Raw genomic sequence first — 72,089 nt, 5'->3', positions numbered from 1 at the left:
CGAAATATATCTTACAAAAACAAAATATATGACAACAATGAAGCTCTGCAGAACCGTCACCATCACACGACCACCACGACACACCCAATTGCCTAGCAAATACCACCAAAAATCAGTAACCACATGGAATCACCACCACAAATGAACTAACAACAATAAATAGCACCTATTCAAAACCCTAATTATTCATCACATTGTCTTATTGTGTATCTTAGACGCAGGAATATTTTTTGAATTTTAACAAATATAGGGGTGCAAAAAGAAATAGCCTTTAAAATATCATTTTTGAATTACTTAACACTCTTTCATACCGTAGGAATAAAGATTTAACAACTTTTAGGAGAAGCCATTATATAGCACTCTTAAATGGGATTTATTATAACAGAATATTTTTTTAGAATACTTGGAATTCATTCCTAACATCACATGAACTCTTAAATTTATAATTTTATTTTCAAAAGAACTAAACGTTTGTTTTAATAAAAAGAAAATAACATAAGTAAAAAAAGTTGTCTAATAACTTATAGTTAGGATTTTAAATTTAAAATCTACTTTTTATAAGATTTTTTTATTGGAACATGTTAATTTAAGTGGCTTAAGATTCTTTGTTTCAAGAATTAAAAAAAAAATGCATTTTATTATGTATTAAATGAACTTCTTAAGTTATAAAATTTAAAAGATAAATAAAAATGATAAAAATGTAAGTATTATAAGAGATTATTTACTTGGTTTTTGTAAAATAAAATATTGTATTAAAGATTATATAATTTGTGATTTGATGAGCAAATGAGTGGTGGTGGTTAAGTGAGAATTGACTTTGACTCATTGTCAAGATTCAAGAATTGTGGGTCATTGCTTCACCCTATTTCAATGGGACATTCCTATATATCAGCATCTTCACAATCGAAACCTTTTTCTGAAAATCAGCAATTTCTATGGCTTAACTTGGAGAGTTCAATTTTCTGCGTGATGCATGCTGCTCTAAACTAATATTTTCTATTCTAAGACTTTTGCTTCAAATGAATTTACCCTCACTTTCAGTTTCATTATAAGTATTCTTTTTTCCTCTTTTCTTTTTTGCTATTTTCTCAATGATTTTCTCTCGTTTCTTTCTTTAGTTTTCCATTATTGCAAAATTATGCCTCAGCAAGAGCTTGGTTTCAGACTTGTGTTTTTCTGCTTCTAATTGTTGTTGTCGTCGTCTCAGCTACATTGGTTCTGTTTCTTGTTTTTGATCAAAATCGGAGTTGATTTCATTCACGAGTTTTATAAACCTATCCATGCATTGTTGTGAATGGATCTGTTTCAATTTTTGAGTTCGTCTTGATTCAGATCACAGAAATTGTTGATTTCATGGAATCATGTGCTGTGGTTCCACGATTTTTGTATATATTATAGTGTGAAAAGAAAGATCTGCAATGGAAGGCATTGATGTCTCAGCATATGAGCATAGTCCTGTGCACAAGGCAATAGTGTTGAGGGATCATATTGCACTTGATGAGTTACTTGGGCGTCTCCCAAAACTAAGTAACCCCTTTGAGATTAAAACTGAGGCTGCTTCAAAAGCGGAGGATGAGAAGGCTTCAGTGATCTCTGCTATTGTGGATAGAAGGGATGTACCAAACGGTGACACCCCTATTCACCTGGCTGTGAAACATGGTGATTTTATTGGAACTGAGATGCTCATGGATGCTGGGGCAAATGGTAGGTTGAAGAATAAGGAAGGGTGGACTGCTCTCAGAGAAGCTATCATTCACAAACAAGATAAAATAGCAATGGTTATGATCAGGTACTATTGGAATGACTATGAGAGAAAGTATTTTAGAAGGTTGCCTAGGTATATAGGGACTATGAGAAGGATGAAGGACTTCTACATGGAGATTACATTCCATTTTGAGAGTTCTGTGATACCTTTCATCTCAAGGATTGCACCTTCAGACACTTACAAGATTTGGAAAAAAGGTGGCAATTTGAGGGCAGACATGACTTTGGCTGGCTTTGATGGTTTGAAAATCAAGAGGTCAAATCAGAGCATTCTTTTTCTTGGTGATGGTGCTAAAGATGATGATAGGAAATTCCCTGGATCCTTGTTCAAAGTCTCACACAAAGAGAAGGAAGTACTTGTGATTTCACCCACCATAGCTTCTCCTACTGAGAGAGAGGTTAAGAAGACATTGAATCAGAAGTACAGGACTGACTCAGTAAGGGTTGGGATCGATGTGAGTGAGGCAGTTCTTGTTCCCCAGGTAACATGGAGGAAAAAGGAGAGGAAAGAAATGGTGGGGCCATGGAAAGCCAAGGTTTATGACATGCAAAATGTTGTTCTCAGTGTGAAATCCAAAAGGATCCCTGGAGCTCCACCACCTGAGGCCAGACAAAGGAAGAAGAAGGAGGGTGAAAAAATTGATGACATTTTGACAGATGATGAAAAGAAGCAATTGGAAGCTGCAATTAATTCAACAGATGAAAATGGTCCATGTGAAAAAAGTAACCGTGTGAAGAAAGAAAAGAAGGAAAAGAAAGAAAAGAAAGAAAAGAAAGGGAAGTCTGGTGGACAAAAAGACCACGAGGACAAAACCACAAAGGCAAACTCTGAGAACTTTACTTCCAAAAATGGTGAAAACCAGTACACAAGAGGGATGATACCTGCTCTTTGGCTTTCCCAAAACTTTCCACTAACAATTGATGAATTGCTACCTATGCTTGACATTCTTGCTGAGAGAATTAAAGCAGTTCGTCGGTTAAGAGAACTCCTTACAACAAAACTTCCAAAGGAGACCTTTCCAGTCAGGGTATGTCCTTTTTGTTATTTGATTTAAGCCTTCCACATGAACACATTCATTATATCTTTACATTAGTTATTTCCCTCTTGTTTTCCTTGATGCAGTACTCATAAGGGGAAAATTATCATTACCATTATCTTATGACATTTAACAATGAACATCATGTTCTCATTATAGTACAATTATGTTTTTCAATGATTGAAAACTGCATTATTTGATGTTTGACCTTCAATGCTTCTGATGGCAATTGATCTGAACTAATCTATGATATTCGGCAAGTTGTTTCTCCAATACAGTAGTATATCATGAAAATTATTAGAAAGCATTACTGTTTAAACATGAAGAGTGAAGATTGTTTTAGTCAACATGTGGCAACACTTTTTCCTGTTTGAATTGTGTTAAACATATATAACCATGTCACCTGGACATTAGACAGAAGTTGGTTAGATATAGTACATTTCTTTTGTAGCTACCCGTGTTCGTGTACAAAGTAATTGTTATGTCAGAGACTAATGGTATGCAATGTATTACTGTAAGATGAAAATGAAAATATTGAAGAAGGAAGGAGTGAACTTTGAGAATATATCTAACCATACATCATCATTTGGAACATGCATTCACATTTATCAAGCAAGACTCAATTTGAGGACCTTCTCGAGAAAAATAAACAAATAAAAGCTTATAGTTCTAAATGGAAAACCAGAATTCTGCTTTCTTGGTTCTTGCTATAAAAAAAAATAAAAGGATAATAAACTTATCAACACATGACCTGAAATATGGGAGAGAAGAATTCAATTAAACCAAGAGTTCTCTCAGGACTCAAGAACATAGATTTCATCATGAATTTGGCTTGAGAAATCTGGACTCATGGACATAGATTTTAGACATGGTAACTGGTTACCCATTGGTGTGTTCCTTTCTAATTTTTACTGTCTAGCAGGAATTATTAGCTGCCAAGTGGATTCTACTTGTTAGGATTAAAAGGGAAAGTTTTGACATTGTTTATGATTTCTTTTCCTTCTTTGTCATGCTTATCTATAATATTTCCTTCTTTTTTTCAAAATTTACCATCTCACTAACTTTGGAGATATAGGTAGCCATCCCTGTGGTGTCCACTGTTAGAGTGTTGGTGACTTTCACAAAATTTGAAGAACTACAACAAGATAATGGAGATGAATTTGAATCAGCCCCATCAAGTCCTACTGGTGACCAAATGAACCTAGAAGAGGAAGAAAATTCCTCAGCGGCAGCACCATCATCATCATCATCATCATCATCATGGTTTCAGTGGATAAAGACCCCTTCAAGATCTAGTTCATCTAATTTGGAATCTAGTAGTAGGGTATTTGATGAGCAGGATCTGTTTGCTATTCCCTCAGATTATACATGGCTTACTCAAAAAGAAAAGGCAAAACAGAAAAAAGTAGGATAGGGTAAAATGGATGGAAGTAACAAAAGTTATAAACATTTCAAATAGGATCTTCACATGGTTGAACAAAAAGTATAGGAAAACTTTTTGATAAGGTGATTTCAAAAGAACAAGCAATAGCTAGATTCATTACACATGTGATTGACAAAGACCATCATTTGTTAGAACTCGTCTTATTTTTATGACATCCTTTGTAGTTTTTGTATGTTATTTACTTATGATTATCAAATAGAAATAGTGTCAAAGATCTAAGGACAATTGTGATAGTAGTTTAAAACTTTGATTTTGTAGAATCCACACTTAAACAACACAACAAAATAAAAGTAACACACGATTTTAAAGGTTAATTTATTGTAATCTAGGATGTGTTTGGAACTTGGGAGGCTTGAATTGGGCATTGAAGTAGCTTAGTCAAAAGATGGAGTTATAATTTCGCATAAGAAGTTGATATCTTACAAGAAACAGGTATGATTGACTGTAGACCAGTAGACAATCATATGAACTCAAATAAGAAATTAACGACCGAAGAAGTTGAATTATTTTCCGACCCAAAAAGATATAGGAGACTGGTTAGAAAACTGATTTATCTTACTATTACAAGATTTGATCTATCTTTTGCAGCTAGTGTGGTTAGTCACTTTATGCAGACTCCTCAAAATAGCTCGGGCTAGCTTTGTTATATGAAGATAGAGAAAGCATTTAGGTCTCTGGGTATTGTGATGCAGATTGAGCAAGTTCTCCTATTGATAGACAATCTACTACTAGATATTGTGTTTTCCTTGGATGAAACATTATTTCCTGGAAGAGTAAGAAACAGAATGTAGTGGCCCGATCGACGGCTGAAGCTGAATATAGGGCAATAGCATCACTAACATGTGAACTTATATGGGTGAAGAAATTCCTTCAAGAGATTAACTTTTGTGACATCCAAATTATGAAGGTGTATTGCAATAATCAAGCTGCTTTCCACATTGCATCAAATCTAGTGTTTCACGAGAGCACTAAACATATAAAAATTGATTGCCATTTTTTTTGGGAAAATTGTTGACAAAAGAAATATGTACTGAGTTTGTTAGATCAAATGACTAATTTGCAGATGTGTTGACTAAGCAAATGAGGAGGAGGTTCAACAAGAAGTTGCTGCAATGTCTAAAACAGATATTTTTCGGCCGATGTCACTCAAGCAGTTCTTTAGCCTAGGCAAGAGAAAACAGAGATGGTAGTCCCTTGGAAACCTAAGATAAGGTGTATGATGTGCACAATGTAGTTGTGAGCATAAAGTCTAGAGGAGTCCCGGGAGCTATGACAGATGGTGAGCTCTTCTCATCTTGCAATGAAAATGAAACTGAGAGTGAAGAGTTCAATGATATATTGACTGAGGAGGAAAGAAGGCAATTGGAAGATGCGCTTGGCTGGATTCGGCGGACTTGACCAATGAGAGTGACTGAAGAACTCCTGCCATTGCTGGACGTTGTTGCAAACAAAGTCAAAGCAATTGGCCAATTAAGAGAACTCCTTACAACTAAACTTCCAATGGGAATCTTCCCTGTTAAGGTCAGTGTTTTGTCATCTTTTTAGGGCCTGTTACTAGAAGTATGAATATTCTAGGCATATGTATGTTGAACTCTTTAATCGCTTTGCTTCCATTTTATTTTCTTCTGTGTCACTTTCTAGGATGAATTACACTTGTTTATTCTGCTTATCCTGTAGTGTGCTGCACATCATTTGTTGCTCTATAAATGGGAGGATATCAAGTGAAAGTAGTTGCAGAATAGAAGTCAGGAATAGATCTGAGCTAGAAACGGATACTGTTGCTCAATTCAATAACCGATATCAAGATAAAGTATATAATTCATTGTATTATCTACATATAGTTCAAGGGGAACCCAACATAATAACCAAGCAATCTTAAGTGACTCAAAAATAGCCCTTTGCTTAAAAACAAAAAACCCTACAATATGAATGAAGCATGCGATAGTGATTCTTTATGAACTGATAGGTGATAATGACAAGAATGTCTGCATCAATGACAGCTTAAGTGTCATTTTGAGTCAGTATTATTATTATTGCAAAAGTAAAAGTGTCTGTGCTATCTAGTCACTCTCAGTTACCAATTGGTTTTCTGACAATCAGTAGTAATGTTTTACAGTGTAATATCCATGCCAATGAGCTTGCATTGTGATTTGTTTTTCTTGGGATTAAGGTTGAATACAAAAAAGAAATTGTACTTTTCTATCTTTGGTGGTTTGCTTACAACTATGATCACACCATTTCTTTTTAGGTTGGGGATGGAAGGGAAACTGAAGTGAGATTGACAAAATTTTAATACCTAATAAATTTCAGTCAATAGAAAAGTGTGTTCCAAAGAGTGTATTAATGTTTTTTCTATTATCTCTTGATTTATACATACTTGTACAGACACACACATATACCTTGCTGAGTTATTCTTTTGTATTAATTTCTTTATTTTTGCTTTGATGCCTTATCTTTCCTTTCGTTTTATGATAACTTTTTATTCTTATTTGTTTTTGGAAAAAAAATAAGATTATTGTAATTTTTGTCTAAAACCACGATGACATTTGTATTATGCTTTTTGTAACTATAATTTTTCACAGATAGCTTGAGAGTTATACACTTTATCTCTAGCAGTGATTAAGAATTCTTTCTTGTAATGAAAGACATTCCCATTTTAAGAGACTGTTTCAGAAAAACCAAAAGAAGTTTCAATGGGTGGAAAAGCTCAGAGCTTATTCTTAGTAATGAAGAATGTAGTTTTCATGAACCAACTACTCAAAAGCTTAAGGTTAAGTGAGGATTCGTGAGTGGTTTTGTATCAGAGGAGGTTATTTCAGTTCTTTAGTGTTTTTGTGATTAGAATAAGTTAAAACCATGTGGACACAAATTACTGATTCTAGTAAGTGCACTCAACAAAGATTGCTCAATGCTCACAACAAAAACTGAACCATGTCTGTTGAGCTTCTTCAGGAAAGGGAAATTTAACTTGATTGTACATTACATGATTACTGTCTTTGTTGGCTTTTCTTTTTCTTTTCACATGTTTTCTTTCCTTTTCTTTGCAAATGATGCTAATCCATTTCCTCTTGCATGATACACAGGTTGTCATACCTGTGGTTCTTACTATGAGAGTATTGGTTACCTTCACAAAATTTGAAGAACTACAGCCGGTACAAGAATTCGACGCCGCCGGCGAGTCCATCTGCAACCGGCCAAGAGAACCCTGCTGTGCCACATTTCTCGGCATCATCTTGGTTCCAATGGATAAAGGCTTCCTATCGCTCTAGCACATCTGCTCCAGGATCCAGCAGTAGGATAGAAAATATTCAAGACCCATTTGCAATTCCATCTGATAATACTTGGATCAGTGCTGAAGCAAAGAAAAAGAAGATGCAAGAGAAGAACAAATCAAAGAAAGGAAAAAAGTCATAGCTAATTATGCCAGTGTGAGTGACACTTCATGAGCAAGCTCCAAATTTGGAAGTGCTTTTGGGGTTTTAGAGAACTTTGGCCATTTTCTGGAGATTGAATTTGAAGTTATGGATTATCTATTTCAAGAATATGGCATAAGGAAAAGAAACATTGTGATTCATGCAATGATAGCTGCAAAGAATTTGTTGATTGTGTTTCAGGACATATGGAAAACCATTATTATTTCAGGATAGTTGCAATCACAGTGATCCAACTTTTCATATTCATGATTGCAGTTTAAATTCACCTTTGTTTGGTTATAATAATTCTTTTCCCTGATTTCATTCATGTAAATAAACTCAACAATTTGCTTATTCACTTTGAGCTGTATCATTTACGTTTTATTCTATTTCACCATTGTTATTATTAATGAAATTTGGTATCAGTTATCATCATTGAACTTGTCTTATGTAGATGAGTGCAATCGGGCTTGTGCGAAAAAAGACAACGTAGAAATTTCCAAACGCAGCCTCTACAATGATGAAACGACAAAATTGCTCTTGAATGTTGTAAAAACTTTGTTGCACCCTTAAAAAAAATTATTTGTTTTGAAAATATATCATTTTTGAATGATTTAACACTTTCATAAAAGCCCTTTCAATAGGAGACACCATCATATAGCACTCTTAAATGGATTCATTATTACATAATATTTTTTTAGAATACTTGGAATTCATTTCTAAGATCACATGAACTTAAATTTATAATTTTATTTTCAAAAGAACTAAACGTTTTTTTTAAATTAAAAAAAATAACATATGTAAAAAAAGTTGTCTAATAACATATATTTTGGGTTTTAAATTTGAAATCTAGGAACAGGTTAATTTATGTTTAACACCAGTGTCTTAAGATTCTTTGTTTCAAGAATTAAAAAAAGTATTTAATTATGTAATTAAATGAACTTCTTAAAAGTTTAAAATAAATACAAATCATAAAAAGTAAGTATGATAAGATATTATTTGACTCAATGTCAAGATTGAAGAACTGTGGGTCATTGCTTCACCCTATTTCAATGGGTTCAACTTCAACAACTTCCGATTCCTATACATCAGCATCTTCACAATCGAAACACTTTTCTGAAAATCGGCAAAATTATGACTAAAAATTTAACCCTCAATTTCTATGTCTTAATTTGGAGAGTTCTATTTTCTGTCTGATGCACTTAGACCCACACACATGCTCTGCTCTAAATTAATATTTTCTATTCTAAGACTTTTGCTTCAAATAAATTTACCCTCACTTCCAGTTTTTCTTCATGATTTTTTCTCATTTCTTTCTCAAGTTTTCCATTATTACAAAATTATGCCTCAGCAAAAGCTTGGTTTGAAACTGGTGTTTTTCTGCTTCTAATTGTTGGTATTGTTGTCGTCGTCTCAGCAATGTATTGATTCCGTTTCTTGTTTTTTATCAAAAATCGGAGTTGATTTCATTCACGAATTTCATAAACCTATCCATGTATTGTTGTGAATGGATCAGTTTCAATTTTTGAGTTGCTCTTGATTGAGATCACAGAAATCTAGTGTGAAAAGAAAGATCTGCAATGGAAGACATTGATGTCTCAGCATATGAGCATAGCCCCGTGCACAAGGCCATAGTGTTGGCGGATCACATTGCTCTTGATGAGTTACTAGGGCGTCTCCCAAAACTAGGTAACCCCTTTGAGATTAAAACTGAGGCTGATTCAATAGCGGAGGATGAAAAGGCTGCAGTGATCTCTGCTATGGTGGATAGAAGGGATGTACCAAATGGTGACACCCCTCTTCACCTGGCTGTGAAATATGGTGATTATTTTGCAATGAAGAAACTGATGGATGCTGGGGCAAATTGTAGGTTGAAGAACAGGGAAAGGTGGACTGCTATAAGACAAGCTATCATTCACAAACAAGATGAAATAGCAAAGGCTATGATCAGGTACTATTGGAATGACTATGAGAAAAAGTACATTAGAAGGTTGCCTAGGTATATAGGGATTATGAGAAGGATGAAGGACTTCTACATGGAGATTACATTCCATTTTGAGAGTTCTGTGATACCTTTCATCTCAAGGATTGCACCTTCAGACACTTACAAGATTTGGAAAAAGGGTGGCAATATGAGGGCAGATATGACTTTGGCTGGATTTGATGGTATGAAAATCAAGAGGTCAAATCAGAGCATTCTTTTTCTTGGTGATGGTGTTAAAGATGATGATAGGAAATTGCCAGGATCCTTTTTCAAAGTCTCACACAAAGAGAAGGAAGTTCTTGTGATTTCAGCCGCCCTAACTCCTCCTACTGACAAAGAAGTTAAGAGGAAATATAATCAGAAGTATAGGGCTGACAGAGTAATAAGCATTGGGATTGATGTGAGTGAAGCAGTTCTTGTTCCCCAGGTAACATGGAGGAAAAAGGAGAGGAAAGAAGTGGTGGGGCCATGGAAAGCCAAGGTGTATGACATGCACAATGTGGTTTTCATAGCGAAAGCAAGGGAAGTCCCTGGAGCTCCACCACCTGAGGCCAGACAAAGGAAGAAGAAGGATGAAGAAAAATATGATGACATTTTGACAGAAGAAGAAAAGAAGCAGTTGGAAGCTGCGATGAATTCAACAGATGAAAATGGTCCTTGTGATAAAAGTAACCGTGTGAAGAAAGAAAAGAAAGAAAAGAAAGAAAAGAAGGAAAAGAAAGAAAAGAAGGAAAAGAAAGAAAAGTCTGGTGGACATAGAGACCACAAGGACAAAACCACAAATGCAAACTCTGAGAACTTTACTTCCGAAAATGGTGAAAGCCGGTACACAAGAGGGGTGATGCCTGCTCTTTGGCTTTCCCAAAACTTTCCACTAACAATTGATGAATTGCTACCTATTTTTGACATTCTTGCTGAGAGAATTAAAGCAGTTCGACGGTTAAGAGAACTCCTTACAACAAAACTTCCAAAGGATTCCTTTCCAGTCAGGGTATGTCCTTTTTGTTCTTTGATTTAAGCCTTCCACATCAACACATTCATTATATGTTTACATTAGTTCTTTCCCTCTTGTTTTTCTTGATGCAGTACTCATAATGGGAAATTTATTATCGCTATTATCTGATGACATCTAACAATGAACATCGTGTTCTGATTATAGTACAATTACGTTTTTGTATGATTGAATGCTGCATTATTTGGTGTTTGACCTTAAATGATTCTGATGGCAACTGATCTGAACTCATCTATGATTGTTGGCAAGTTTTTCTCCAAAACATTATTTCATGAAAATTATCAGAAAGCATTACAGTTCAATCATGAAGAGTGAAGATTGTTTTAGCAAACATGTGGCAGCCCTTTTTCCTGTTTGAATTGTGTTAAACATATATAACCATGTCACCTAGACATTAGACAGAAGTTGGTTAGATATAGTGCATGTCTTTTGTAGCTACCGGTGTTCTTGTACAAAGTAATTGTTTTGTCAGAGACTAATGGTATGCAATGCATTACTGTAAGATCAAAATGAAAATATTGAAGGAGGAAGGAGTGAACTTTGAGAATGTATCCAACCATACATTATCATTTGGAACATTCATTCACATTTATCAAGCAAGACTTCAAACTTTTCTGTAAGAGTAGCACAGAACTCAATTTGGGGAACTTCTCAAGAAAAAATAAAAAATAAAAGCTTATAGTTCTAAATGGGAAACCAGAATTCTGCTTTCTTGGTTCTCTCTATGAATAGAATAAAAGGATAATAAACTTATCAACACATGACCTGAAATATGGGAGAGAAGAATTCAACTAAATCAAGAGTTCTCTCAGGACTCAAGAACATAGATTTCATCATGAATTTGGCTTGAGAAATCTGGACTCAAGAGCATAGAATTTAGACATGGTAATTGGTTACCCATCGGTGTGTTCCTTTCTTATTTGTGTTGTTTAACAGGAATTATTAGCTGCCAAGTGGCTTCTACTTGTTAGGATTAAAAGGGAAAGTTTTGACATTGTTTATGATTTCTTTTCCTTATTTGTCATGCTTATCTATAATCTTTCTCTTTTTTTTCAAACTCTACCATCTCATTAACTTTGGAAATATAGGTAGCCATCCCTGTAGTGTCCACTGTTAGAGTAATTGTGACTTTCACAAAGTTTGAAGAACTACAACAAGAAAATGAAGATGAGTTTGCATCAGCCCCATCAAGTCCTACTGGTGACGAAAAGAACCTAGAAGAGGAAGAAAATCCCTCATCATCATCATCATCATCATGGTTTCAGTGGATAAAGACCCCTTCAAGATCTAGTTCATCTAATTTGGAATCTAGTAGTATGGTATTTGATGAGCAGGATCTGTTTGCTATTCCCTCAGATTATAAATGGTTTACTGAAGAAGAAAAGTTAAAACAGAAAAGAACTAGGAAAGGTAAAATGGATGGAAACAATAAATAACAAAAGTTACAAAGATTTCAAGTAGGAACTTCACATGGTTTAACAAAAATATAGGAAAACTTTTTAACCTAAAGATGAGGTGCTTTCAAAAAAACAAGCAATAGCTAGACTCACTTCACATGTGACTGACAAAGACCTTCATTTGGTAGAACTAGCCTTATTTTTATGACATCTGATATGGATCATGTGGCAACTGCAAGTGGAGATAAACACAACATAAATTGAACCAAGGTGCAGTAAGCGTGAGAGATTCAAAACTTAGAAGTTATTGATCCAAAAAGAGGGAAACAACTGCAATATGTGTTAGTTAAATATATATATATATATATATATATATATATATATATATATATATATATTAATTTGCAACCGTAGGAAGGTGTGTCTGGTATTCTTGAATTCTCCCCTTCGTCTTATTAATTCTCATTAGTTTATGTTATAGTATGAACCTTGTAACTTTCTGGTGTTCTATTTATAAATATATAGAATTCTCTCAGTTGAACAATCAGTCTGCATCTCAGTTCTTCAGTAGTATAACAACATCCTTTGTAGTTTTTATGCGTTATTTACTCATGTTTATCAAATAGAAGTAGTGTCAAAGATCAAAGCACAATTGTGATAGTAATCAAAAACTTTGATTTTGTAGAATCCACACTTTAAACAACAAAACAACATAAAATTTACACATTTTTTAAAGTTAATTTATTGTAATTTAGGATGTGTTTGGAACCTATGAAGTTCGGACATGCCTTATAGATAGTGTGTTTTCGTGTTTGATGTGACATATATCGGACACCGATAGACGAATGATACTCATACAACATGAAAGACATTTTTTTAATCTTTGACATAATTTTGAAATAGTTCTAACATAATGTTAATAAGGATACATACGAGGATTTTCTAAAAAACACGTAAACATATAAATTTGTTATATGTCTCTATTATGACTATACAAATAAGAAACAAATCTTATATAAATCTTATATAAATTTTACATGATCTCTATTTTTCACTTTTTAGATATTAGATAAATAAATTAGATTCATTTTTTGTATTAAGTAAATTATTATATTTCACTAATTTTGTTTATACATGATTTTGAGCATGCACATATTGGTTGTTAAATTAAATAATTCATAACAATTTAAGGGTATTTGCTAAATTTGTTATTTTTTTAATTTTTAAAGAACTTGGTGAAAGATATTGATGAAGTTTATTCAGAAGTTAAAATAAGCTTTTTACATAAAATACAAATCTAAATTCGAAAAAGTTATAGAAAATATTTTTTTTACAACTTAATTCATGCAATTTAGGTGACAACAACTTCTATATCCAAATGATTTAGTTTCAATATTATTAATATCACTTCTCCAACTGATATAATGTTAGAAAGAGAGCATTATATATCTAAGTAGATGAGTTTTAAATAACTCAATCTCATAAAATCAATATCACAGAAAAAAGAAAAAACATGTGAGATTTCAATCTCATTTACGAACAACAATTTGTTGGATGATACAGTAATTTCAATAAGTCCTAATCGAATAAACTTTTTTGTATGACTCTAATATAAACTTAGTAAGTAAATTTTAAATCTAACTTTACAAAAATTATTTGTTAAATAATGTTTGCATCTTATTTTATTTATATAGTATAATTTGAATTTATCTTTCATTGATATAAAATCTTCAAACATATCAATATATGAAATGAAAAAGATCATTAATATCCATTTTTCAATGTTTACTTTATTCATTTTTCCTCTTCTATTAATAAAACTGTGATGTCAATAGCATCTTGAAGACACTCATATCGTAAAACACAAGAAAGTGTCTACATGTTAAACCTTGTTAATGACATAAAAAAATTAGAAAACATGTCTTATTCTGATACAAGAACATCTACTCAAAGTTAAATAGGTGCAAACTTAGGTATTGGTGCAAGCCATTTCTAAAAGTTTTTTTTTTTATAAAAAACAATTGAAAAATAAACCCTTATTTTGAGCTATGATTGTTATTATCTAAATATTTTCATTATGTGTCAAATATACAACTTACAGCTAAATGAATATCGGAATCTTGATTTTCTACCAAGTTATGATCATTATTTGTCTTGAAAAAAAAATGTTATGTCAATTATAGATCTTATAATTAAATGATTAAATTATACCTATCTAATTGATTTTAACTTGATTGGTAATTATTATTAAATAAGGTCTAATTTAAATTTTACATCATTTTTTTTTGTTAAATTACTGTTTTAGTCTTCTAATTTGTTAACAATTTCCAAAATGGTCCTTCAATTATTTAGTGTCTCAATTTAGTCCTCAAGTTCTCAAAAGTGACTCAATTTAGTCTTCTCCGTTTAATTTAAACAAACGTCGTTCAAACAGTTATGAGGTGGCAAAATTCTACTTATACGTGTCAACGTTTTTAATAGGTAGAAGCAATTGACGTGGCATAAGTAGAAAAAGGGTAATTAAAAAAAAATTGAATCATGAAACCCTAAATGTTGGCAAGGATCCTTCCTAAATTCATTCTTCCCCTCTTGTTTGTTGTTGCACAAAATTCCTTTAAGCATTTTGTCCCCAGATTTTGGTGTTGAGAGACATATCCGAAGCCAACTCATGTAAGTCTTGCACATGTTTGGGCAATCAAAATCGTGGTGTGTCCTCTCTTGGTGGTGGTGGTGGAAGGGGTTGGGTGTGTCTCCCATTTGTCAATGTGGAGAGGTTGTTGTCATGAGAACTACCAAAACAAGTAGAAATGCTGGGAAGAAATTTTGGGGTTGTCCGAATTTCAAGGTTAGGTTGTTGAGTGTTTTTTTTTTTTTGTAATTCGTGATTGTGAATAATGTATATTTTGTTGTTCTTGATTTGATGAATAAAGAGGAAATGAAGATTTTGTTGGTTGTAATTATTTCAAGTGGTGTGGAGAAGATGATGTTGACAACATAGATGATGTTATCATAAGACAAAGGAGGAAGATTGTTAGTTTAGAGAAAAGTAATAAGTTGTATGAGAAATGGGTAAAGAGATTAATAGGAATTGTTTGTAAAGAGATTAATAGGAATTGTTTGTGTTCTTGTTCTAGTGAATGTATTCTTAGTTTCAGTAGTGATCAAAAGCCCCTAATTTGTTGTGAATGAGTTATTTGTATTACGTTTTGTTGTGGTATGGTGTGATATGATATACTGCACCAAAATTGTATTTGGTTTTCATATCATATATAAAGTTCCAAAATTAGTGAACTTTGTGTATTTTCTTTTTATATATAAACCTGTTCATTTATATGTTTTTGGCTATTACATAGTGCACATAAATCACACAGAAAAGGATTGTAACTAAACAAGGAAACTTGTGATATATCACAATATCAAAGTTTATATATAAACTTGTTCATTTATATGCTTCCAAAGTACTACAAATTAGAACATCAGAGTTTCTCCAAAATACCACAATCAATTTTGCTCCAAAATACTACATCAAGAGTGTTTCTCCAAAATACAACCACAATAAGTTCTACATAAACCAAATACATCAAATTCAGATTATGTCTTGTCCACTAACAAAATATAAAATACAAATGGTTTTCATGGTTAACATCAGATTCAGATTTAGATTAACACAATATTTTCATGGTTTTCAAACACGACCCCGCCTATGCTGAAGTTTTGGCCTTATATTAGGTATGCCACATGATGGGGGACGTAGTGGTGGAATTGGTGTTGTAGTGGGATGTGCTGGAACTGATGGAATTGACTCTTGGGTAGTCCTTGGTTTAGTTGAAGTTGAAGCTTGTGTACAAATCACGGCTGGTGGCATATTTGCACTTACATCAGAATTGGATGGTTGGGTTGGAGGAACAGATTGATCAGAAGTTGATGGTTGGGTTGGAGGCACAAATTGTTGACTTGACAAATTTTGCCCTTCATCAAAAGTTGGTGTATGGGTTGGAGGCACATATTGTCCACATCAAATAAACCATCACTTTCTTCATGTATGGAATCAGTGGAGGAACCATCTTCAATCTAAACCTCTTCCACATTTTGTGTTTCAGGCTGGACCTGCAAGACACCACTCTTAGGTTGTACCTGTGATTCACCCAGATTTTGAACCTTAACCTCAACCCTCAACACTTTCAGGCTAGACCTGTTATGCACCATTAAACTGCACCTCTTCTAAAACTTCTGCCTCACACTGCACATGAGCCTCATTTACTAACTATTATGCCTCACACTACACCTCAACCTCACCACTTTCGGGCTAGACCTGGTCTGCACCATTACACTGCACTTGTTCTAACTCTTCTGCCTCACTGCACCTCAACCTCACCACTTTCAGGCTGGACTTGTTCTGCACCATTACACTGCACCTCAACCTCATTTCTTAACACATTTGCCTCACTCTCCACCTCAACCTCATTTCGTAAATCCTCTACAACTTCAACCTCAGTGTCATTCTCCACACCAATGTCATTCTCCACACCAGTATTTTCTTCACCAATATCCTCAGCTAGATAATATTTCAACATATGCACCTCTTCTGCTACACAAACTGGGTGAATGACATACATACGGACTTCACCACGTTGCTTCGCGATTTCGACCATATGCAGTGCACCAACATCATCAACGAAATGCCACAACCTTTCCTCCAACACTGTACAACCTCCTACTGAATAGCATAGGTCCTTCACATTAATATAACTCATTTCTCTCAATATAGAAAGCACCTCGAAGTAAGACCATTTGTCTTGGTCACATGACAATTAGCTTCTTTGGTCATCAACATACTTAATTCCCCACTCATTCACGAAATGTCCTCCATGGTGAATAACCACTTGAAACTTGTCATCTTCCATCACAAAAAGTGAGTATTGCTTGTGAACCTGTGAAATGTCCACATACCCACAACAATATACTTTTATTACAACAAATACCACCGACAAACCGACAGGATACACTAACCCCGCTAAAAGGGGACCACAAACTACACACTAATGTGAAAATGGTGGGACAACACAGAAACATCAAAAAAATTAAACAAATTTTCAACTGAAAACGACAATCAAGCGTCCAAATCAAAAACCCTATACCCAAAACCCCCCCAATTTTAGTAATTAAAAACAAAATCCACAAAACCCTAAATCGCAAAGATATAAAATTCGAAGCATAACTCACCTGGAATGCTCGATGATTTCGATTACAGACGACAACCACACGAACGAAATGGGTGTTGCTCCCAATTTCTCACACCAACGTAATGCCTCAAGACGTCGTTTTCCACCTGATCCCAATTCCATTATCAATAACCCTAATTAGAATCAAACGAAATCATCTTCCACATAAGCGCAGTGTTACAGGCCACGTAATTCCAAGTGAGACAAAGTAAAACAGTCATGTCACTGTTTCGTTACTGATTTTAACGCTGTTAACTTTGAGGGCTAAATTGAGTCACTTTTGAAAACTTGAAGACTAAATTGAGACACTGAATAATTAAAAGACCATTTTAAAAATTGCTAACAAATTAGAGGACTAAAACAATAATTTAACCTTTTTTTTAGTCTTCAAAGGTCTCAAACAGAACTTTTACTGTTGTGATATGTTCAAAGTTAGTTTTGGATTTTTCTTGTTGAGGTTTTTTTTTTTTTCGTAAATAACTTCTAAACTTTATTTTACTTTATAGATTTTATAATAAAATTAAATGAATTAACCGTTGGAGTCTTATAGATAATTAATGAATTAGTGATTGAAGTCTTATAGATAGTTAATATATTAGTAATTGGAATCTGGATAATTAATAATTAATGAGTTAACCATTTATAATTATACATATTATTTTTATTATACTTGTTATTATTTCTTATTATAGTTATACATATTATTTTTATTAATATTTGATTTATATATTATTAACGAATACACAGACGCTGCATTTTTTAATTTTTAAAAAATTTAAGTTAAGATCAATAATAAATATGTAATTAATTTTTAAAATAGTTGTTAAATATAAAATTAAAAAAAAAACAAACAGTTTAGTCCACGCATTAAGAAAAAAAAAGTTTTTAAAATAATTATTTAAGAAAAAAGAAAGGTTTTTAAAGTAATGATTAAAAATAAATTATTTATAAAATAATTAATTTTAAAATTAAATATATAATTAAAATATATATTTAATCTTTATTTTCGCTTAATTTTATCAATTTAGTCTTAATATTAATTTTTTAATCACATGTACCGATCAAAGTTTATTTGAATATAGTTTAATATATTTTTTCCATATTATATTATATAATAAAATAATCCTTTATTATTTTAATATAAGCATAGTTTACGTGCATGTATCTCATTCTTGTCCAAATCAGTTCATTTCACTACAAATTAACTGATGATATGAAGGGTTTCTATATGCAAGAATCACTTTGAAAACAAATCAAACATATATATTAGTTTACTATGAGTTAGTGATTGTTATTAAATTAATAACATTTTAAAAAATGACTCTCAAATTTTCAGAATCATATTTCTTTACAAACATATCTCTCATTTTAGTATTAAGATGCAACTTGGTTCTTAAATGTTTAACTAAATTGTATTTTAACAAGAGACTAAAATGCATTTTAATTATAATATGTAATTATCTACATGAACTAAATGAAATATTAATGTAAAAGCTGAGCTATTTTTAAATACTTTATTTTCATTTATTTACATTCTATAACTAAATTATTTAAACTTTCCATACACATATACCAATCAAAGTTCACTATTTTAAATTATTTATTGTTTGAATAATTAGTTAAATTTTAAAAATTTCTCTTGTAACGGAAATAACATATGAAAGTTTTCTCTGTTCACGTCTCCTTTGTTCTGTGATTTGGTTTGGGCTCTTCTATCCACCTTGAATTCGGGTCGGATCGTACCGACCCGGCATCTTTCCCGCACTGATAAATCCATGTCCCTTCTCTTCTCTGTCGTGTTCATCTTCATCGTTCAAATTTACTAAAAATACTTTCTACTAATCTGGTATTCTTTTTCACCTTTTTTCCTTTTAATTTTCTTTGCTTCGTTTATGCTTTTGAAATGCGCTTCAATGCTTTCTTTTCATTTCTCAATTAGATTCTTGTTGGTTCTTTTAATTTTTTGTTTTTGTTTTTTTGTTTGTGAACTGTTCGATTTTATCATCTATCTGATTCATTTTGCGTTGGTGGTTAGGTTTTCATTCTTTTTATTTTTCACAGCTTGTCGAATTTTTATCTGAGGTTGATGGTGCTTTTTTATCCATTTGTTTCAGGTTTCGCTTTTTTATTCTTCGCTTGATTTTGTGGGTACAGTGAAGTAACTTTCTTTTCACATTTTTTTTTTAGAATTTGAACTGTTTTGCTCCAATTTTGATCTCTTTTGTGATTTTTATGAAAATCATTCAGTGACGTTAGATGATAATTTGTAATTTATGTGATTTCAAATTTGAGTTCAATTTGTTTTTTATTTTATTTGATTGAAGCAGCAATTCTGGTTTCAGGTCAGTTTGATTGGGTTCTGTTTCTTTTACTGTTGGTACCAGTCATTTATGTATGCCTCTTACATTTCAGTTTTTATTGGGAGATTGCATTAGTTTTTTTTGTAGGTTTTGCTTCAATTTGTGGCCTCTGGGTGCTAGGTTCGAGCATTCAAACTATCATGTCCAAACAATTGGGTTTTACGTATCTTGTTTGTGTTAATTATTAGGTTTCTATAGTTATTTTTTTTTGTAATATTTCTCAAGGTTTTTTATATTACTATGCTAAAAGCCTTTGACTACCTATTAGGTTTCTATACTATAACCCTTTGTATATCATGGTTTATTAAAATCGGGGGGTCTTTGTTATGTATCCTAACATTGTTGTGAAGAGTAAAATACATTGGAACTTTTTTCTTCGTTATTATTATGTTAGGTTTTTGTTTGGATGTTTCAGTTTATTCATCTGCCTTTCAGTGTTATTGTTGTAAAGAAAACTCTTCATATAGGGAAAAGAGTTTGAACTTTTAGATTTTCAAAAAATTTAAAATTAGGATATGTTGATGCTATGCTATATCAGAAGCTAACATTTTTTAACTCTACAATGTTTTTCTTTGTTTCTTTTAAAAAAAGTTTTATTCTTTTTTGCTGGAATAAGGTAATTTTAAATTGTGCTAAGCTTTAAATTTTTCTTCTTATATTTTAGATTTGTGCTATTCACTAAATTCTATTTGATTAACTAGTATTTACAAATTGTAATGAAATAATTTATTTCGGAATATGAAAAATGTGGATAATGTACCCCAGATATTTTTTATTGTGTATTGCAAGCTCAGAATTGTTTACAGAATATTTGGTGTGACATCTATACTTGGAACCTTTTTTCCAGCTTTACTAATTTTTGGTATATGGAAAGAAGACAATTTTTGTTCACAATGTCCAATATTTTCTTGCTGTGGTTGTAAATTCTTGCATTCTTAAGGAAAACCATTTCTACTTTGGTGTTTGACTTCTATATAGTGTAAAACACATGTTCCTTTAAAGGGCTTCCTTGCATTTATGTTGAGGGTTTGGGTTGTCCTGGTTTTCTACGCCGATATCTTTTGTTCTGTGCTTTTGATTTTGATTTTCTTTTAAGGGGAGGTTCTTGTCCTCCTATTCCTTTTGCATTCTTCTCCCCTCTGTCCTTTTGAATTTCTTCCCATTAAACTTTTTTGGTTAAAATATATTGTATTTGAGGGCGACCCGTGGTGCAGCAGCAAAGTTGCGCCTTGGTGTTCAGCTGCTAATGGGTTCAAATTTGGAATTATATATGTTATCTGGTTTGCAACCATTTTAGGGTTAAATAGATTGGGCTGTAGAGTGTTTTTTGTGCATTAATAGCATCTGAATATGGAGAGTACTTATATGGTCCATCATGGAACTTTTTCATGTGCATAAGTTACTGTCATTTGTATTTATTACTTTACTGTTTTTGTGCAATGTTTCATTATCGCTCTTATGATTTGAAAACAGGACATGGCAGAAGATATGGAAATTGATCAAATTGTGGAAGTTCCTGATACCCCAGATAGAATAACTGTGAGGGGTGATGATCAAAAACGTTTATGTAATCCTGAGAAGAGGGGCAGAGCTTTTAATGCTGCAGTTGAAATGAATAATAATTTCTGTACTACATCGTCCCCGTCAGAGAAATCTTATCCTTCTCAAAATGCTCCCATGTTTAGGAGAGGCCAAACAATGCATTCTAGTGGAGCTGAAAAGATGGAGAGAGGGAAAAGTATAAACTCCAAGGTTTCTTCTAAATCATCTCACCGAGATATTCCTGTTTTAGATTTGACTGAAGAGAATGGACCGAGCCAACAACTGAAACCAGCTTTCTCTCTTGGTGCATCAAGAGATCATGCAACTGAAGACAAGAAAGCACCCAAAGCAGCTATTGGGAACTCTTTGTCGCCAGCCATTTCAGATTCGTCTGTTACATCTAGAAATCCCTTCACTGGAAAGTGTAAACTTCCAGGTTCTAATACATCTGTGGATCGTGGCAAGGGTATTTCTCTGTCTCAGGATTATCGATCCCAAAATGATAAGCAAGTGTCTTTGCCTTCATTTGTTTCCCCCTCTCCACGAGGTAGAGAGAACAAGAGATTGGTGCGAAATGGGTGTATTTTACCTGTTAATATTGCAACAAGGGCTAAACAATTAGCTGAACAGAGAAACCTTCAAACTGAAGATGTTGAACAGAGCCATGCTGATCATGCGCTTTCTAGCAATGCAGTGTCACCAAATAGTGTTGATGACATAGTTGCTAGAGAGAGAGGCAATGGTAGAGTTAAAGGAAAGGAAGTTCGTATTTATTCTCCATTGAATGGATGCAGTGCTGGAACTATTTGCACTGCTAGCAGGTAACGTGACCATGCTTCACTTTCAAGTTCTTTCTAATTTGTAGTTGATGACTTGAAGGTAATATCATCATTTGCTGGTAATCTTGCCTCAAGAGTTCTACAAGATTTATCTGCATGGAATTTTTATTACATTATATGAATAAACTGCTAGCAGCTTGATAATTGACTAGGTGCTGTAAAGCCTTTAACAAGCTAGTGAATCATATAACTTATAAATGTATTGAATCTAATTACTTGCTAAGGCTATCCAATATGTCCACATTTTACTAGAAATTGGTTCTCTTTGTTATAATTATAGAAATGAGGAACTGATACAATATAAATATCTAGATTATATATGTATTATTAGGAATGTTTTTTATTTATTCCTGTATCATGTCTTTGTTATTAGAGAATATAAAATCTCCTTCAATTGTTGTATTGATTCCTTTCTCTCAATATAAAAAAAAAGTACCTCTGCTGTCTCAGAAATATATGGTTTCAGCCCAACGTTTCTCTCTTTCTTAGAGTTTACCACGGAAAGGAATTTTTGGGGTTACAACGGAAAATGAAATGAGATTATTTCTTCTTTCTTGGTCAAAAGGCATGCATGCAGTTCATTTATTGCAGTAAAAATTTTTACCATAAAAATGCATATTTATTGAGTATTGATCGTCATAATCATTGATTTTTGACTGGGTTGTTGGAACTTCTTGAAGTTTTTGACACAAGTACGTTTAATTAGAACTAAGGGTCATTCAGAAAAATAACAAGTTAGAAAAGTCTTCCTCTAGCATTAGGGTAGTTCTGATTGTGTTAAGAATTTGGGCTTAATGTCCACCTTACAAAACTGGATCTTATGGTGAGGATTAGCAAAAAGCCTTATAGGGGCTACATTTACCATATTTCTAGTTGATGTGAAATCTAAATCCACCAAGAGTGGACCTCTTGAGACTTCACTCAGCTTTTCAGATCGAGTCTCCATAGATTGCCCTTATAGCTTGCAATCCATGTTTCATAATTTTGTCAAATATTTTCCTAACCAGGGAGTCATTGCAAAGTCTGTTGGAGGTATGAATACTTTCATTCTGCTATGCAAGTTTTTTCTTTGGTTGGTAAAATTCAAACTAAATATTGGTCCCTAATGTTTATAGAATCGTTTTGGAAAGTGAAAAGGACGTAACATTGTCTACATGTTTAAATTGGTTACATCTTTTGTTTCTGTTGGCTAATACTGAAAAGGAATTTGATATTTCTTCAGTAGCCCTGCCATCAATCACGAAGAGGTCACTGGTACCAGTAATGATACAAGAAATTCACTTCAACACTCTGGAGTACAAGATGGTTGGAGAACTACTCGTAATTACATGAATGCTAATCAGCACATGTATGATGTACATGGGCATCGCATGACGAGAAATAATGGTGTTGGAAGATTTACTAATAGGCGGAATACACACATAGTGGATGGAAGAAACCTCGGGAGTAATCAAAGCAGCACACATGTACATGGTTCTCAATCAGATCATACCGCACAACCAAGTTCTGTGATCATGCTAGATGCGGACCAATCAGCTGTTAACCGTCCTACTGCTGACATTCTGGCTAAAAGGCAAAGAAGACGTGAACCACCTGGGGAATCATCAAGTTCACATCCGGAAGTGGTAGAGTTGTTATCCACACCAAGGAACTCAGCAAGCTCATCTCGGAGCCGTGGCTTGGATCCTGAAGTGGTTGAGTTGGTATCCACGCCAAGGTACAGATCATCTGAAGATTTAGATGATAATGACAACAATAGCTTGGAAGCTCGAGCAAGACAAGTGGAAGCAGATGAGATTTTGGCACGTGAACTCCAAGAACAATTGTATCATGATGATTTCATTGAAAACAGAGGGGTTGGTTTTTTCTTTTCGTTTCTTTTCTTATTTTTCTCGCCTCTTATGAGGTGTGGTTTAAGCATATATTTCTTTTTTTACAACAACTTCATCATATGTTGACTTGTTGCAGATTGATGAACATTTAGCGTGGGAGTTGCACCATGCAGAGGATCTTCTGCCTACATCCATTGATAGTCCCAGCATAAATCATCCTGTAACTAAGCCTTTTCTTCCTTTTTCTTAAATGAATATGTTACAGAAAACTCCTTTATGTATAAACTAAGTTTCTTGTATGCTTCCCTTAATATTATGTTGTTAAGAGGCTTCCTTTTATGCAGCAATGCTAAAATGTCCTGTATGTACTTATTTAACCCTTTCAAATATTTTTATAAAACTTAGATGATTTATGGATGGTGTTGAATTAAGGGTCAAAATGTCTGGAAGGAACTTGAAAGCTACATATAACATAACCTAAGATCCTAAGTCAATAAGGGCAATTATGAATAATAAATTATTCTTTTAATTGAATTTTATAATGAAGAATTAGGAGTTTCAATTTCAGATTTTAATTAGAAATTATTTGAGTATCAATGAAGCAATCTTTTAAAGAAACAAGGGGAGCAAAATTAGGGGATTATGGGGGCAAAATATTTTTTTCCAGATATTTGATAATAATTTTAAAACATGAGAGGGGGTGCTTGCCTAGGCTCAACTATACTTGGGTCCGTCCGCCACTGAACATAACCATTATCTTTGTTATTTGGCATAACTGTACAATTCTCTAGAATTTATCTGTGATGAGCGTATTTCAATGCTATTCTGTGTCCAAGTTAACAGGATGCTAGAGAAATATTATTAGAACTTGTACCCTCAAGCAAGAGGATATCTTGTTGCCTTGCCAGTTTTTTGTTAGTTGAAAAGTTGGTCAATTTAGAGATATAGTAATTGATAGCTGAGTAGAGGGGGTTTTGACAAATCTACTTTTTCAATATACAGGCAAGGCTTCCTAGGGCAAACAGACAGCCTCGTATATGGCCTAATCAGAATTCTTCTAGAAGGAGAGCTATGCCTGTAGTTTCTTTCTCTAATAGAATGTCACAGTTGAGGAGTCGTGCTACAAGTAGGACTCGGAATCCTAACATGCCATCTAGAGGAAGAGGCCCCCGGTTTCCTCTGGATATGGACTTAGACATGGTATCCTCATACATTTTCCCTATAATATTTTCTTCTTTCTTTTCTTATCTATCTTTCTTCTCTTTGCATTCCTTCATGACTTCCTAACGTAAATTTTCTTGCAATGTCATGTCTTGGTACCATGCAGTCATTTTTTTGTAATTAATTCCTTATCTTAATAAAATAATTCTAGAGTATTTTATTGTGTACTTGTTTAAAGGCATTCCTCCATTAACTGGGTTTTTAATGGGAGTTTCCACTGTTCATATGGTGGAGAAAGAGGAGTGGGGGTTGGCGCACGGAACTCGGGTGCCTTGTATTTTTAATTCTTTTTCCCCAGGTTCTTGTTTTATTTTATTTTGTACTTAAGAAAACCAAATAAAGTATGCATTTACTTTTTTCATTTATATGCAAGGACTGGTATGGTATGGCCCAACTTCACTTAGGCCTAGCCTAACCCTACCTTGCATGACTTGGGCCCAACTTGGCTCAACTCAACCCGGTTCTATCTTACTTGGGCGTGACTCAACCTAATCTTGCATACCTTGAACTGATCCAAAGCTCACCTTAATTTTTGATTTTCAAAATCCAAAAAATTATCCAATCTATTTTATATTTAAATCCAAATCCAATTAAATGGACTGGACATAGAATCCAAAAATATGATTTGAGATAAATCCATTAAAATAGACAAAGTAATATGAATTTGGATGATTATGGATTGAATTTAAATTAAAGATTTGAAGTTTTAGCTTACCCCTACAACTAAAGATGGATGTTAATAAAATAAGTAATGATAAAAAAAACAGAATGCAGGTGTTGGCGGAGGCGAAACTAGTTGCCGGCTGTGGTGGAACTAGTTGTAGGCAGCGGCGTCTTTGTCACTGAGGTGGCGGAACGGGTCTGCAACTATGTTCATTTAAGGCTAGGTTAGCCTTTTAATTTTGGACATGGATTGACTTCAGGTTTATGACCTAATCCACTCCATTTCCTTTTTTTTTTTAATTTATTGGGCTTGAGTTGGGTTATAAAGGACCAAAAACTGCCTTTTAGAAGTCAGGATTTGTTTCCTCAGGTCTGGGTCAGGATGCATTGACCTGAGACTTCTTCCACCTCTCGAAAGGGGTCACAAATCTGACAATATTCGCTGGACATTCTTTCATTCTGAAATGTGATTTCCACGATGTCTGTTCTGGGACGTCCAAAGTGGCCATGATGTCAAACCAGCATTGCCACCTCTGTGGTGGCAGGTACAACTGTCACCAATTTCTGACATGGTGCTACCATAGCCGATTTTGATAACACTGCTCTAGCTTTGGAATTATGTACAAGGAAAACTTGTTTACAATAAGGTGAGGGGATATTTTGAACAGACCGAACTCGAGACAAAAGTAAAATCTTATTAAAAATTTTCACCATAACTTCTTGCTTCCCCACCAAATTGTTATATAGTAAGAACTTGTACTTTTGCTTAATCTCATCCTCAAAGTGAGTCTCTTAGCATACAAGCATACATCTTTGAATTTGTAAATTTTGGATTGGGATTATGTGGTACTGCACATGTATAATTTTAATTTTCCATGGCATCCATCTCTCCTGTACAGAGACTTGATATATTGGAAGCTTTAGAAAATTCAATGGGGGATTTCAGTGATATTGCTGATGGCATCTTTAACGGGCGACGTGATTTCAATGAGTAAGTTTGTATTGGATAATTTATTTATACTTTGTGCGCATAACCTATGCTTCATTCTCATTTATTTTAATCTCTAAAATTAAGCTTAATTTTTGGTTCTTAAAATTTAGAATAGTAACAACTTAGAAAGTGAGAGGACAGAATGAGATAAAAGTACCAATGTGGGGAGGCCGCGTACAAGTTCTTCATTCTGTATGTTAAGTAGTACTGCACGTCATCAAAACACGAGTTTTTTTGTTGTGCAAGGGCCCCATAATGTTACTCTGTTTTGGCATAAGTTTGTATCCTTGATATCTGAATTTTTGAATTAGGTTCTTGGGTATGGTGGCTTCGCAATTGTTTACAGAAAGTTTTATTTCTTTTATCTCTGTTATGAATTTATGGTCCATGTTTTCTTGCAGAAGTGATTATGAAATGTTATTGGCCCTTGACGAGAGAAATCACCAACATACTGGTGCGTCTACTAATCTGATCAATAGCCTTCCACAGTCCACCATCCAGGTCAGTTATTATTTTCTGGTGAAATTCTTTATACACTTTTTGGATGACCCTTAACACTGTCTCCTTTTTCCCTCAACCCTTCATGATCTGCTGGTCCAGTTTCAATTCTGGGGGAAAATGGAATTGATTTTTGATTCAATGCTGATATGTTTTATGTTCATTGTCACAGAATGACAACATGACAGAGCCATGTGCTATATGTCTTGAGACCCCAGTCAAGGGAGAAACTATTCGCCACCTTCCCTGTTTGCACAAATTTCACAAAGATGTGAGACCATTAAGCATATTTGTTTGTTTCTATTTTGAAATTATAAAATGCTAATTTGCTCTAATCTATTCTTGGCAGTGTATTGATCCTTGGCTCCAGAGGAAAACATCATGCCCCGTCTGCAAATCATCAATCACCTAATCCATTTTAGGACTTAGGTTGTTAAGTTATCTTTTGATGCATTAGATATTCATCAACCAGCCACCTCATTTTTTCTTTCAGGGGAAAAGGTAATAATCACAGTGCCTTTAATTTATCTTTTGATACAGTAGATATTCAAAAGCGAATAGTTACAGAAAGATCTGCAAGTCGTAACGATGCTGATATACTGTTACGGTCTTTTTTAAATTGTGATTAGTTGTGGGGCAAGAATGAATGCATTTTGAGAAATCTGTTATGAATGATGTTGTAATTTAACTTCTACTGCTGCTGCTGCTAAATACTGCAGAGTTGGCACGAGCCCAATCTTCACAATTTTTTTTGGTCCTTGTTTAATCTCTAACCAAAGTTTTGGACTCTTTAGGAGGAAGAGTGTGAGACTCACTATTTAGAGAGAATTTTGATATTGACGTTTCAAAGTTCACTAATTATTTATTATTATATGAAAATTTATTAGAATAAATAAAAAGTAAAGTATGAAAAATTACATTAAAATCATATAAAAGATTACAAACTCGTCTTCCTTTCATACACAACTTTGTTTTATTTTCATTCAAAGATATAAATGTAATTTTCTATTATGTCAATGAAAAATAACAAATTCTTGATATCTTTCCGTGACAATGGTCCATAAAAATAAATGTGTTTCTTTAAAATTTATAAATTATGTAATAGATATATTTTTTTATTAAGTTACATGCATTTAATTTTTTTCTCAAATTATCACTATTTTTTATTATCATAGTTTTTTTTAATGTGCAAGGTTTTTAAAATTTAAGAAAACACCCTTGTAATGTGAAAAAGACAATAATTTAATATTTTTTAAAACTAGTAAAACATTTACTTATTGTAATATTTTTAAAAAATAATGTCAACATAATTTGAAATTTACACAGACAATATTAGGGTAATTTATTTTCTTATAAATAAAAATATTATACACATCATGTCTAACAATATTAAAATCATTGTATTACTATCTATTTAATAACATTATTAATGATAACACTTTTTTTCTCTCTGCATTTTCTTCTCTTGTATCTCTTCTTCGCTGTTCCCTCTCTTTTTTATCCTTTCCTAATCTCACTCTTTGTTGCCTTTCCTTCACCTCTATTCTTTCTTTATCTCATTTTTCTTTCTCCCCTATCGCTCTATTATTGTTTAAAAGACAACAATGTTTATGTTTAAAATTGTTAAATATTATATTGTATTAATTTTTAACTATAAAAAATTTTAGAGCCTAGTAATATTTATTTTCATTACGTTTGATATTACATTTTCTTTTAAATATATATTTCTAAAAGCATATACAGTACAAATTAAATTTTCTTATCTAAAATAAGTTTTGAAATTGATTTGTTTATACAAAGTATTTTAAAATGAAATAAATTAAAATTAAAATAATTCAAGTTTTAACCCTTTATAAATTTCTAAAATTTTAAAATGTGTGGTTCTAAGACGATTTAATTCAAAAACTTGTCACTGAAAACTAGTGGTGGTCATGGATTCGATTTTTAATGATCCAATTCATATTTATTTTAAACCCAAATAATTAGATTAAATTTTCGATCCAAATCTATTTTTTCAGCAAAACTAGTTTGGATTTTTTTAAATTCAGATCCAAATATTTGGATTAAGTTTCAAACCCACAGGATTAGGGCCAAAAAAGTCCACAATGCAAAAACCACACAAAAGTCCTGTGGATCAAGGCCTGTCCATGAGCTTTCTTCTTAAACATGAAAAACATATTATTAAATTTTTTGTCGTTGGCTCATGGTTGATAGCTCTAGGACCTGTCTAGGTCATCAGGCCAAACCAAGCCGACCCATCTAGGTCGTCAGGTCGGCATGGTCTGTCTGACTCGCGTGTCGTGCCAGCTTGACCATGCGATCGGATCGTTGGGCCCACCTGACCTGTTAGGGTCGTTGGCCATGCCCGATCTGTACAGGTTGCCTGGCACGACCCATCCGACTCGTCGGACTGACTCAACTTGTCCGAGTCATCGGGCCCGCTCAACTCATCAAGATTGTTGGACTTGTCTAGTCCGTACAGGTCGACAAGTACGACATGTCTTCAAGTCATCCCAACCTAACTGAGTCTTCAGGTCCGACTGATCTGTTCGGGTCATCGGGCCCCACTAACATTTTTGGGTCATCGAGCCCAATCGACTCGTTCAGGTCGTCGGACCTGCCCGCTTGACCCATTCAGGTTGTTGGGTCTAACGACTCGTCCGAGTCATCGAGCTTGTCCAACCCGTTCTAGTTGTCGGGCCCGCTCGACCCTTCATAATCGTCGGACCTGCCCAGTCTGTACAGGTCGTCGAGCATGGCTCACCCGAGTCTGATTTAGCCTAATCCAGCTAAAAATTTAAATTGAAAATTTGCATTGAATATTTTGGATTATCCATATTTAAAAATTTTAATTTATAAAATGGATATTCAATCCATAAAATATATAAAATGTAGATTAGACTAAACCAGATCTATTAAAATGGATTTTAAATAATTTGAATTTTTAATAAAATAAATTTTAAATAAATTAGATAAGAGAAAATATAAATCGGATAAAAAAAATTAAATTTTTTACCCACCCCTACTGAAATCCTTCTCCATCTATCCCATGTAATCATGAACAAACACATGTGAAGGCTGTAAGGCCCTATTTTAATTCTGCCCTAAAGTTAGTGGGCTGCCCTTGTAAGTGGGCCTAAGGCCGGCCCAACGTATAAAGTCCTTAGGTCTGCCCTAAACCTAACGTACCTTACCATTTTCAGAAAAACTTTGCCCTTGCCTTGAGCTGCAGCCGTCACCCCCTCCACTAGAGTTTCGTTCGACTGTCACGTAAACTAAAGGGACTTCTACTCCATGTAAGTGTCTCTCCCAACCGTACTGATTCCCTTTTCGCTATCTTGTTTCGTATTTTCAGTTAAAAGCCTTCGTTGACTCAGTTTCCCTGGTTCTTTTTCGTTGTCCTGCCAGTTCTGCGAGCCATCCTTGAGTTGGTGCACCCCGAGGTCCCGTGTCGAAGCTCCGTTAGCCCTCTTCCAGGTACGGGAAGTTAGGGTTTTTAGTTTTGAGTCATCCTTCTGAACCGTTTATGAGTTAGGTATTGATTTTATGGTGTGATATTTCGTCCTGATGCGTGAGAGTATATTGCATGAATTGTTTGGGTGGAGAACATGGCTGTTGCAGGTGAAACAGTGGCGAGACCTATTAATCTCGCCCAAGCGAGCCAGTCTCGCCTAGGCGAGACAATCAGGGATTCGCCCAAACTCCTTTTACGCGAGAGGTCGCCCAGGCGACCCGCTCAACGTTTTGAGCGAGCAGACAACTCGCCCAGGCGAGAGGGGTCTCGCCTAAGCGAGATCCCGCGTTGCTCATGCCCCTGATCTTGTGTCCTCGCCTAGGCGGAGGGGGAACTCGCCTGAGCGAGACTGTCTCGCCTGAGCGAGATTGTCTCGCCTGAGCGAGACCCCTCAGCCTGAGCGAGGTGCTGGGCGAGACAGTGCTGTGTTTGGATGTCTATTGGTTTCTGAATGATCTGTTTTGGTTGAGTATGATTGTATGATGAGTGATATGTATATAATGGAGCATGAAGTATATTTGGCATGATTCATGTATTGTAGATGATGGATTGGTATGAGAATTGGCATGTGAATTAAATGAGACGGATAATATTAAAGTGGCATGATAACATGATGAGTTGGATCTTATTTACATGGATAAACTATAAGGTGTTAGAATGAGTGGGGCCTGGATCACGAAAGGCACTGGCTTCAAAGGTTGGTACGAGTGATGTATATCTATGCGTGGTAATTATTATTTTGGTTATGTGAATGAGGTCTATCTGTGTCAGTGCATAATTCCTTGGGATCTCTAGGTGAGACTTTCAGGGTTGCGCTTCAGTGGTCGGGACGTAATTCCATGGCCCCTGTTAGTGGGTGTCCATGGTGGTGCCTCATTTGTATAACTAGGTAAGGATTCAAGGTAAGGACTGCATCCTGACACTCTAAGGGGCCAGTTAGTCTCACTTAGAGCGGACTGACTCCTGTGGTGAGAGTAGCAGGAGGCCTGAAATTCATTAAGGGCTAACCTTGTAGTGGAGGAGATTTGATTCATCGTAACACTTGTAACACATAGCTCGGAGATGAGCAGCTCAAGGTCGAGCAGGGGTATCCACCACAAGTGCAAGCATCCGCTGAATCCGACTAAGTTATACGTATCCGGATGAGTCGAGTCGTAGTGTATTGAATGAAGAGTCATGACATGCTTGGTTGCTATATGGATATGGGATGATGATAATGTATTTGACTGTATGATGAAAATGTGTTGGCTCTAGCTTATCCGTTTTGTTGCATGGTTGTATTGTTTGTGGCTATTCTTTCTTGCGATGATCATCAATTTGATTGATTTTACACTCTTCGATAGATTGATTTCCAGTTTTCCTTTGGCATCGTGGTGTGTCCGGTTTTATAGGGGTTGTGTTTAGAACCCCAGGACTACGCTACATTGTTATCCCTGTGTGACGTTTCCTTTGATTTTACGCATTAAATTAAATGGGGCGTTACAAAGGCACATGCTTCAAAGTTATTATAATTATAACACTAACAAACTTTCACTTTCTTTGAAAGAAAATTCATTTTTGCTTTATAGTTTGCAGCAGATTTTTGGAAATGATTTCTAAGATGTAAGTAAATATATTATTATTAGTATTGTAATTTTAGTAAGAACACATTATATAATATAAACGATATATTTACATTATATATTTAAATATAATTATGTTATAATCAATATTATACGTACTCATTACTCATAATATATAATTAACATATAATCATCACCTATAATACAATCAATTATCACGTAACAGTAAAGTAACGCTGAAGAATATTTTCATGCGAATTTGCATTGGAGAAACCGAAGAGTAAAATTATAAATATAAAAAAAAATCTTGTTATATTTGAAGATGGGGAACGGGTCTTCACTTGCAGATCCAAACATATCACAGGATCATATTTTATGAAAATGAAACAATGGCGTTTGACACATTAATCATTTCGAGCTTATGTGATCTCAAATAGTTTCATTTGTAGTGTGACATGTTTAGGTCTTCTGCATTGCATCTTTTCTAAACAGGGAAAACACGGGATCCACTTGTTTATTATTGTTCATTCTAATTGGGGAGAGAAGAGAGAGTAAAAGATGTAATAACTTGTGTGAGGAGAGAAAAAAAAATATATGTGTGTATAATTAAACAAAACACATAACAAAACAATTCTGGTTTATGAATAGAAAAGTTTAAAATTGTTGAACAGTGGTTGATATTTCCACTAGCATAGGAGAAAGCCTTATTGTAGTTTTTATTTGATTAGTAAGTAGGAGGAAGGTATTTCTAGCGAGCATCCTTGGATAGAAGAAGATTATCCACTTTCCGGGCATTGCATAGTTCATCAGCACAATCACCACTCTCAAAAACAGCAGCTGCTCCCATTCCAGTACCTGCTCACACCAGACAACCCATCATTTTCTGCAACATGTTTATTAAGCACAAGCCAAAACATACAGTGAGAAAGTGAGTGTACCTATGCACATAGATATAACTCCAAATCGACAGTCCCTGCCACGTTTCTTCATTTCATGCAACAGTGTAGCAACACATCGAGCACCTACAAAAAAAATTGAAAAACAAAATGTCATGTATTATTCGAATTTAGCAAGTGAACGTGACAAAAATCCTACAGAAATTTTACAAGTAACACCAGTTGTCCAGAACAGAAGAAAATAAGGCAAAGAGATAGATTTGAAACGGAGATTGGATAACCGAGGAATTGAAAAACATACTCTCATTGGATCTCTCATGAATCAAAGTTAGTATATTTTTTGTGATTTATGTATGTTAATATGTAAGAATCTTAAATCTTAAGTAGTTTTCTGAAATTAAATTAGGAATGTATGAAAATTACAAAGAACTTACATGAACTGCTATACTCTTGAATAAAAAGAATTAGGCTGTATAACTATAAGTTATAACTTTTGACTTATCCAACAAGGGATTGGAGTATGGTGTATAGATAACAGTGGTGTTGTTGCATTTGGAATGTAAGATAAAAAGTTGTGATATACACCTGTTGCACCTAGAGGATGCCCAATTGCCATTGCACCTCCATTAACATTGATCTTTTCTGGATCAAGTCCTAGCTTGTTTCGGCAATACACGAACTGGGAAGCAAATGCCTTAACACAAACAAATTATTGAAGTTAGTATATGTAAATTCAGACAGAGAAAACGGAAAATGTAACACAAACACATTGGTCAAGTACCTCATTTATTTCAAACAGATCAATATCATCAAGCTCTAGACCTGCAGCCTTAACAGCAACAGGAATTGCAGCAGCAGGGCCCACACCCATGATTGCAGGATCAACACCAACTGCTGAGAAAGTCCTGGATGACAGCCAATAAATAATGTTCACATTTCTATCTTATCAATTATTCAATTTCAAATTTTAAGCACATTGATAATATAGTTTATGATTTTAGAATGGAACAATTCATTACAAGAAAGATAAATATATATAAATATGAAGTTCCAGTTTCTAAAAGAAATGCTTGACAGGTTTGTTCAATAAATTGTTCTCTTCCTAGATAATATTGTATGAATCTTGTATTTAGGGATTATAGTGAATGAAAGTTCCTTTCTATTTTTCTAAGGGGTGCACTTGTATAAGAAACATGACAAAACAGGAATTTGTCAGTACTTATTTTTTTAATGTATTTTGAGTTCTGTGCAATTATGCTTTTGGTGAATAAAGCACTCTACGTGAAAACGTGTGCCAAAATGTTGCTGGTATAGTTGGCAAGAAAATTGGTACTAATCTAGTAGGATTTGATAGTCAAATATACACCTAGCATAAGGAACTAGATATACCATTTACTAAATCAGATAAGTATAAATGTGTGTTGTTTGGCCAAAACAGAGAAAAAGTGCATCATTCTGCAGCTGAGCACTAATTTAATAACTCCAAAATATATTTTTTCTCAATTTTTTAAAAACTTAATTCAAACTTTAATCTAGAGCATTGACATATCAATATGCACTGGATATATAAATATTTCCATTGACTAAAGCTAATATGGCACAGACTATGTACCTGAATACACCAAGAATGGGTAGGCCCTTTTGCTGTGCAATACTTCTTTTCATAAGCAGAACAGCTCCAGCTCCATCACTCACCTGGCTAGAATTACCTAAAGCACAGGTATCACATGATTAAACTTAGAACATCAATTAGAAGGGATTTGGGGAAATGAATCAGGTTTTTTTGATCTTATACCAGCAGTAGTGGTTCCATCTTTCTTGAAGACAGGTTTGAGCCTCCCTAGATCAGATACTGTTGTCCCAGGTCGAATTCCATCATCAACAGAAATGGTGACAGGTTTCTCCTCACCAGATTTAGGGTCCACAATCTGTTAGAAAAAAAAAAAAAAAAAGGTTATATTCAGCACCAAGACGCCAAAGAAAGATTCAATATACCCTGTAACGGCAATACCTTGGTGGAAACTGGGATAATTTCATCTTTAAATCTACCAGAAGCAGTAGCTGCAGCAGCTCGTCTATGAGACTCAACCTAACAACATAAACAACATAATTGTTAAGAAGCTTCAGTTCAAAGTCATTAAATTATAAAATACGAAATCTTGAATTAAGAAAACATATATCCAACTTACTGCAGCCAGATCTTGTTCCTTCCTTGAAACACCAAAGCGATTTGCAACATTTTCAGAGGTAATACCCATTGGAAGAAGACAGTTTTGAGCTTGCTCAAACATTTTTACCTGTCACAACACCAAAGAAAATATCATAAACCTTGCAGCCATGTTAGAAGTTTTATTTCCTAAAATAAAAATTAAGATTATATAATAAAGCCGAGGAGATGGAGAGATGAAAAGAGGGAAAAATACTTTAGGATTAACTGATCCTTCCCATGCCATTGGATTCGCTGTCATAGATTCCAAACCAGCACCAATGCCTAAACAAAATAAGTAAAGATAACATAAGACGCTAAAAATCATTAACAATCACAAGAAGAACAACAAAGAAAAATGGTGCATCCTTTACCAATGTCATAGAATCCAGCCCTTATAGCAGCAGCTACATCAGCAACAGCCTGGAGTCCAGACGAACATTGCCTATTAACAGTCCTAACAGGTACAGTTTCTGGATGGAAATAAAATCACATGTACTATCAATAACAAATCAGAGTCACATATCAGGTTCACAAGCACGGAATATGTACACATACCAGGAAAACCAGCATAAAATGCAGCCATTCGGCATTCACTAGCTCTTTGAGATCCAGGAGCCAATACAGAACCCACAACAATATCCCCAACTTCACTTGGGTTAACATTGGTTCTCTCAATTACAGCCTATGATGAAAACCCATGTTCATGTAGAGTTATAGAATAGAAAGTTACATTTAATACAGTAAACTATAAACTAGAGTTACAAATACCTTTGCACAAATCAACACAGCTTAAGAAAAGCAGTTATTTATTACAACTCATCCAAAATTGAAAATGCACAAAAACTAAAAATCAAAAGCAAAGAACTGAAACCTTTAAAACAGGAGCCAGTAGATCATCAGCATGAGTGTCTTTGAAACCACCACGCTTAGATTTGCAAAGAGCAGTTCGATAAGCACTGCAGAATTGGAAATACATAATTTTGGGTAAAAGATAAAGATCCATCAAAAACAAATCCTCATAATTCACAGCTGTAAACTGTCATTAGATAATAAAACTTGTTTAACATGACATATTTCAATTGAGTAAGAGCACAACTTACGCCACGATCACAACATCGTCCCCAAATGTAGATGTCCTGTGATAAGCAGCACTATCCCCCGCCGCACATGCTGAAGCCTGGTGATCAAGAGTTCAACAAAGAAACAATCAACTGACAGCAAATAAAAGCATCAATATACAAATTGTTTTGTGATAAAAATATACAACAAACGCCTAACAATCCATCAAGGAAACCATGTGTAGCATAAGAATCATATGTGCACAATTTCTCAAACGCCCTGTCGGGCATATAAAATCATAAATATATACAAGATCAAAACTTAGAAAGAATTCTTAGCAAACAATTAATCAAGAAAAAAAAATCGGATTTAAATGTCAAAAGGGAAACATGAACACGTTCCATTTCAAAACAAGTGAAACAACCTATTGAACAAATATAAGCACGTTCAGTACATGAACACGTCCATATACATATTACTCTTTTATAAATAACAAAATCCTAACAATCAATCAAGGAAACTATATGTAGAAAAAAGAGTCATGTTTTTCCTTCTTCCAAGACCCGCACTCTAGCAGCCTACAAAATCACAAAATACATCCACGAAAAAATATTTCTTCACAATTCTGAGGGTAATAATCAATCAAGAGAAAACAAGATACAAGATCAAAACTTTTATAAAATTCTGAGCTAACAATCAAAGAAGAGAACAAATTGTCACAGAATTAACAAAAGGGTAATCAACACACATGTCAAACAACCTATGAAATGAATATGCAAATATTTTGAGCTAATAACCAATCAAGGGAGCTGATCATGGCAAAGTTAGCGAAAGGGACGGTTTTTCCAAAAGCCAAACAAGCATCAAAAGATTAAACGAAAAGGGCAACGACGAAAACGCCATGTTAGTGGTAAGAAAGTGAAGACAGAAAAAGGGAATGAAAGAAACTAACAGAGAGAGAGGATGATTCATTGGCGTGGGTGGATGATGAAGGGTTGAGATGATGAAGCAAAATCTTCTGTCTGTTGATCGCTTTCTCCATTTTTGAGTTTCGTGATTTGGAAAGTAAATCGAATTCGCAGAGAAAGGAAGAATGGTGAGATTCAAAGAAGAGATTTGATTTGATCACTTCATACTTCCGTTTATTTATCCAGTTTCGAAGCAACAAAAAAAGTCATAATTATTTTCACATATTATTATAAATTTATTATACCAAATTGTAATTTGGCTTTTATCTAATATTCAATGTATGTTTTTGTCTTTTTTTGTGATTTTTCCTTACAGATTTAGAAATTTCATAATTTGTATTACATATTCATTTTTTTAAAGTTTATTTTCTTTTTTTATATTCATTTCATTAAATTTGTTCACCATATTTTGATAAGAAAGTGTTATGTCGAGGTTTATTATAAGTAAATAAATAAAACATACCTTGAATTCAATATTTTAAAAAATATAACAATTTACTAACAAAATCTAGGACTAAAATCATGAAACAAATATTATTGTTAAAAAAAATACATTTTTCACTTCTTATTTAATATGTTATTCTGATAATTTTCTAATAGAGATGTTTGAAGAAGTCATAACGATATGTTAAGAGGAATATTTATCTTATTAAAAATAGTTTTGCTTGAATTATTAATTTCATTAATATAAATATATAATTTCAATATTGTTTTGATATAAATTTTATCTTATTATTATAATAGTTCTATTTTTTTTATTTTTATGAGTGTTTTTTTTTTCACTTGACTATGGTAATGATAAAAAGGATGACAATATGGATTTAGTTCGGTGGATCAACTTGCAGGTTTGCAAAAAAAAAAATGCAGGCAGGCTGAGATATTGAGCTTGCTGGCCTGCAAAAGTCCAACCCGTATAATCCGTAGCTTGCTCAGGCTGCGACCTGCATAAAAAAAACTTGCACTTGTGTATATTGATTACTTTTCTTCTAAACTTCTATATAAATGTACCAAATTCTTGTATGAGTGGTAAACACAAGTGTATGTATTCTGGGATGTGCTAAAATTTGAAGAATACATGATATATGTTAAAGTATGAATATGAATATGATGAAAATGTTGAATTATCAATTTATCATCCACTCCCTAAAGTCTTTGCTTAATCTTGTGAAAGTTTTCCAATTTGGTGAACATTTAAAGCTTTATCATATGATTTAAAAACAAACAAAAAAAATAAAAACAAAAGCAAGTTGGAACATAACTTATGCGAGACGGACCAAACTTTTCAACCCGCATTATGGGGGTTGCCCTGTCATGGCTTGGTTTGGGGACATTGGTCCTAAGTGTTGGGACATCAATGGAAGATTTGGTAGCAAGCATAATAGGTGCAAAGTCTCACGAGTCTATTCAATATACTAGTCTTGTGGAAGTAGATTTTAGATTATCTAGTTATTTGAACTGTTTTGGATTTATGGTTGTTTAAGCCATTAGACTGAGATATGTGGACTGAAACCTGGTATTTGATTCAATGTATGTGAAGTATACGCATTCTTGGATTGGTTCATATAATGAAATGATATTGTTGAATGAGTTGTTAGGTTGAAGCAATTGATTTATTTGAATGGAAAAATGAGAAAGACTAAGTTAAGAAGTGATTTGTAAGGCTCAGTTATTCTCCGTTTGGTTTATTTTATGGATTGTCCACTCCTTGGGCCTAAGGAGAGCTAGCCCAATTCATTTTTCTGACCTAAAGCGCCCAAAACCCTAATCTGAGCTCACTTTCGTAAAAACAGATTCCCTTCTCTTAGAGCTGCTGCCGCCTCTGCTAGGGTTCCAGAGCGCACCTTCTGTTCACATTCCGCTTAACTCCGTTCTTGACCCACGTAAGTGTTTCCAATCCATGCTCCTATAATTCTCTGGTCCTATTTGTCGTGTGTAGTGTTAAAGCTTCAGTAGTAAACACTCCCTGTTCGTTTTTCCAGCTCTGTGATCTCCTCCTAGAGTTGTGGTACTCCGCTGTTCTGTGTCGGGACACTTTAAACTAGCTTGTTCCAGGTAGGGAAGCTAGAACCCACTCGTGTATTTCATTTTTTTACTGCTGTTTCACTGTTGTACTGAGGGTCTTTGACTGATTTGAGGCTCTATGTGCTTAAAATGCGTTTGGTATGTTGTTTTGGTGTGGTGAGAATGACTGTTGCAGAAGAACAGTGGCGAAGCCTGTTACTCTCACCCAAGCGAGCCAGTCTCGCCTAGGCGAGATGAACAGGGACTCGCCTGGATCATTTTTGCGTGAAAGGTCGTCCAGGCGACCAGCTCGACTTTTGAGCGAGTGAGTACCTCGCCCAGGCGAGAGGGGTCTCGCCTAAGTGAGATCCCGCGTGTGCTCCTGCCCCTTTCTTGAGCCCTCGCCTAGGCGAAGAGGGACTCGCCTGAGCGAGCACGTCTCGCCTGAGCGAGCACGTCTCGCCTGAGCGAGGGGCTGGGCGAGACAGTGTGCTGTTTGGATGTTCGGTTGTTCCTGGATGGTTAGTATTGGTTTGGAAATGAATGGTATGATGAGAAACATGTATATAATAAATGTTATGTATGCTTGGCATGATTAATGAATTGCGTATGACGGGTTGGGTATGATCTTGGCATGTGAAATGAATGAGTGGTTTGGAACTAAAGGAACATGGTATTGATATGAGAGGAGGCCCTAGACTCATGGGTGATGATGATCTGAGGTATGGATTCGGAATGTTATGCGTATGAGGAATTAATCTCAGGGGTTGGTATGGAATTTTAAATATGATTTAGTGTTCCCTTTTGCTGATTTATGAATGTTGGTCTGCGTCAGCGTGTAAATTCCTTGGGGTCTCTATTCAGTGGTCGGGACGTAATCCCATGGCCCCTGTTAGTGGGTGTCCATGGTGGTGCCCCATCTGTATAACTAGGTAAGGATTCAAGTTAAGGTTGCATCCTGACACTCTAAGGAGTCAGTCAGTCTCACTTAGAGTGGACTAACTCCTGTGGTGAGAGTAGCAGGAGGCCCGAAATTCATTTAGGGCTAACCTTGTGGTGAGGGAAATTTGATTCATCGTAACACTTGTAACACATAGCTCAGGGGTGAGCAAAGGTATCCATCACAAGTGCAAGCATCCTCTAAATCCGACCAGGTTATACATATCCGGATGAGTCGAGTCGAGTCGTAGTGTATTGAATGAAGAGTCATGATATGCTTGGTTGTTGTATGAGTATGGGATGGTGAAAATATAATTGACTGTATGATGAATATGTTATTGGCTCTAGCTTACCCTTTCTATTGTTTGTTGTATGTTCTGTGGTGTGGCTTTTTCTTTTGCGATGATCATCAATTTGATTGATAGGAGCAGATGGACGAGATTCTCGTGACCAACAAGGAAATGGAGATTTCGCTGCCTAGTCCGCGTGGATTGGACTATAGCTTCCTTTGGACTTTTCTTTAGGGCTATGGCCCCTGTATTTCACTGTTCTTGGATTTGTAAACTTTTAGTCAAATCGTTATCCTGTTTTTGTTGGCATCGTGGTGTGCCTAGTTTTGTAGGGGTGGTGTTAAGAACCCCAGGACTGCGTTGTTGTACTATCTTATGTGTGGCATTTCCTTTAATTGCTATTTTAAATTAAATGGGACGTTACATGATTTTCATCAAAGATTTGTTTTGATAATTTTTTATTATAATTTTTCTTTTACAAATTTTATTCTATTGCAAAGTTTTAAATGGATAACTTTTGTGATAAAATATAATTTCTTTCTATTTGAATTTATGAAATTAATTTACCCTTACACTTTTGTGTCTCTTTTATTTTATTTTTTTTTCTTCTTATACGATGATGATGTATATTTTATATATGCAGAGTAAAAATAAAAGTTGATGAAGATAATAATTCAAGAGTTAGAATAATGAGCAAACTGGAACAAGAAGCTGGAGAAACAAAATAAGTGCATTTTAAATTAGAAGTTTATCCTGTTGAAAAGTTATATTTAATTTTATAGTTAGAAATCAAAATATTTATGACTTTATTTTGAATGCATTTCGAAAGAAAATCCTATTCGGCTATGAACCCTAGTATATTTTCAATTACCAACGCTATCGATATTTTTTTATAACAAGTATTTGTTAATTGATATTTGTTTATAAAAAGCTGGAATGTTACATATATTATATACTTTCAACTTATATTTTAGAAACTTAGATGGTTTTTACAAATTCTCTCTTTAAGTCTATTCTAAGTCTATAGTAAAATATATACTTATATAAAAGTGTTATACGATGACATTAACTTGTAAAATTTATAATTAACAGTGGTTTTTTAATATATATATATATATATATATATATATATATATATATATATATATAAACTACCATGCACTTAAATTAAATGTCACTATTATTACGAAAATCTAAAACAATATCTTTAAATGTTACATAAATGTAAACCTAAAAAATGTGAAAATTGACAGACGAATGTAACACTCTTTTTTCTTTTTTTCTAAAGAGATATATTTAATATTTTAGGCATTTCAGGGACGCAACCTAATTTATCTCTTTAAAATTTATTGCGACTAAAAGTAATATTAAAAAAAAACACTACGATTTACTTGATAATAAGTAGAGAATCATAATTAGAAGAAAATAACAAAAATAAGTGTCAAAACTCAAAAATGTATATAGAAGAATTGAAAATGTAGGAGTGTGGTGATGTAGCATAGAATCAAATCCAGAATTGTTGGGAAGCGTGTGATTTGATGAAGCAAGATTGATACGTAAGGGACACGTACTTGTGGAGTAGATATACATCAATTCCATCGTTTACATTTGCTTATTTATTTATTTAAACTTAAAACAGGAGTACATGTGATATTTTATTAAAAAAAAAGGAAAAGAATATAATGTTAATTTATTTTAATTGGAAGAAAAGAAGAAGGTAAAACTGACTGAAAAAAATGCATTTTAATTAGCGTAATAAAATAATTTATTTACATATATTAATATATTAATAATATGTTTAGAAAATAATTTTTAAAATGTATATTGATTTAAAAATAATTTTAAAATATAAATTAAAGTTAACATAAATTTTAAATCAAAATAAAAAAATTATATAATTTTAATGAACAAAAGATCTTCAAGATAAAAATATTTTAAAAATTTAATTTAAAAAATATCATGATTTAAATAACTGAAAATGTTAAAATATAAATTATACTTTATTATGATTTAGATTATATTTAGATGAGTTAGATTTATTTTATTATTAAAAAAATGTATATTTTTTAATTTATTTATTTGAATATTGTTTTATAAAATAAATCTAACTCATCTAAATATAATTTTAGATTAATTTTAACATCAAGGTCAATTTGTTAATTTTGATTTTGTTTTTCAATTAAACTTATCACATCAATCAAATCACTCAGGAACATTCACAAACTTTATTTTTTAGATTCATTCACTTTCACCTCCAAATTCCTTAAAAAGAACAATACAAACTTCATCTAATCTAGTCAAATCCATCATTTTCCTCTCTTCAAAATCAATCTTCATAAGTGAACATACCTTAATATTTTACACATGTCATACTCAAGGGTGAAGCAGATAAAACACTTGTTTTAAGCCTAAATAACGACCTCAAGTTTTTCAGTACTAATATTCTTTCTATTAAATTAATTATAAAATTATATTTAAGAAAAAAAGACTCAAAAAAATATTTTATAATACTAATATATCTCTATTAAATTAATTATAAAATTATATTTAAGAAAAAGTCTAAAAAAGTCTTAATATCCGTGTTTTTTTATTAGTATTAAAAAATATTATTTAATAAGTTAAAATCCTTTTTCAATAAATTATAATTTTGTTTAGTAAAAAAATAGTTATTTTCATTCTGTTATAATCAATTTTGATTTTTATCTTCGTGACTTCTCGTGTACTCGTTTCACTCTTTGTCTCTATTGTTTTCTTATATTTTACAATTATTCTTTTAAGGATTGACATATTTTATTCCTTGAATCTCATGGTGTTTGTGTGTACCATTCTTTTTATCCTTTTTTAGTAACGATCTTTCTTTCTATTTGTGTTGATGTTATTTCTATGTTATTTTTAAATTTTGTATTAGAGTTAGAAAAACTTATCTTTTGCCCAATTTTATTTTTCGGTATTTTTTTTATTTATGGGTTTCAAGAGTTTTTCTGTATAGATTTTGATGAAAAACTAAAATTTTGCTTGGATTAAATTGTATAACTATTAACTAGGTTATGGCTTTTCGTGGATAATAAAGATGAAATCTCTAATGAAATAAGCGATGAACACGAATTAGAATCAGAGAACAATGTGAAAGTTAAATAAAAATAATTACGACAATTTAATAGATAAATTTGCATAAGAAAAGATTCAAAATAAATTTTAAATAAAAAGCTTCATTTTTAAGTTTCTTTTAGGTCTCCCAAACCTTTGAAATGACCTTGCATGTGAACACTTACTAGATTTTTAACCATATTACGCAGACTCTACTCAACCAACAATATATCAAGATTTGTGTCTTCATCACCATGCAAGGTTAATTCACTGTAGCTCATAAGAATGATACTCTTTTACACTAAATATCACTGTATGAACCTTTATTGACTCCCATAACTAGGCATATTATTCTATGTGAGTAGGATACTAGTAGAGTTAAAATAATTTTTTTTTACATAATCATCATTCAATACATTTTAAACTAAAAATCAATGCAGTACTTCCTCTTGGAAACCACTACACTCCCATCATCCACACACCAAACAATCATACATATCATATTAAATCCTTAATAAATCAACACATGCATAATTATAAATTCTAAAGCATGATAATTAAACAAATACAACTATTAACACCCAACATTAACCTATCTCACCCATCGAAAGTCATCCAGAAACTTTATAGGACTCAAGTTCTAATTTGTGCCCAGTGAAAACAAATCAGCGTTCAACGCCCTCATATAGCTCCCAACGAAATAGACCTGGTGCTTAATGCCTGAGCCCTAGAGCTCCCCAAAATTTAATTTCACATGGAGCCTAACGTCATGCATTTGACGCCCACCACTAATTGTGGAGTTCCCAACGATGTCTTGTTGAAGGATTATGTTGTTTTTTTTAAGATTGTTGAATATGATGTGAGTTGATTAAGAAAGCTAAGTGAAATCCCCATTGGACATTAAGATAGCAAGCTATCTAGATGTGAAGGTTCCTTTCACAAAGCTCAAGAGAAGAAGATGATAAATTGATTCAAAACAAAAACGAAATGGAAAGCACATAAACCATAGAAAACCAAGAACAATTAAAGGAAGAAGAAAACATAAAATGAAAAGGAAAGAAATTGTAAAAATGTGAGAAGCACGCCACTACAAGGCTAAGCTAGAAACCATGGCAACCTTGAAGATGAGTGGATGTGTGTCGCCACTTGCTATGCAAGATAAGGCTTAAAAGTATTCACTCCCTAGGGAGGAAACTCTTACAAATGGTTGAGACACAAGAGTGTTTTTTACTTCAAAATGTTCGACCCTTTTACATGTCTAGTAGCACCCTTTATATAGAAGAGTTTAGGGGCCTCTATGCAAATAAAAGATACCTAAGAATGTCTCTACAAAAACCTAACCCTAGCTTCTAGAAACTAGGTCAAATAAGGTTACAAAATGAGAGACAAAAGAGTTAACTATGGTGTGTGCAAGGCTAATTTCGTTCTAGCACTAAAGGAGACTAAGAAGGTGTCTCATATGTCTCCAAAAGTGGTCAAAGAGTGCTAAAAACAAAGGAGCCCAGAGGTACATAAGTACACTTGCTTTATACTTTTTACTTTATGTTTTTTGCCTTTTCTCTTTCTTCCACCTATGCTCCATCTCATCTCCACTTCTCCACTAAGGTTGTGCCACATCACCCACCATAACTAATCTTACTTAAACCTACAAAACACATAAATAAAGATTAGCATGATGGCTTAAATCAAGTCAACTCTAGTCAACAAGTCAAACCTAGTCAAAGGTCAACAAATCAACTAATGTTGGTTCAACTAAGTCAACTTAGAAAACTTCAAACATAATAAAAACAATAAACATGGATAAAGGATTAGTGAACTTATTTTCTAAACATGTTTAATCTTCTTAAACATGTGTATCCGTCGTTGATTGGGATCAATCCTTCATCATGTCTATGGGAACCCAGCGCCATAAACCCTTTAAGATCCATGATTTTAGTTCACAATGGTCCCTAGTTGGCATCTGATGCCATAGACCACTGATCTAACTCCACTTTTTAAAGACGCTTAACAATTTTGAAATACCGCTCAACACCATCCTGATGCTCAGATCTTAATAACCATAACCTGTTATCTAATTTGCTTATCTAGACAATTCAATATCTTCCTATAGTTCAAAAATATTATGATTTAATTCAAAATAAACCTTAAATAAAACGAATTGGGCAATCCTGTTATAATCCGTGAGTCCCACTAATATTAATTTTCATTTATTAAGGAGAATAAAAAACATCAATTAAACTCACCGTAACAATATACACATCAAAAATTACAAACAATATACACAAATTCACCTTCAGCTCTTAAACCTTGCATGTAAGACTCGTAACCCTTACATGCAACAGATCTTTCTAAAAAAATAATAAAAGATGAATTCATTCTATTTAAGATTCTAATCAGAGTTATAACACTTTTTGTTAAAACTTTAATAACATACTTCAATTTTTGAACAAAAGAAACATATAGTCATAGATCCAGAGAGAATAACGAGAAAGAATTAAGAAAATATTTTAGAGAGATTTAGTTTATTTAATATTTTATTTAAAATTTCTATAACAATAATTTTTGTAAGCATGGTGACATGAAAGAATTAAGAAAATATTTTCGAAAACTTTAATTTATTTAATATTTTATTTAAAATTTCCATAATTATAATTTTTTTAAGCATTGAAGAAAAGAAAATATTATGTTTTTGATATTAAATTTTTTATAATATCATTTTTTATTTTCTATATTAAAATGTTAATAAATATTAGATAAATATGGGACACAAAATTTAATATCCTATTAAAGAATAAGAATGGTAGACAGATATTTTAATATGGAGATAATATCGAATATAATGAACCTTCTCTATTGTTATCTGTCTTCAACTAAAACATCACAAAAATTTCTCTTTTATAAAAACCCTTTTGAAATGTCGTCATTATTGTGAGAACCTCCTCTGCCACCACTTCACCAAAAACAAAACCCACTCTCTCTCTAATACCCTCTCATTCCTTTACTCTTTCTCTGCCTTCTCTCTACCAAATTCACCCAAAGAATTTCTGCAGTAGGTCTAATCCTCTTCCCTGTTGCAGAATTTAGGGCTGAAGCAAGATCAGAACCACTTCCCCAAGCTGAGTCTTCCTTTCCTACGCGTAAGTCAACTTGTATTTCCCCCCTCATATTCTGATTTTCAAATTCTAAGTAATTCCAGCATTCTGGGTTGTGGTAGAATCTGTTCTCACCATTTGCAATTGTAATTCAGTGCCTTAGGTTGGGAGTTTGAGGTATTCTCTTTGGTTGAAGAGTCAATTCTAGTGGAAATTCCAAAGGTAATGGGAGTTAGCTAACTTTTACTCAAACCATTTAAAATTTGTCTTGATAAGTCTGAATTGCATGCTTAAGTATTGAATTGATGATTGAATTGCGTGATTACTGTGTGTTGTTGAGTTTGTGATGAATCTAGACTCTTGCATGTAAGAACAGGCTTGAAAACTGGTATTTTCGCCTGGACGAGTGGCTCCCGCCTGACCGAAACTATCAGAGAAAATCACCCTTATTCTTGCGCGAAGTCTCGCCTAGGCGAGCTGGAGTCGCTTAAGCGAGAGTTGGTCTTGTCTAAGCGAACCAGCCCTGCCTGCGAGAGTTCGTCCAGGTTTTTAATTTTGCCACTGTTAGAGTCTTGCCTAAGCGAGATTGACTCGCCTGAGCGAGACGGCCTCTCGCCTAGGCTGGATTTTCTAACTTGGGCGAGGGCCACTGCAGTGGATGGCTTGAAGTCCTGTTTTAATGAGTGAAGTGATAAGAAGTATAGTAATTATGTGCAGTTACTCTCCTGTATGCTTGAAATATTGTTATGAATATAGTGAGAATGAAAGATGAGAAGTTGTGTTTGTAATGGAGTTTCAAGGGAAACTCATAAGAGCTTGTTAGTGTGTGTAAGGACATGAGGAATCCGTATTGGATGGCATCCTGAAATTCCAATAATCATTCATACTCATGTAGAGTAGAATGGATTATGTCATGAGGAGTAGCAGGAGGTCCTAGTCTTGGGACTCGATAGAGCCTTAGACGCAAAGGGGACTTACCCTGTGAGAGGTTGGGTGATAGCCCCTTGTGTCCAAACTTTGCAGAGTTAGGGAATCTTCACAGGTGCAAGCCACCAAGAGCTCCAATGTCGCTTACACAATCCAGATATCGAGTCTAGAATTTTATGTATAACTGCAATATGTTTGTGATTAATGTTTGCAATATGAATTGTACGTTTTTCTCTCAAATCTCAGTTTGCTCACCCTTATCATTCATGTCTGTTTTTCCTTGTGTTTTCTCCTTGCTATGATCACCTGCTGTTGGTGTGAGTAGGGCCAAGTCCAGATGATGATGCCCCTCTCTCTAGCAGGAGCTGAGTGATCGCTGAATAGTTCCATGGTAGTTCTCATGGATTAGATACCATGTAGTTTTGAGATGTTTTAGTACCTATGTTCTTCACCAGAAATTCATAGAATATATTTTTGAATGATTGTATCTATATTGTTGCTCTCTTTACTACCTGCTATGCTTAATCATAATATAATATTTTATTTGATAGTGTGAAAAACTATTAAACGGGATGTTATAATTATTCTTTTGCAAAATGTTTTAAATAGCTCTATTTAATCCCCTTCTATATATAATATATCATTTTTCATATTTTCTGAAAAATACACTATACAAATTATCAGATGACTTTTAGATTACACCTATTAGAAGCTTTGGATAAAATATGTTCTGAAAACCATTCAAGACTACTCATTCTAAAACTCACAAATAATAAGATTTATTACTATAACATGATCTTTCCGGAAAAAGTTTTGAGAAGTTCTTTTAGAATAATTCGAAAAATGCAAAAGCAAACTTTTTGAGAATTTTTAATTTTAGAATGCTTTCTAGAATAGTTTGCTTGGAGGTTTGGCGTTATAAGAATTTTGAAAAAAGCTTTTGCCACAAAGGCATCGTACTAAGCCACCATATTATTTTACCTTTTTCATTTGATATCCAACTTTGATTAGGACTTTATAAGAGCCAAGTTTCTTCTTCACCAAACAGCTACGCACCCATTTACCAAATACTAAGATCTTTCAATATGCCACAATGAAGTGAATTACGCCCTTAACAAAATAACCAATTAAACCTTAACTACATGGTAATGGATCCAGAAATGCAATTGTACTCTCAAAATCCAAACAGTAGCGGCACAAATAATAGTAACACATTAAATTCGGAAGGCAAACGTAAAACCTAAACTCCAAGATCTTAATTATTTGTTTCCAAAATCAATTTGGAAAGTATGAACCCATAAAAAAGAAGGCATATTCAGTTCCAGAAGGAAAATATAAGACACAAATAAAAAGTCTTTTAAGAGGAAATCACATCAACCAAACCAATATAATTTCAACATGAATTTCCACTCCAGTGCCCAGGGATGAAGGAGTATACCATCTAATGCATATTTAAGATGCGTCAACCATGGAAAAACTCTGATTTATCGGTACGAGTCGGGGCGCTTTGGCTTGCTTTGAACAACAGCTTCAATCTTCTCCATCACAACAGGAGTCAACAATGGAATGACATCGATTGCTTTCATGTTCTCATGAATCTGAGCAAAAGAAATCACAAAAAAAATAAGATAATATTGCAAAAGCAATGTTCCTTCTTGCAAGTATATCTCAAACTAAGAATGACATCAATTGTTTTCATGCTCTCTTGAATAAGTTGAATAAAAAACAGGAAACAGAAAAAATATGAAAAATGTGCACATACAGGGATGTTTAAGCAATTATTTCATTGCCTAACTATATGTACAATATATTTTTCAATCCTCTTTATTACGAAAAAGTAATTTCTAAAGTTACGAATATACAATATGCATATGGTTAAAGGAGGAATTCTTTTTCTTCTGCTACTACAGGATACATTGGTTTGTTATTTCTTCTTTGCTCAATCAATGCAAACTAAACTGTGCATCCTGAGATTGACCGTGTAATGTAAACCATTCTGTTGTGTGCCTTAATGAAACCATCACATTTCAGATGGTTCTCTGTATGAGCTATACTATACTTCTGAGTAGAAGAAGCTCCATATTTCTACACCAAATGCAGTCATTTAGACATTTTATCCTCCTTTTCCCATTTAATTCAGTCCATAAATCTTGTAATCCTTAAAACAAAAGCTCATAGTTACAATCCAAACTTAAATAAATATCAATAGAACTCGTTAATATTTGTCACCTGTAAGCTCACATGACTAGATCGACTCCACAAAGAGATTAAAATTGAACAAGGTTCCCAAATGCACCTTATATATGATAACCACACCGCATTACACATTACCTTTAATCATGTTTTTCATGCGAGGACACAAGAACAAACACTTACCATTTCATCTCAGAACTCATCAAGAACAAAATTCAATAATAGGCAAAATAATGAAAAGTAATGAAAAAATTACCAATAATACTAGGTCATAGGAATTGACAACTGAACAGCATTTCAACAAATTACAATAAACATTTCAACAATAGATAACTGGCTATCTCATTAAACAGCTAAAAGAACTAACCTGAGACTCCTTTGTAGCACCACAAATAACAGAAGAAACATTAGGATTAGCAGCACACCACGCAATCGCAAGTTGTGCCAGTGGAACACCAAGCTCATCTGCAATTGGCTGTAATCCATCAACCTTCTTAAGCACATCATCAACCAGTGATCTCGATGCCAGATTCTGCGAAAAGAACCACACAAAACATACTTAGACAAAAGCCAAAATAGTCAATATGAATTAAACAAAAAGATCCCAGATCACCGAGATTGTAAGCACAAATAACCATAGTCCTAAACTTTACAAAATCATTTCTTGTCTGAAAAACACTAAAAGCAAATGCCAGACAGAATCAACTAAAATGAAGATTGTTCATGATTTCATCAAATGGAAAAGTACTTTGTAATTTTCCAAAGAAAATCTGCTATCTGGCGGTATAACTCCTTTCTTATATTTCCCGGTGAGCACTCCAGAGGCAAGAGGACTCCATGTAGTGAGGCCTATGCCATAGTTGGTGTACAGAGGAAGATACTCAGACTCAACCTACACCATTATACAGTCAAATCAGGTCAATCAAACCAACAGAACCAAATAAAACAGAGTAATGAAAAAAAAAATACTACAAACTACAATACAATATCTAACAAACTCCTTGAACACATTAATTACCAATAACAAAGTTAAACATATAACAAAAAAAAAAAAACTTTTACTCCATAAACAACAATTTTTTCCTTCTCAACACATGCAATATGAGAGAGGATTCAACGATGCTAAAACGGCAACAGCATCGCAGTTAAATAACTGTGAGCCATTGGATTTTGTAAATGCTTCAGCCTTTACCACTTGTTTTTTGTTAGGTTTGCGAGTGATTTCTTCCCAGATGGTGTTATTATTCCCGTAATCTATCCCACCAATAAGGTAATTTCAACTCTCAACTTTCTCTAATAGATTTTAATTATTATTTTTTTAAAAACAGTTTATGCTAAAACTTTCACTATTTTCCATTTTAAAATGATTATTAACCACTCATAAAACACAAATCGGACTTTAACATATCGAAAAGAAACAGTAGTATTCACTTTTTTCCTTCCCATGTAAGTGCTTATTCAGAGAAGTTGAATCATGCAATAAAATAAGTATAAAAAGAATTAGCAAGTGACTAGGTGGAGAGGAGTGGAGCAAGAACCTTGTGCCTGGCCAAGAGGTTATACTCCGGCTGTTCAACAATAGGCCCGACGAGGTCGAGTCTCTGGGCCACAGCCCAGGCCTCAGTGATCTGCTGGGCCGACCACTCACTGGTGCCCCAGTAGAAAGCCCAGCCGTTGTCAATAACGTGGTTCATGGCCCGCACGGTTTCCTCGATGGGCGTGGAGATGTCGGGGCGGTGGCAGTAGAGAACGTCGACGTAGTCCATGTCGAGGCGCTTGAGCGAGGCCTTGGTGCCCTCCACTATGTGCTTACGCGAGAGGCCCTTGTCGTTGGGGCCCTGACCGCCCCAGAAGATCTTGGTCGAAACGACGACGTCGGAGCGCTTCCACCCGAGCTCCCGGATCGCCTGCCCCATGATCTCCTCGGCGCGGCCGTTGGCGTAGACCTCGGCATTGTCGAAGAAGTTGACGCCGTGGTCGCGGCAGGTCTGGAGCAACGCCTTGGCCTCCTTCACGTCCAACTGGTTCCCGAAGCTCACCCACGCGCCGTACGACAACTGGCTCACCTTCAGTCCCGATCGCCCAAGGTTCCTGTACTGCATCGTGCTGGATTCTCTTCTGCGAGAAAATCTAGAGAGAGAGTGAGAGAGTGAAATCTAGAGAGAGAAAAACACGAGAAAATGGTGCTGCGTACCAACTGTTTGAGATGGGGACGGAACTTGGAAGAAGATAAATGAACGTGGTCATCGATGATACAACTGAACATCTATTACACTTTTTTCTAGAATCATCGTTTTTTGTGGCACAAATGGTTTTCCCAAATTATCCTTTACTTTTAAGAAAATTCCTAAACAAATCCACTCACTTTAATTCATCAGATAGAGTCGAATAGGAAGAATATAACGGAATATTTGGGAGATTGTGTTTTTATATAGAAAATTGAAACACTTAATTGAAAGAATTTAAATTTAATGTTACGTTAAACATTTTAAATTTACTATTATCAGTATTATAGATTTTGAAGTTTGTAATCTCTTTTCCAACATTATTCATTTCTATATAATTGTTAGAAATTATGATAAAATTTTTAATTGAACAAATAAATTGAATGAGAGGTTTAAGTTAATTTTATTGATTTTTTTTCCGATATCACTATTTTAGAAAAAAGTAAAATTATTATCATTTTCATGTTATTTTATCTGATGTAATTGATGCTAAATGCTACTCTTCTCGGGACTCTTCTATTCGAGTGACGCTGGACGACAATAAATGAAATTGGGAGGTGTCCGGATGACTTTAAAAATGTTTTTTAAACTTCATAATGGTTTCTTTAAAATAAAAGGACAATGATACTTTAACCTACTTTTTTTGACTCACTTTTAACCTACCACTTCAATCACCATTAGATCATCACATCACATCACTAAAAAGAATAAAAAAAGATGATCTAATGGTAATTAAAGCAATGGGTTAAAAGTGGGTCAAAAAAAGTGGGTTAAAATATCATTTTCCAAAATAAAAACGCACACACACATACACTGCATAGATCTATACATCAAGGATATCTGTCACCTTCAAAAATACAAATATTTCTACAAGAATCTAGCATATAATTTGTTATCCAAAACTTATATTTACAAGATGATATAAGAAAAATGACCAATATAAGTTCATTATAACATAAGTCACACATCGACATGTGTCACAATGTTTAGAAACTCTTTTGTTTGTTTCTCATCACCATTTTATGTGATTTAAATAATTAGTGAAGTAGAGAGACTGTACTATCACAAAGGTATCAATACTCAATACACAACACAAACAAAAATTCACATATCATTCCATACATGTAAATATAATTTCACATAATTATCATCAATTTAGCAAATATTATTATATAACATAACTCATTAAAATAAAAACAAACATCAATAAAATATAAAACATACATGTTCAATAAATTAGAGAGACAATTTTTTTTTAGAAAAATTGGGAGTAAAACATTTATGGATTTGAATTTGAGGGATGTTTCGGGCCTATTATGCATTCATAAAACTAAAGTATTATCTATTAGAATGAATGATGTCTTAAAGTTTAGAAACAAAAATGTATAACAAGATGATGATTTAAAGTAGACAATGTTACTTCAAGGTAATAAAAAGCAAGCAAGAATGATATAGAAAAGTTTGTAGTTTCTTGTTCAACTTATTAAAAAATAAAAGGTTGAACATCAACAATATAGTGATATGTTAACGCATTTAGATATCCCAGTGTGAAAGTGAAATAATACTTTTATGGATTTTGTTACTGACTTGTCATGTATAATGAAGAAACATAACTCGATTTGGGTAACAGTGGATAAAGTATAAAAGATTGTGCACACTCTACCAATAGAATTGAATGATTTCTAGGCATAAGTTAGTTAAAACTCATGAATGAGATAACCAAATATCATGGTGTACCCCTCCAACATAATATTAGACTGAGATTTCCATTAACTTTTTTTTTCGCAAATACTTCAAGAAACCTTGCAAACCAAAACCCCAACTCATCTCAGCATATCATCCCTTGGTTGATGCACAATCTAAGAGAATTATCCAAATCTTAAAGGAATTGCTTAAAACTTATGCATTGGATCATTTGTGAAGTTGGAATGAAATTTTACCTTTGGTAGAATTCTTCTACAATAACAACCACTAAGAAAGTACATGTATGGACCGTAATGAAACATTATATAGAAGGAAATGTATAACACATTTGTGTTAGTTTCAGGATAGTGAAAGTATATTGATTGAACCAGACTTAATACCACAGACTAATGAGAAAGTTAAAATGATTTAGGAAAGGTTGAAAACATCTATAAGTATACAAAAATATTATACAAATCAAAGAATAAAGTCTTTAGGATCCTTTTTATAAAGAATATGTTTTTCAAGAGCTACATCATTCATAAGGGTGAGAAGAGCAATCAAATCAACATAGCTAATTCCAAAGTTCATAAGATATAGTTACAGAATTTACCAACATTCAGATCATCTTTCATCCATAACTAACAAAATATGTATCTTATTTCAATCATGTCCTAAAGTTTAATTCAATGCTACTAAATAAAAATACATCCTTTGAAGTGGAACTAGTTAGAGTTCTAAATTCTAGAGTAACTACGTAATAAGAATATCAATCTAGTGAGAGAGTTGTGACATACCATATTCGGTGATTCCATTTGACAAATAGAGGAAAGGATATGATAATCATACCCCCAATCTTTTATTAGTAAGATAATTTTCGAGGACAATTTTTTTGTTGTTAGAGATATTTGTAAGACTCGTGCATTACTTTTCACATTCATTCTCCTTCATGAAAAAAATTTGCTCTCACTCTCTCTCTCTCAAACTTTCTCTCCTTTCTCTCCAATTTTCTTCTTTCATAGCAATCTTTTTTAGAATTTGATTACACCTCACATCAGTTGGATATTTTTGTATGATCAAATTTTCAAATAGAATAAGTTTCCATTTGTTTTATATATTATTTCTTCTCTTATATTTTTATGATTTTTTCATCAATCTTGGTGGGTTAGTTAAGAAAAGTAATCCTCTCAACGTGAGTTAGTTGTTTGATAATTTCTTTGAATGCTTAAGCTTAAATGTTATCGAATTTTATTTGATAAATGATATTTTAATGTGTTTTTGGATTAGATACTCTTATGAATATATTGATATGGTGACTAGATTATGCATGTTAATTATAGAGTTTCCTTTAATGAGTTATATATATATATATATATATATATATATATATATATATATATATATATATATATATATATATATATATATATATATATATATATATAATAAATTTTCAAATAAGATCATTTAGCCATCATTATGAAGTTTGACATCTCGACTATGTAGACACCCTAAAACGCATCAATCATTTGTTATCACATGAAAAATTTATTAAAAATTAAAATAAAATAATTTAAAGCATGGGGGATCATGTCAAACTCGTGATAAAATTTATATTTCACGAGGCAGAAAAACTATACCTATTATGAAAAACAAAATCTAAGAAAATACATCGAGGTAAATCATTAAATCACCTATATTGTTCTCTATGAATTAAAGCTAAATTAGCTAACTTATTAGCACAATTATTTCCTTCCATGAAAACTTTGAACTGCATATGCGTACAGAAATGTAAGCACCAATGTCATCTCCCTCTAAAACTCCAACAAACCACTCGTTGATCCTAAAAACCATGACAGACTAAATAATAATCACTTTCCAACCAAAATTTCTAAAAATACCCAAGACAACCTATAGTTGCACGATCAATATTCACCTTAATTCAATTATTAGATCAAACTTGCTACATTACGTCCATAAATGAAACCACCATAGTTTAAATATTGAAAAATTTCAGCACAAAAAAATCAGAGACAATATTACTCATATGTTTCTTATATTTATTCACAACCATACGTACTAACTCCGTAATTTGAAAAGTAGGAGAAGAAAATTCAATTGGATCCTCAAATCTAATATAATTTCTCATTCTATAAATCATCCAAATAATCATAGCAATAACAATCACTTTAATCATTTTAAGCAAAAGGACTACAAGGAGACTTCATAAATTAGACAACAAAATCCAAAATAAAAATTGCAAATTCTGAAAAACTTCCTTTAATCATTTCCATAATTGTATATCAATCAGAACAAATGATAAAAAGATTTAACATTATTACAACACAAAGAATAAATTTATATAACATGTTTTATGATAAATTATAAATTTTATATAATTCTAAACTAGCAAACTTTGAGTTAATATATTAAAATATTGTTTTAAAATATGTCAATAATGATGTTTAGTTTATGCAAATTATAATTTAGACTAATTATTGGAAATGTTAAAAAATTGTATTATCCAAATGCTTTTAAAAAAATTTCTTGAAATTTTAAGATACACTTGAGTAAATATAAATTTACGAATGTTGTTTTGATATGTTTCTATTTAGTATTTAGTATGTATCAGTAATTTAAATAACATGCCATGTGTAGGCTTAAACATCGTGAGTCACATTAGCCAGGTTTATAAAAAATTCAAGAACTAAAATGTGAAATTTTTTATTCAGAGAAAGAAAATACAATAACCTTTAATTGAAGAATTTAACCATATTTAAACCTACAAATATTCATCCTAGATGATGAATATGAGATATTGTCAACATCATGCACGGTAAACCGCTTCAAACAACTGTAAAAGTTTGGCCTCAACTTAAATATTTAATAAATGTACAATTTTCATCGAAAGAATAAAAAAATGTGTTCTGATCTGAACTCACATCGTGGGTTATTACGTTTGAACAATTATTATATTAATTTTTTTTATCCAAATAACAAAAACAAAAAAAAAAAAACGAGGCACGGATCTCATAATACTTGTACTAAAATGGGAAAGAACATTAGATCTCAAATCTTAAATCTAGGGTTTAATATTTCTTGTTTTTTTCCATAATAATTAAGTTAAGAATAGTAAGAGAGACATTTTAATATAAATAATTAGCTTAACCTCGAGGAGAATCGCAGCAATTATAAAAAATTAAAATACTTAATAATTAAATATACCTAATAATTAAATTATTTATAATTAAATTCTCTTTATTTTTTAAATAATTAGTTTTGATAAAGTAATTAAAATGTTTTAAATTTGATTTTTTATTTTAATTAAGAAATTTAATTTCTATTTATTAGTGAATTCAATTTTTATTTTTAAGTCTAATTTAACATAGTTTGAATTTCGGCCTATCTCGGACTATCTCGATCTTTAACATAGTTCGACTTTCAGATTGTGCCGACTTGACTCGAGCTTCGGCCTGTGCCGGTTCGGCTCAACCTTCAACCCGACCCATATTGTCTTGACCTTCGACACAGGTCAACCTTTTGTCCCGAGTCAGCCTAACTGGACCTTCGAAGCCAACTTGACTCAAACTTCGGCTCAAGCCTTGACCTTCGGCTAGGCAAACAAAACTCGACCTTCGGCCAAACTTTGGTCAGGTTTGACTTGGCATAGAGTCATCTTGTCTCGATCTTCGTTAAGGCCTACTCGGCTCAACTTAGGGCATGGGTCGATTCACCTCGACTTTTAGTCTAGACCGAATAGGCTTGACCTTCGCTCTCGACCGACTCGTCTCGACCTTTTTCACAGGCTGGCTCAGCTCAACCTTCGGATCAATCCGGGTTGGGTCGACCTTCGATTATGGTGGCCTAGCTCGGCCTTCAGCTTGGGTCGACCTGACTCGACCTTTAGCTTGACTTAACCTTCTACCCTGGTCGGCTCGACCTTCAGTCTAGACAAACTAGACACGACCTTCGGCCTAGGAAGCCCAACCCACACATCATCCTGAGCCGACCAAGTTCGACCTTAGGCGCATCCCAGCCTGACTTGATCCTCAACCTAGGACTGCTTGGCTTAACCTTCTATTTGGTTCGGCCTGTCTCAACCTTCAATCAGTCTTAACCCGTGCTGCCTTGACATTCGACCCGGGACGACCCGACTAGACCTTTGGCCTGACCTGACCCGACTTGACCTTTGGCCCGGGACAACCGACTTAACCATCGTTCTAGTCCTGCCTAACTCAACTTGCGGCTAGGACCGGACCATCTTGGCCTTCAGTCAAGCCCGACCCAACTTTACCTTTGATGTTAGTCGGCCTAGATCGACCTTCAACCCGGGCCTGCCCAAGTGGACTTTCAACCTAGGGTAGCCAATCAGCCTTCGGCCCGAGGCAAACTGGGTAAACCTTCGGCTTGAGCCGACCTGGCTTAACCTTTGACTCAAGGTAGCACGATTCAATCTTCGGCCCGATCTAACCCGGCTCGACCTACGACCCCAACTGGGTCGTATGGACCTTCGGCCCGTCTCTACCTAACTCGACCTTCGACACAAGTGATTAGTCTCGACCTTTGGCATGGGGTGGCCCGACTTGACCTTTGATCAACCTACCAATTTTGACCTTTGGCTCAACCCATGCCATCTCGACTTGCAACTCGAGTTTTCCTTGGGCCTGGCTTTGCCCGACCCGGCTCAACTCGACCTTCGACCCAAACCGACTCGTCTCAATCTTTTTTCCAGCCCGTATTGACTTACTTGTGGATTTTTTATGTCCTAACCAATGAACAATTTCACAACTTAGACAATTTCAATTTCCTTATTTTTTTAGTGAATTTCAAGTTTTACTATTTTAGTTATTTGAAATACTTTATTAAAATTCCTCGGTTTCAATTTCATTTTAATCTCCTAATCCAAAGATATCACTTTCCTTGAGAGAATTTCAAATTTTGCAAATAAGTGAATTATTCTCCTAAATTGCCTCATCCAAACACACCATAAATATATTTTGAATCTCTTAAAAGAGGGTAAGTTTTGATTTTGGTTTGTAAAAGTTTTGTTTGGTTTTGAACTATTTTTGCTTTTGATTCTAATATTATATGATATTAATTAATCACTTTTTTAAGTCAAATGATATTCCAAATTACGCATATTAGTATTATTTTGGGTGTAGGGTTCGAATGTCTACTCAAACAATTTTCAAATCCTTCAAGTCTCTATCTTGCTATCCATTTGGTGTGGTTGTTCGTCAACCAATCAGAGTGTACTGGTTAAAGGTGCTTCAATGCTAAAGTTAGAGCGTGATTGACCATTTATAGCAATAAATGTTACAATTAATGTGAGACAAAAGTTCCAACAACCACACTTTTGACTTGTATTTATAGTTTTCTTCATGGACCCACGATCCTAATCACAGAGTCCAATCACCCTGTAAACTTGATTACTGACCTATTTATGTTAACTAAATCACTTATTGACTCTCGATTGTGCCGCTCGGCTGGCCACCCAAACGTGATGCATAGAGATGGCAAATAAACTCGTGCCCGTGGGTATCACCCGAACCCGTCCCCGTTTTGACGGGGAATCCCCGCTTTGATTGGGTATGGGTATAGGTATGGGTAATACCCGAAATTTTCAACTGGGGATGGGGATGGGGATGGGGATATATATATACCCGCCCAAATACCCGTCCCCGCTTAAATTACTAAACTATTTATAATTTATTAAATAATCTAAAAAATATATATAAATAAATAATATATTTACACATAAAATATAATATAATATAATATAATATAATATAATATAATATAATATAGTATATATACATATAAATAAAATATACTTTTATATATATATATATATATATATATATATATATTTACACATATACATGTAATATAATATAATATAATATAATATAATATAATATAGATATAATATATATACATAATAATATAATATAATATATATAATATATACGTATAAAACAAATTAATCATTTAACTAGTGAGATCTTTTATAAACAAATTTATAACATTACAAATTTATAAAAATTTAAAAGAAATATATATATATATATATATATATATATATATATATATATATATATATATATATATATATATAAAAGCATAAAATATCTACGCATATACATATAATATATATACATAATAATATAATATATATTATTATATTTATATTATTATATAATATAATATAATATATACTTAAAATAAATATATATCTATAAATATATATATATATATATATAAAAGATATCCACACATATAATATATATACATAGTAATAATAATATAATATATAATATAATATAATATATAAAAATAATTATATATATATATATATATATATATATATATATAAACATAAGATATCCACACATATAATATATATATACATAGTAATATAATATATAATATAATATATATATATATATATATATATATATATATATATATATATATATATATATATATAACATATTTCTCATTCTCTTTGTTTTTTGTTATATAACATATTGGCAATTGCTTCAGTTTTAGATCCAAGGTACAAGATGGACATGTTAGAATATTATTTTTATAAATTGTATGGTAATGATTTTGATCTGAAACTTAGTAGGATTCGTCAAATGTGTTATGATTTGGTTTTGGAATATCAATCAAAAAAGAATGAAACTTCTTCTTATAGAGCTACATAATTGGAGTTGGGAAAGGATGTTGATAATGATGCGAATGAATTTTTAGAGTTTATGGCAAAAAAGAAAAAATCTAGAACTACAGTTATGAAAACAGAGTTGGATTATTACTTGGAAGAAGATAATTTGCCGGTTACACAAGAATTTGATATCCTATCATGGTGGAAAACAAATGGGTTAAAGTTTCCAACCCTTCAAGCAATTACAAGGGATGTTTTAGCTATTCCAATAACAATTGTAGCTTCTGAATCTGCTTTTAGTACTGGTGGTCAGATATTAACTTCTCACCGTAGTCGACTTCATCATATTATTATAGAGGCTTTGATGTGTACAAGAAGTTGGATATGGAACTCAAACCATCTAAGTAAGTTACTCAAATTTATTAATATTTTTGTTAGTATTTTTTGTGAATTCTCATCTAATATTCTACATTTGGTGTTTGTAGGTGTTAAAAAATTAAAAGGAAAAGATGTTCTCATGAGTGAAAATGAATCTGATGAAGAAGGTACATTATATTCTAGTAATTAAAATTTTCAATTTCAATTATTATATCATATCTAATTTTTCATTTTTTTCTATGTGTAGGTGGATCGAATGCAAATGAAACCACTGATCATTTGTAAAATTAATAAATATTTTGGTTATTATAAAATTTTAGTAATGTGTAATTTTTTAGCTTTTATATAATTATTTGAATTTTATTTAGTTGTTATTTGATACTTTAATTTGAGATTTATACTATTATAATATTTTTCTTAATATTTGACATCATGAAAATCAAAAAGAGTATGTTATTTTAATATTGAATATTTTGATAGTATCATGATTCCGTTGGTGTGATTTTTAAATTTTTTTTATAAAAAATATTTAATTGATATATGGAACAATAAAAAAATGGATATGGGTATGGGTATAAGAAAATACCCGTTACCCGGTGGGGATGGGGATGGGTCAAAAGTTGTATACCCGTTGGGTTTGGGGATGGAGATAGGGATGAATTTTTATTATGGAGATGGGGATGGGATCATGATACCCGTACCCGCCCCGCCCCGTTGCCATCCCTAGTGATGCATGATTGTATAAAGGACTGGGAAGGAATCATGTGGACAATCTAATGGACGGGAACTATGGTGGATTTACGTGACGTGCGAGTGGACATACTTATTTGAAGGAACAATATAACAAAGATTAACATTTACAAAAAGTATTATCGCACAACTCTGATTAACTTGATTGGCTAACTCTATATGATCGACCAAAACATACAGTACAAATATAATATCAATATATGAAACATAAATAAAAATCTTATAGTTCATCAAATAAACTCTTATTTATTTATCTTATAAGACTATAAAATGTTTAATATATTAAAATTCACGTATTATTATGAAATTAAAAAGAAAATATTTTAAATATAACAATAAAATAATAAAGAACAATTAATAAGAATAAAAAATATTTGAGGTACGTGTTCTCGAAAGAAAGCAAAAACCAGTTTTTGTAACACATTAATTTTGAAATTTAGTATGTAATTTTATATTAGTATTTAATTTTATAAATGACTACAAATCCAAGGTTAAAAATGTTTTATCCGATAAAATTTTAGTTCTTATAATTTTTTTTTTCATTTCTATAAAAGTTGAAATGTTTGAATTTAGCCATAGTAAAATGCGTAAATTTTTATTTTATTCCTTATAATATTTTCTTTTTGGTTTTAATTTTCAAAAATTTCAAAACATTATATTTAGTTTCTATGATTCATGTTGAAACAAATAAATAAAATTTTGTTTTACCAATTTTAAGCTTTTTTAATATCACATGTTGCAGTTATGCTATAACAAATATCTAAACAGTATCATATAATACAAGGAATTAAATTTTGTAATTTTATAATTTTAAAAAGACAAAAAAATATAAAGACTAAAATCAGAATTCACTAAATTTATATTAACGTTATATATAGCCACAAAATAAATCAAACACAGCATTTAAATATAAGTAAAAAAAAAAAAAAAAAACACAGACACTGTATGAGAGTACTAGCAATCCAAAGAAAAAAACACCTTCTAATATTGAATGAAAGTCCTATTATTTTGGACAGAGACTATTACATAACGATTCTTGCCGACAATATTGGGCTACTGCTTACTGCACTTCCAAAATTACTAATTGCACTCCCCTCAAACATTAGTAGAAAAAGACTACTTTTCATGCACTGTACCAATGTTATCACTATTGTGACTGATATAGAAGAGGAGGAAGAAGAGAGAAAGCACAAAAATTTTGATTTGGAAAGTTCTTTCTAAAACTTATTTTATGTGTTTAAGAATTTTGTTTGAAATGCATTTCATTCTGAGTGGAATGTTTTAGAAAATTTCGGAAAGTATTATATGTATTTCAGAAAGTTTATCCGAAAATCTTATTTTTGAAAGCTTGTTTTTCATGGATTCCAAAAATTCTATTGCTAAAATCTTGTTTTTGAAATTTTATTCAGAAATTTTAAAAAATTTGTTTTGAAATTTTTTTGGAACATGTAATTCAGAACTCACTCTTATAGAGCATAATATTGTCATTTTGAAAATTTGATGGTGAAAAAATATTGTGAGGTGTAGTGTAGGAAGGAAAAGCCCAATATCGTTCCCCGTTATGAACTTGGTGAGCAAATTTTACATTGATAGGGATAATTAGATTTTCTTTATTGGTTTTTTTGTGCTGTGTCTTTGGTTGAACACTAAAAATACACTATATTAGTATTTTAAATATTTTTTAATATATTTTAAAATGTTAAAATTAATGATAATCATTGTACTATGAAGACACATTAGATCAACAATACAACAAAAAATCTAGCAGAGAATTCAAATTCATAATTACGTTACACAATTTACATTATTTATTAAATTATTTTAGCACTATACCTAAATATATTTTAACTGTTACGTTAATCACCATAAAATAATGTAACATAATCTATTTCATTTTAAACTTGATTACAAATATTTTAAACATATTTTTACTTATTTCATATTAACAGAAAACATATTTTAGTGAAATATTTTTATTGTTTGTCAACACACGCTTATTTTTGGTAAGAAAAAACAAAAAAGTAGAGGTGTATTAAACAATGAAGGGAGTGCCATTAACAATAGGAGCCCTTTTATGATGATCCATTACCATTCAAAACTTTGAGTTTTCCACTGAATAACACTTTGTGAAAGAATCAACTACAATTCTCATTCTTGAGTCAAAAAAGACTTTTTTCAGTTGTTAGTTACAACTAACTAACTACCTTTATTACCCTTTTGCTTTATTCTCTGTTAAAGCAAAGTAACCAATTTGCACATTTTATATTCTTTTGCATTTTTGTTTCTTGAAAAAAAAAAACTACAAGATTCATGAATTATATATTTTTTACGGATTTAATTACTTGTTACATATTTATATATTTTATTTCAGTTTGATTTATCCGTTAACAAAAAATTCAATCAAATTTCTTAAATTTTAAAAGTACAAGTTAACGATTTTTTTTTTGAAACAAGGTTATGTTAAGTATTATTATACATTTTATTTTTTTATCAATGATAAAAGTATTAATCATTAAATATTAATTTTAATTTACACATACACACAATTTATAAAATAAATAATGATTTATGAAATTAAATAAAAAAATAATAATGACTTATGAAATTAATGATATCAATTTCAGTAGATGAAATATTCATACAATACCATTCTAAGCCTTTTAAATATATTTTTTAATGTTATTGTATTATTTTTAGGCCTTTTTTTTACTTTTATCATATTTGTTTTTTAACTTTCTCAATTTAATGTTATAAACAAGCCAATATATATATATATATATATATATATATATATATATATATATATATATATATATATATATATATATATATATTAATGGTAATAATGTTTAGACAAAAATGACATATAAAATAAATAATGAATAAGATATTATTGATGAAATTTGACTTGGTAAAAAAAAAAGACACTAGGCACACGAAAAATGAAAAATAGATGTTATTAAAATAATTTTTATCATCATGAATTGTACTAAAAATATTACATTAACTCGTTTTTAAAAGAATATATCCTAAAGGTTTTGTTATAAAGATAGACATAGAATAAGGTTGTTTAAGTTAAAAGGTCGAAGGAGGGAACAAAAATATGCATTAGAAGTAGTAAAGTTTATGTGTTACTTTGAAAGGTAAAGAAAAAGTGACTTCTATTATGATGAGATTCACTCATTTCATTTCAACTATCTTTATTTTGAATTCTTTGGAACCATCTTCACTTCCTACACATTTTTAAAATATCTTGGTCACATAGTTCCTATGTTTAATTCCTCTAATTTTAATCCCACTACTAAAAAAATAATTTTTCATGTAATTACAAATTTGAAATTATAATTATCTAAAATTTAGACCTTGGTTATTTGATAGTAAGTGTCTGTAGTAAAAATCACGTTTTATCTATTCAACAAAAAAAAAAATTGAAAGGTAAATTTAAAATTTATTTTATTACTTATGATTCTACGTGTATTCTATTTTGGAATTGTATTCTGAAACTACTACTTTCTTCGCTCATTAATTTAATTTTGGGCCAATAGGTAGAGTTTTGTGAGGTGCAGGAAGCAAATACTTCATTATTAAAACCGAAGGTGGTAATATGAACTTGTAAATTGTTTTGGCAGCTCCATTCTTTTTTTTTTTCTGACAATAATATTTTGATTATTAAATTTTTATAATTTTAATTATTATATTTTTAGATCTGTAATTATATAATCTAAAATGTAGAATATACTTTTAAATTACACAATTTAAAATACATTTTCACTATAAATATATTTTAAATTATATAATTTAAAATATGTTTTAACATGAAAATTTGAATTATAGGGTATACTAAGAAACTATAGTGCTGATACAAGGATCTGCAAAATCATTTAACAGTAGAAATGGTTTTATAAAACATATTTCAATATTTTATTATTAAAAAACAGTAAATATAATTTCTATTTAACAAGTTCATTTTATAAAAATCATTTGAACATTTTTTTTTTAAATATTTCTTTGTCGTCCTTGTACGTTTCTGATCCAATATTTCATCTTTTTAAAGATTATAACTTCTGCTGTTAAGAGGAATACATATATATGATCACCTTGGTGTTAAAGTAAGTTCTATTTTTTCTTTCTTTTTTTTTTCTTTTTTTCTTGAGTCTACACTATTATAGAATTTTATGGAGTCTTTTAAGAGGATATATAATTTTGCTCAATTTCAATCTCTATTTTTTTTTTAATTATAAGAGTATTGATCTAACTTTTTTTTTTATGAAAATGTCCTGCACGATATTACCTTTTTAACATTAATTACAGAGGAAATTAGTCTTCATTGTGTATTCAAGAAAAATTACAACGGAAATTAGTTTGTTACATAAATAGACAACAAAAAATGAATATTTCCCTATAAATACAAAATAAAAATGATTTTTTGTTTGCATCTATAGCTCGTGAGAACAACCTAAGCACTTCGAAAGAAAAATCTTTATAAGTTAACATGACTTCAATAAATCACTTTGTCAGTTAAATAAATTATTTTTTATGTCCTTTGTATTCCTTAAAAAAAACTACGAAGTGCAGTTACACTTTAGTTTTCATTCGAAATTTTATTTAAGAAATGAGTATATTTTCATTATTATCTGAAAAGCTATAATACAGATCCGAATGATTGGATCTCACACATTGTAATTGAATAATTATGACTTTTTAAATTAATATTAGTCAATGTCATGTAAATAAATTTTAAATATAAAAAAATCAAAATATAAATTTTTAGTTCATCGATAATTTTTTGACTTGTCAAATATATTTTATGTTATCTATAAAAATTAGTCATTTTAATCTAATTATGTTAAAGTTTTTTGCATGTCAAAATTGTTTCTTAACAAACATTGAAGCAGGACATGTCAAATAATGTAAACAACTTAAATACTAACAAAAAACGTGTTTTACATGTCAAAAAAATGTAATGTAATTAAATTAAAAGAATTGTATTCATTCATTTTCAAAATTTAATAACCAAAATATATTAAATTTTTAGACATAAACAAATTCAAATTTTATATTAAAGTTCAAAATCTAAAATCATAATTAATTCTATTTATAATAACTAAAAGATCTCTAAATAAAAGATAAAGCTTGAATAAAACAAAGAGATGAATAAAAATTCCCAATAATTTGGACAACATGAATCTCTCTAAAAGGACTTGAATGATCCTAGAATTCATATCATTATCCATAGGTTATTATTATTTGTTGAAACAAACTCCAAACCCTAATTGGATATAAATAGCTTTTGAAGAGGGCCATTAGAGAGAAAATGTTGATGCAAGTGGTTTTGATGTTCATGTGAGTGAATCTTTGAGGTGTGACATAAAGCTACTCAACCAAGTTTCTCTATCATAAACTTTTGGTGACCACATAGGGTTTGCTAGCCTCTACTTGATGTAACATTTGATGCTTTAGTTTGCATCTCTCACACTCAAATTAAAAGGAAAAGAATTGGAGAATTATAAAAGAATATCATATTTTATTTTTTTGTTTTAAAAAACTAAAAAGGTTACTTTACAGGATTTAGAAGATTTTTTTTGGATCAATCCATGGTGAAATACGCGGGAGAAGACTTCTCTTTTTCTTTTGTTTAGTTTTGACTTCTCAAAATGGATTTTTAAAACACAATAATTGAAAAAATATTATAAAAATAAATAACAAAGTAAAACATTTAACTTTTTAGTTTAATTTCATGTTGAGAGAGGTACTTCTTTCATTTGTATAAGTATATAGAGGTATTCAAGTTTGTTTGTTTTGTTGATTTGTATATTCAAGTTTATGTTTTTTTATTTCTAAATATTTTTGGGATTTTGATTTTAGGTCCTAAACAAATCTTTAGTATTTTTGGTGTCTATATATTTTTTCTTTGTTGGTCTTTGTCATGAAGTAGCAATAGTAACTAATGACACATTGATTATATTGCAGCCCAATGCATTGTTATTTTATCAAATAGTTTAACAAAATAGTTACATGTAATATATATATTTTTTTTTGGTAAATTATGTTTTAATCTCTTATTGGTTAGGTTTGGGTTGGTGTTTATGACTAATTGGGTTTGGGTTATTGTAGGAATGCAATTATATAACTAAAATATGATGAAACTAATATAAACATTAAACATAGATAAGCATAATATAACTAAAATAAATCTTTTGATAAGCTTAAAATCAAGTTCTACACATTTTCATTACATTCAATCTTAACAAAGATTACTCCATTCTTACATGTGGGAACTAAATTTGGTAATGTATGTACAAGAAATTATCATAATCCAAGAACAATAATGTGAAGACAAAATTAAAGGTGTCAACATGAAAAGGTTACCGGCTTCTAAAAATTTATGATACTACTCACAGAAGATTAGTGTAAATCCTCACAAAACCGTTTACTTTACTACAAACAAACCTTTACAACAAATTTAGCATTTCAAAATAAATGTAAACGTAACAATATAAATAAATAAATAAATATATATATATATATATATATATATATATATATATATATATATATATATATATATATATATATATTCAATTTTTTAGAAAAGGAGAGTCTAAAAATAAAATTTAATCTCTTATATGTTACTTCTATATTTGTACATGTGTATTTGTGTACATAATGAACTAATAGTAAATCACCAAACAAACAATGCAAACAAGAGTAAGATATTGAAATAAAATTTTAACAGAAGAAAAATATATATAAAATAAAACATTTTTATTAGAAATCCAAAATCAATTTAATTCCATAAAACACAAACATACAAAAACGAGCCACATATGAATTTATTATTACGAGGATATTCAACGATCGAAATAATAACTTAAAAATACTCGTATTAATTATATTCCATCACAAACTAATATATAATCTAAGGAAAATGATATGTTAACAAAGTTTTTCTTACAAACTTTTTGACAAACTACTAATTTGGGTAAAAAAATATTATTTTATTACTTTATTTTAGTTAAAAAATAAAAAAATAATATATTTTAATTCTATTTAAGGAAAGTTTGTCAACTTTGTCAAAATATTTTTGTCAAAAGATCATTTTCCATAATCTAATTCAAGACTTAATGTATCAAGTAAATATAAAAATGTTTTTGACTAAAGATTTCAACAATTTTAATAAATTGAAATATATAGTAATTGAATAAAATATTTTATATTTTAATTTTCTTGTTTGAATAAAACAATTTAATTTTCATCTTACGACGAACATAACCCAATCTTCTGATTGGGCCAGCTCGACTCGATCTTCGGTCCCAGGACGACTCGACTCGACCTTTGGTCTGAGTTCGACTCGGCTCAACCTTCGACTTGTACCCGACTTGGCTCGACCTTCGACCAAGGTCTAAATCAGCTCGACCTTTGATCTAAACCAAGTCATCTCGTTCGTCTGTTCATCAAGACTCGACTTTTTGGTCCTCTGGACTTTTTTGTCCTGAGCAAATAGTAATTTCATGAGGAATTTCCTCCTTTTGTAGAAAATTTTAAATTATATTATTTTAGTCACTTGAATTACCTTTTTAAATTTTGTAATTTCAATTTTCTTATAATTTTTTCATCTAAATATGTTATTCTTTTTAAAAAAATTTAAATTTTTAATATAAATGAATTATTCTCTTAAATTGTCTTGTTCAAATACATCACATGAGTAATAAACCATGTAACTTACAAATATGCATGAACATGACTTACTTTTATTAGAAGACCGATGAACATGACTTACTTTTATTAGAAGAGCGAGAATGATTATGTCTAAACATGGAATACATTAGTAAAAGTTAGAAATGTACGTAGGTAAAAGTTTTTTTTTTTATTTTCTTTTAGACTTGATAGAAATGATTTCATTTATTTTTATTTAAATTAGAGCAAACTTTTTTAATTGTTTTAATAATACGCCAGTTCTATTACCAGAAGGCAATATTTAGATTTACTACCAATACAGAGAAAAAAACTAGAAAAAAACAATTAATCTTAATTATATTAAATATGTAAAAAAAAAAGACAATTAAAATTTCACAACTTAAATTGTAGATGAAAGTCTAATTATTTACAAATATCTACTTGGGAGAGAATGTTTATCATATTACATTAATTATATTGTTGGGTGTTTCTTATGTTCTTTGATTAGTTCCTGCAATGTTGTCCCCATGTAAAAAACAAAAAATATAATATAATAGTTAAGAGAGTTATAAAATAATCTTGATTATGCACCCAAAAAATAAAATTGAACAAATTTATATCAAAACACATAAAAAATTAAAAATAATGATAAATCTTAATTATTATTTAGTTTCTTTTTTACTTTTATGATAAAAGTAATCACTAAAAAAAATATTTCATTAACAATCAATTTTAATAATTAAAATTATTAGTCATAGAGACCAATTTTAGATACCAATTTATAAAATAAAAAATTAATAATTACTAAAATAGTGAATAAAAAAATTATAATTGGTTTCTAAAATTTAGCTACAAAGGATTTAGCTTTTAAAGAAAATTGGTTACTAAACATTAACTATCAAAGTTTTTGCTACCAAAGAAATTGATTTCTAAATTAGTAGTGATCAATTATAATTTTTTACTCATAATAATGACTATGTTAGTAACCAATAATTTTTTATTTTGTAAAATGGTATCTAAATTGTAAATTAGTGACTATAATGATTAACAACTCTTGATTACTAAAATTGATCGTTAATCAGACATTTTATTGTATATGATAAAAATATATAATCCTTCGATGTTTTAAGGAACAAGAAGTAAGGACAAGACATTTTCATTCTTGAAAAAAAAAAATGATTGAAAGGGACTAACACAATTACTGGATTCAAAGTTTTGAACATGCCAAAAAAATTGATTTCCAACATAAAAAGTCTTCCCTTATAAGAGACAAGACTTTTGTTTGCTGTTTTTACATGATCAACAAATAGATACATTACGTAAAGAGAAAAAAGAGAAATAAAAATGGAAGTCTAATAAATTTGAGAAGAAGATAATGGTAAAATTATTGATGAACATGGATCGATCAGGCACAAATATTACTTATCTGTTATTTGATGTGTAAAAAAATATTTGACTCGTTACTTATCAAATATTCATTTAAAAAATTTCTACAGATTTTTTTAAAATTTACAATTATTCATGAATACCCTTTAAAAAAAGTTATAGATTTTTAAAATGAAATATAAGTAAAATTATAAAATATTACAAAAAATAACATAAATTTAATTAAATTTAATCTAAAAGAATATAAATTAAATTTTAATTTTAATTTTTTATTAATAAAAAATATGTGAGTACTAATAATATAATATCACATGAACCTTTTTATAAATAAATATTAAATTATTTGTTATTCATTATCCACAAATATCCGTTTAAAATATCACTAGATACTAATTATAACAAATTTTATCCTCCTGAGATACCCAACCAACATAAATACTATTTCATTCCCTATTTCGAAGAACTCACACTAAAATAAACATAAGAAGATGAGGAAGTTGAAGTGAAATATTGAACAAGTTTGAAAGTTGTTGCAATGGATTGAGATGAGTCTCTCTCTCTCTTTCCTTTGAGTGCTCCTTAATGAGCGGTTGGGCATGGTGTGTTGGAGGCCATGTGAGTGAGTGAGTTTGCATCTCATATGGTGGCTGATTGTTGTGTGCATATATATTCTTCATTATTTCTTGTCTGTGGGACACTACACTTTTTGCATAACTTTTCTCTAAGATTGTATCAAATTCATTAGCTGTCTTGCATTGCATGCCATGACATGCAACTCTTTTTTCTTTTCTTCTCTATTCAATTAGGTCAACTTCAAAAAATCTCGTTTAAATAATCTTTTTCAAATTATCTATCATTTATCAAAAATAAATGAAATCAACTTAAATAAAACGAACACACAAATATATTAGTTTTAGTAGTTTTAAAAGGTTAAGTTTTTTAATTAAAGAACTTACTTTTATCATGTCAAAATATAATTTTGAACAAATTTGGATCCTTATACATATTTTTTTTAAATGACATCTTTATCACAATTTTAAGATTGTGGGAGGAGGAGAAATGGAGTAAATGTTTTACATGTCATTTATAGATAAACAAAGAAGTTAGATTCAAATTTTCAATTTTTTTTAATTAAGGTAAATAGACATACTCACCCAAAAGAAACCTAACAAATTCATTTTTATCAAATTTAATTAAGATACATTACAATAAAATTATAAAATTATAAAATTTAAATTATAACATTACAACATTAAAAAAATAATTAAATTAAAAAATTATAATATTATAACATCATAAAATTATTAAAAAAATAAAAAAATTAAATGTGACAAAGACAAAATAAGGAAACAGATAATAGTCAAGTC

General features: G+C 31.8%; 4 protein-coding genes and 2 long non-coding RNA genes across 11 annotated transcripts; 4 read left to right on the top strand and 2 right to left on the bottom strand.

Annotated features, from left to right (window-relative positions):
- The first annotated feature begins 815 nt into the window (after positions 1-815).
- Positions 816-12,386, top strand: LOC114190923 (ankyrin repeat domain-containing protein 13B-like). 5 transcript variants are annotated; one of them, XM_028080001.1, is made up of 3 exons: positions 816-2,792; positions 3,877-4,064; positions 11,913-12,386. In XM_028080001.1, exons 1-3 carry the CDS (start codon positions 1,419-1,421, stop codon positions 12,088-12,090), a joined length of 1,740 nt encoding a protein of 579 aa, XP_027935802.1. In that variant the 5' UTR covers positions 816-1,418; the 3' UTR covers positions 12,091-12,386. The 5 variants fall into 5 exon arrangements, 2 of the variants coding, with proteins under 2 accessions (XP_027935802.1, XP_027935801.1); XR_003605888.1 differs by lacking the exons at positions 3,877-4,064; positions 11,913-12,386 and adding exons at positions 5,309-5,766; positions 7,329-8,068 and having other exon boundaries at positions 817-2,792; XR_003605886.1 differs by lacking the exon at positions 11,913-12,386 and adding an exon at positions 7,329-8,068 and having other exon boundaries at positions 818-2,792; positions 3,877-5,766.
- A 6,659-nt stretch (positions 12,387-19,045) lies between these two features.
- On the top strand, positions 19,046-27,978 carry LOC114191682. The gene is made up of 10 exons (XM_028081026.1): positions 19,046-19,119; positions 19,388-19,426; positions 21,107-21,996; positions 23,237-23,870; positions 23,983-24,066; positions 24,849-25,046; positions 26,630-26,721; positions 27,123-27,222; positions 27,392-27,490; positions 27,569-27,978. The coding sequence occupies exons 3-10, from the start codon at positions 21,110-21,112 to the stop codon at positions 27,629-27,631; spliced, it is 2,157 nt and encodes a 718-aa protein (XP_027936827.1). The 5' UTR covers positions 19,046-19,119; positions 19,388-19,426; positions 21,107-21,109; the 3' UTR covers positions 27,632-27,978.
- A 4,866-nt stretch (positions 27,979-32,844) lies between these two features.
- Positions 32,845-37,640, bottom strand: LOC114192697 (3-ketoacyl-CoA thiolase 2, peroxisomal). The gene is made up of 14 exons (XM_028082482.1): positions 37,412-37,640; positions 36,501-36,577; positions 36,272-36,356; positions 35,956-36,082; positions 35,772-35,870; positions 35,615-35,682; positions 35,381-35,488; positions 35,203-35,280; positions 34,987-35,119; positions 34,804-34,900; positions 33,973-34,096; positions 33,777-33,885; positions 33,234-33,317; positions 32,845-33,150 (listed from the first exon to the last, which is right to left on the bottom strand). Exons 1-14 carry the CDS (start codon positions 37,499-37,501, stop codon positions 33,044-33,046), a joined length of 1,386 nt encoding a protein of 461 aa, XP_027938283.1. The 5' UTR covers positions 37,502-37,640; the 3' UTR covers positions 32,845-33,043.
- A 1,582-nt stretch (positions 37,641-39,222) lies between these two features.
- On the top strand, positions 39,223-40,941 carry LOC114190103. The gene is made up of 3 exons (XR_003605768.1): positions 39,223-39,307; positions 39,407-39,479; positions 40,793-40,941. It is a non-coding gene; the product is annotated as an uncharacterized LOC114190103 (long non-coding RNA).
- A 5,770-nt stretch (positions 40,942-46,711) lies between these two features.
- LOC114190122 lies at positions 46,712-48,184 on the top strand. Its single transcript, XR_003605769.1, has 3 exons — positions 46,712-46,881; positions 46,992-47,058; positions 48,089-48,184. It is a non-coding gene; the product is annotated as an uncharacterized LOC114190122 (long non-coding RNA).
- Positions 48,185-48,902: 718 nt separating this feature from the next.
- On the bottom strand, positions 48,903-52,332 carry LOC114192127 (probable voltage-gated potassium channel subunit beta). Of its 2 annotated transcripts, none has more exons than XM_028081732.1 (5): positions 52,151-52,332; positions 51,495-52,086; positions 50,705-50,848; positions 50,324-50,488; positions 48,903-49,361 (listed from the first exon to the last, which is right to left on the bottom strand). In XM_028081732.1, the coding sequence occupies exons 2-5, from the start codon at positions 52,056-52,058 to the stop codon at positions 49,248-49,250; spliced, it is 987 nt and encodes a 328-aa protein (XP_027937533.1). In that variant the 5' UTR covers positions 52,059-52,086; positions 52,151-52,332; the 3' UTR covers positions 48,903-49,247. The 2 variants fall into 2 exon arrangements, with proteins under 2 accessions (XP_027937533.1, XP_027937534.1); XM_028081733.1 differs by having other exon boundaries at positions 51,495-52,074; positions 52,151-52,266.
- Positions 52,333-72,089: the final 19,757 nt, after the last annotated feature.

The sequence above is a fragment of the Vigna unguiculata genome, chromosome 7, assembly GCF_004118075.2.
Source record: "Vigna unguiculata cultivar IT97K-499-35 chromosome 7, ASM411807v1, whole genome shotgun sequence".
Taxonomy (NCBI): domain Eukaryota; kingdom Viridiplantae; phylum Streptophyta; class Magnoliopsida; order Fabales; family Fabaceae; genus Vigna; species Vigna unguiculata.
This window is presented reverse-complemented; position numbering and strand designations above follow the sequence as displayed.

Coding starts and splice junctions, on each gene's coding strand:
- LOC114190923 (XM_028080000.1), top strand. CDS start 9,239: ATGGAAGACATTGATGTCTCAGCATATGAGCATAGCCCCGTGCACAAG. Junction 10,634..11,742: donor AGGATTCCTTTCCAGTCAGG/GTATGTCCTTTT, acceptor TTGGAAATATAG/GTAGCCATCCCTGTAGTGTC.
- LOC114191682 (XM_028081026.1), top strand. CDS start 21,110: ATGGCAGAAGATATGGAAATTGATCAAATTGTGGAAGTTCCTGATACC. Junction 25,047..26,629: donor TGGATATGGACTTAGACATG/GTATCCTCATAC, acceptor TCTCCTGTACAG/AGACTTGATATATTGGAAGC. Junction 27,223..27,391: donor TTCCACAGTCCACCATCCAG/GTCAGTTATTAT, acceptor TCATTGTCACAG/AATGACAACATGACAGAGCC.
- LOC114192697 (XM_028082482.1), bottom strand. CDS start 37,501: ATGGAGAAAGCGATCAACAGACAGAAGATTTTGCTTCATCATCTCAAC. Junction 36,357..36,500: donor GACGATGTTGTGATCGTGGC/GTAAGTTGTGCT, acceptor CCAATTCTGCAG/TGCTTATCGAACTGCTCTTT. Junction 34,097..34,803: donor CCCATTCTTGGTGTATTCAG/GTACATAGTCTG, acceptor GCTGTCATCCAG/GACTTTCTCAGCAGTTGGTG.
- LOC114192127 (XM_028081732.1), bottom strand. CDS start 52,058: ATGCAGTACAGGAACCTTGGGCGATCGGGACTGAAGGTGAGCCAGTTG. Junction 50,849..51,494: donor ACCTCTTGGCCAGGCACAAG/GTTCTTGCTCCA, acceptor ATAATGGTGTAG/GTTGAGTCTGAGTATCTTCC. Junction 50,489..50,704: donor TTTCTTTGGAAAATTACAAA/GTACTTTTCCAT, acceptor TTCTTTTCGCAG/AATCTGGCATCGAGATCACT.